At 43.0% G+C, this 61,990-nt stretch overlaps 3 protein-coding genes across 3 annotated transcripts in view; 1 reads left to right on the top strand and 2 right to left on the bottom strand.

Moving 5' to 3' along the window:
* The first annotated feature begins 5,917 nt into the window (after window positions 1-5,917).
* LOC124697217 (phosphatidylinositol 4-kinase alpha 1-like) lies at window positions 5,918-25,530 on the top strand. The gene is made up of 27 exons (XM_047229839.1): window positions 5,918-5,956; window positions 6,759-7,703; window positions 7,834-8,178; window positions 8,256-8,417; window positions 10,036-10,206; window positions 10,329-10,487; window positions 10,576-10,703; window positions 11,430-11,730; window positions 12,236-12,404; window positions 12,593-12,810; window positions 13,426-13,584; window positions 13,668-13,850; window positions 14,408-14,872; window positions 14,950-15,309; window positions 16,030-16,244; window positions 17,208-17,385; window positions 18,190-18,326; window positions 18,418-18,571; window positions 20,192-20,458; window positions 20,613-20,690; window positions 20,847-20,894; window positions 21,344-21,516; window positions 21,637-21,832; window positions 23,075-23,215; window positions 23,832-24,040; window positions 24,118-24,279; window positions 24,856-25,530. Exons 1-27 carry the CDS (start codon window positions 5,918-5,920, stop codon window positions 25,112-25,114), a joined length of 6,021 nt encoding a protein of 2,006 aa, XP_047085795.1. The 3' UTR covers window positions 25,115-25,530.
* A 4,689-nt stretch (window positions 25,531-30,219) lies between these two features.
* On the bottom strand, window positions 30,220-31,956 carry LOC124704061 (zinc finger protein CONSTANS-LIKE 16-like). Its single transcript, XM_047236306.1, has 2 exons — window positions 30,917-31,956; window positions 30,220-30,812 (listed from the first exon to the last, which is right to left on the bottom strand). The coding sequence occupies exons 1-2, from the start codon at window positions 31,856-31,858 to the stop codon at window positions 30,537-30,539; spliced, it is 1,218 nt and encodes a 405-aa protein (XP_047092262.1). The 5' UTR covers window positions 31,859-31,956; the 3' UTR covers window positions 30,220-30,536.
* A 27,971-nt stretch (window positions 31,957-59,927) lies between these two features.
* Window positions 59,928-61,990, bottom strand: part of LOC124704060 (protein CASP) — an 8,031-nt gene continuing 5,968 nt past the window's right edge. The window contains exons 13-18 of the mRNA XM_047236305.1: window positions 61,724-61,831; window positions 61,218-61,361; window positions 61,036-61,134; window positions 60,872-60,951; window positions 60,257-60,349; window positions 59,928-60,187 (exon numbers count right to left, since the gene is read on the bottom strand). Coding sequence (XP_047092261.1) covers window positions 60,121-60,187; window positions 60,257-60,349; window positions 60,872-60,951; window positions 61,036-61,134; window positions 61,218-61,361; window positions 61,724-61,831 — 591 coding nt within the window. The 3' untranslated portion in view covers window positions 59,928-60,120. The remainder of the gene's footprint in view (window positions 60,188-60,256; window positions 60,350-60,871; window positions 60,952-61,035; window positions 61,135-61,217; window positions 61,362-61,723; window positions 61,832-61,990) is intronic.

Raw genomic sequence — 61,990 nt, 5'->3', positions numbered from 1 at the left:
AAATCGGGGGGTCAAAAAAATCCAAGAATAGAAAGAATTTTGGTTCATAGAGGATGACATGCGGGACCCATGATCCCGCATCGTAAACGGCTCGATCGGAGAACGTTGAACGAGATGGCGCGATCGAGAAAAAAAAACAATGCCGCAGAGGCTGCCATCCGGGCCCTACATCCCTCGGCGGTGCGGATTTGCGTTGACTCGGCCGGCGAACCCGAGATTTCGAGATGCACCACGTCCCGGGCCACCGTACGCGACGTTTTGGCCGCTTTCGTCGGGCTAGGTGGCCTCAAAAACGAGAAAAAAAAAGTTTTGACATGCACCACGGAGGGACCAAAAATCGTCGGCCATGGTACACCAGCAACCACGGCGCGACTTCAACTTCGTCGGCCATGGCAACTTTTCTTGTAGTGAAGTCCCATGATCATCTCTGATAATCACACCAGTTGCTCCCGTGCCTGAGTTTTCATCAAAGGGCGCATCCATATTGATAATTATCTTTCCTTCCAATGGCTTCCTCCAACCTTCTCTTACTTTAGCCTCCTTCTTCCTACTTGAAATCATATAATTCAGAGTTAGGGTAGCAATCGCCGTAGCTGACCTGTAAGGAGTTTGCACTATTTCACCATTTGTTATTTGCATTCTCTCCTGCCACCATAGATACCATCATGCTGTTGGAACCAATTCCTTGAACCCGATATCACCAAGGCTAGATACTTTCTCCGCCCTCGTAATGATCTCCTTGATGATTACTGAGCCTGAACGATCAGTTTGTTGCTGCAGATCATTTACTTTTTCCGTCGGACCCAGGTACCTCCACACTTCCTTGTTAGTCTCTTGCGAGGTTTGGAATGAAAGCAATGCTAGGGTCTTCCGCTAAGAAATGTGCCGGCGCAAATAGTCTTTGATATGATTAAACGTGAGGCACGTGTATGGGTAATATATAGCGGGTGCTATGAATTTGGGAAATTTGATGCCACGAGAGTAAATCGTGTTGTAATAATATACGTTTGTAAGGCATGTGCTTTTCATGCAAAACCGCTTCTTAATTAATAGATTAAAGCTTTTGCCCCCGTTTAAAAAAAAACTAGGATTTATTAACACGATATCCTGTGTATTTTGCTTATGTCGCATTGTATTATATGAAAAAACAATTGATGTTGTATATTACTACCTCCGTTCCATAAAACAAGGCACATATTTTCAATCAAAAGTCAATGTCTTATATGTTTGACCAATCTTATATACAAAAATATAATATACAATATAAACAAATAGTCAACAAAATATATTCCAAAGTGAATATATTGACATGTATTTAGTAATGTAGATATTCATAATTTTCTTTATAGGCTTGGTAAAATTTGCAAGTTGTTGACTTTTGACTAAATATATATGCCTTGTTTTGTTGAACAGAGGTAGTAAGTAAGATATAACCGTCATAGGCAAAGTACATTGATAGCCCAAACTCATGCATGCATGAATGTCCTCAAAATAATTAAATCACTACTATGAAAAGAACAATCAGGAGTGTCGCAATATGGGCCTTAGCGCTGTATGTGCCACACCGCCGATATCTCGCCTCTGGTAAACGTTATCGACCGTGCCAGCAACCAAGTCGTTTATCAGAGGAATATATGCGGCGTGCTAACTCCCGCGCTGCTCGTAACGTTTCTACTAATGATGTATCGTACCCCGCTAATTATTTTTGAAAAATAAAAAAATGCTATTTTATTTCATTTGACAACAATATCAAATGACAGAATAACAACATTATGTAGCGTAGTAGCAACATCATATCACATAACAGTACTAAAATCTAGATAGAGTATTAGTAGAACATTATTAAGAACATATAGCTAGCTAGGTAGCTACTCCACGGCCGGCTCTGGCTCCACAAGTGAGTAATGAATAATAATCCCGTCAGCATCTCTTAGACTATTCATAGTGGGGAGTAACATAAGGTGGTATCATGCATAAATTACTAGTCCATGTTACTACCTTCATAGTGGAAAGTAACTTAGAGGTGGTATCATGTAAAATCTCATTTATTAATTTGTAGACTTATTTTGTCTTGGGGTGTGTAATGTTATGGTAACATAGTAGTTACCACGTCCCTCTCTTCCTTCATTTATTGTTATGCCATGTCACCAAAATACCTTGGAGTGTGTGATGTTACTAGCTAAGTTACTCCCACTATGAGCAGTCTTAGGTCTTAATATTCATCACTAGACGAAGAGGAGTCGGCACGGTCTTTATAGTTGAAGTAGGTGTTGTGAAATACACCGTCGAGGTAGAAATCATACCCCATCCCTGGCTCCATCATGGCTCAATCATGTAGAACTCCATAAGCTCTATCCAACGAGGGATTTGTCTCATTGGTGACTTGAATAATGAAGGTTTTCTCGGGTATGGGCAATGAATCTTGCTGCATGGTGACAAACTGTCTCAATTGATTAATATATCTATGTATATGCTCCATGAAGTCACGCCTTACGTTACGAGAGATGGTCTAGGCACAATTACACGAAAGCAAAAAATAGATCAAAGGCGCACTTGAACGCAACTATATATGAACAACTTAGAGGCACAACATGTTGAATTTAAACATATCATTATAGTTTCAATGTCATGCATGAACATGAAAAAAAGTCGTATCCTCGCGCTTAACTTGGCCATAGTATGCGCACAGATACAATTTTAGCTGCATGAGCGGTTATATTAACAAGATTATAAATCTTAACGAAGATATATTGGATTCTAAACATAAGATTGATTCCAGTTTCAACCATATGGTCGTTGTAGTTTTCTCCAACAACACTTATTACAAAACAATTATTGGATATATGAAGTTAAATGAAAGAAAAAGACGTATGGTCCTTCCGCCTTTTCTAACTGGTCCATGTATTTGCATCGGACTTGCTAAATCCTTCGAGCGCTTCGTCCATATCAGAAGTTTGTGCGAGATTCTCTTGAGCTTCCTTTTGGGAAAAAAGAAGTGGAAGATATTGTGAATGCTTTGCCCAATGATAAATCTCCTAGGCCTGATGGTTTCAACAATGAATTTATCAAATGTTGCTAGCGAGTTATTGGAGATGACATTTTATCTCTTATCTCTGATTTCTACAATGGGACAATAGATCTAGAAATCATCAACTTTTCTTCCACCACTCTTATTCCAAAGATAGACAATCCTATGAATGTTGGGGACTTCTGGCCTATTTCCTTGCTGAATTCAGTGTTAAAGATAATCATGAGATCTTGGCAAATAGACTGCAAATAATCATTTTAAAGATTGTGCACAAAAACCAGTATTGAGGTCTATTCAGGACTGCCTGGGATGGCTTTTGAATATTTGTTTCAATGTCACAAGTCAAAGGAAGAAATTCTCATTCTCAAGTTGGATTTTGCAAAACCTTTTGATACAATTGAGCACTTGGCCATTCTGGAATTTCTTAAAGCAAAAAGATTTGGTGATAAATGGATCCACTAGATAAAGATCATTCTTCAATCTGGTACCTCTGCAGTCCTGCTAAATGGTGTGCCTGGCAATAAAAATTATTGTAAAGGAGGGGTTAGATAAGGTGATCCTTTACCCCCTTTGTTTTTTGTGTTAGCTACAGACAGTCCATACTAAATAAAGCTCTACACCAAGGTGTCATTACCCTGCCTATCAATTGCCCATCTTGCCCAGACTTTCCTGTGATCCAATATGCTGATGATACTTTAGCAATTTGTAAGGAAAATGCTTCTCAACTTATTTGCTTAAAAGCACTTCTCCACTCTTTTGTTGTGGTCTAAAAGTAAATTACAACAAATCACGCATGGCTCCAATTAATCTGAGTGAAGAGAGGCTACACCGGCCATTTTGCATGTGAAAGACTGGGAGTCTCCCATTTGCTTATCTTGGACTTACCCTTGGTCTCACAAAACCATCCATTGAACACTTCATACCTATGGTTCAAAGAGTGCAAAGAAGATTATGTGGGATAGTAGATTTTCTGAATTATGGGAGAAAATTACTAATGGTCAAATCTGTCCTTGCTTCTCTTCCTATATCCCCATCACAATAAAGAGAAAGTTAAGAAGTACATGAGACACTGTCTATGGAGAAATAAGAATGATGATGTACAAGCCAGAGGGTCTGCTCTTGTTGCCTGGAAAAAAATTGTAGGCCCAAACAACAAGGGGGTTTGGGAGTTCTCAAATTGGATATTCAAAATAGAGCTTTGCTGCTAAAGAATGTTCACAAACTCTTCAACAGCGTAGGCACACCTCGGGTAAACCTGGTTTCGAATTCTTATTATGCAAATGGTGTTGTTCCTAGACAATGTTCTGAAGGATCCTTCTGGTGAAGAGCTCATTTAAAATTACTTGATAACTACAAAGCCCTTGCAAGATGCAATATGGGAGATGGTAAATATGTGTTATTCTGGAATGATCTATGGGATGATCAATGTTTGCACCAAATATTTCCTCATATGGTTACTTTTGCAAAGAAAACAAACATTTCTGTCAAGGAAGCAATTCTGACTGAATACAATGAGGATTTATTCAACCTTTTTGTCCCAACAAGCTTATGAGGAATTCAATGAGTTAGAAATTATTTATCAAAATGCCTCTGGGAAAATTTTATCTGGACAGAAAGATGAATGGTCTTATACATGGGGGAGCTCAGAATTTTCTTCACAAAAGGATTATAAGGTGTTGATTGGATCTCAACCAACAATTCCCCATTTTTCTTGGCTATGGAAGTCCTCTTGCCAATCCAAGCATAATTTTTTCTTCTGTCTCTTGCTCAATGATAGACTAAATACAAGAAATCTTCTTGGCAGAAAAAGAATGGTGTTACAATCTTATAATTGTGCCACTCTGGAATGTGATAGGGAAGAAACACTCCAGCATCTTTTTTGAACATGTCCTTTTGCTCATAAATGTTGGGATTTCATATGTCCTCAAAGACAGAATAACCTTTCAGTTCAAGAGTCATTCCAGGACCTAAGAGATAAACTGAAGTTGCCTTACTTAATGGAAACAATGATTCTTGCTTCATGGGCTCTCTGGATATCCAGGAATAATAAAATCTTCAAAAATCAAAGACCAAGCTTTCAAGGATGGAAAACAATTTATTTGGAGGAGTTGAGAATGCTCTCTTATAGAATGAAGAAGAAGCATAAGATCTCTTATGATAATTGGCTTAAGGATCAGATTTAGATAGCTCTTTTTTCTTCTTTTGATGTAAATATCCATGTACAATTTTTTATGCTTAATATATAAATTACAGTGGGAGCCTTTCCCACTGTTTCTCTTTAAAAAAGTAGTCCAGCTGCGGTATATCGTACTTCAGGGAAAACAAGTCCGAAAACCTAGATTAAAACAGAAGCTCTGATACCACTTATTATAAACACAACATGAAAAATGAAGAACGAATAAAGCAAATGCAACTATTAATCCTAGTCGACGTATTACAGAAGGTATAAATATGCGGTGATGATGATCCATACCGCAGGGGGGCGAAGCCCCCCCCCCCCAAGCCTACCGGTGACGGGCCTTGCTACGCTCGCCGATCGAACACGGTCTCTTTTGTCCATGTGCCCGCCTTCGTCGGTGCAGAGGAGTGAAGGCCACCACACACTTGTTGATATAGATGCCGGATACTTGAATCTTCACGGCCGTGATCGCAGTGTGGGTGTTGTGCCCGCTGTCATCATCTGCCGGTTCCTTTCCAGGGTTAACCAAGTTCTTCTCGCCGATGTGCTTTTTGGTATAGTTGAAACCTCCGCAGGAACCCTTCCACCGTAGGGGCATGCCATCACCACTGACATCCAAGGAAGGATGATCTATATCAACTCCGGTGTCCACCATCCCGATTACGACTCCATCTCTGTTGTTGGAGTCCTTCTAGATGGAATCAGACAGGATGTCGGTTCCGAGCCCAAATAAAGCAGACGTGCGTGTCGTATGCAGGTAGCGCAAGCTGTTGGGGATGACACTGGCGAATGTTTTGGTTGCCTAGAAGTAGTGGTTGAGTAGCATCAATGAGATATCATGTATATGTGATTACTTCTGGCCGCCAACTTGTTATTACTGTTTTAAAGTGCAGTGAAAATGTAAATAGTGGTCTCATGGTCCTTTGTTGGTTTATAATTTATTAGATTTAAGTATGTTATTTTTCTTTCCTTAGGGTCTATGTTTTCTTCCTTTTTAAAGGTAATCTATATTTTTCTTCTGAGACGAGGCTATATCGTTGATTAGTACTTCATGCAGGGACGAAGCTAGTGGGGGGTGGCTGGGGCCATGCCCCCCCCTATGCGGGATTTTGTGTGTGTGAAAAAACACATGTAAACTATGTGTTTTGGCCTCAAATTTGCTAAACATTGGCTATATGGCTCCCTCAATGTAATTGCATGCTTAATCCTTGCTCCGTTCTTGACTTGATGTGCTCCTAAATATAGGACATTGTGTCAAGTCAATTTGGCTTGCCAAAACATCTATGCATATCTAGGAACGGAGGGAGTATGTTCTATTACAGGCATGCAATTCGTAGCAAACACAAATTATACATATATCTTTTTGAGATAAGAACACAAATTATATATACTTTAGGATGTAAAACTGGTGTAACAAAAACATTTCTCGCATGGTTCTCACTTTCTCGCGCATGTGGGCTGCCGGCTGCCGCCCACCCACCCCATTTCGGCCCAGCGGAGTGACGCGACCAGAAACTAACGGAAGGCACCAAAAAGTACTACCCACCCCAGGGAGGCAGGGACGTCTTCCTCGTCGTCCTCGGCTCCACCAATTACGGTCGCGTCAAAGAAAAAAGAGAGGCACAGCACAACATCTCCGTCTCCGCCCTCTTCTTCCGCGTCCTCCCTCCCTCCCGATCTGCGTCGCGGCAGCGGCGACTCCCCCATGATCTGACCGCATTGCCGCCGCCCAACCCCATGGAGGCGCTCAACGAGCTCTGCGACCTGGTGGCCGCGAACCCGGATCTCCTCCTCGCCGACAAGCTCACCTGGCTCGCCTCCCGCTGCGCGCCCGCCGCCTCCTCCTCCTCCTCCTCCTCCTCGCCGCACCGCGCCTCGCGGGCGCACCTCCACTCCCTCCTCGCCCTCGCGCGCCTCCTCCCGGCGGGCGCCGCGGGCGCCCCCCTACCGCCCCCGCTCCTCGCCTTCCTCACCTCCCGCGCCTTCCTCGCGCCGGCCTTCTGGCCGCAGTCCTTCGCGCCCGCGCCCTTCCTCGCCAAGCTCCTCCCGCTCCTCGCCTCCGCGCCGCCCTCCCCCGTCCTCTCCTCCGCGCTCTCGGGCGCGGTCCTGGCCGCGCTCGACGTCGCCGACCCCGCCTCCGCGCCGCTCGCCCGCGCCTTCCTCGCCGCCGCGGCCGCCGCCCCCCCGCCGCTCCTCCCCGCCGACGCCGCGCCCGTCGCCCAGCGGCTGCTCCTCGAGTTCGCCGGCACCGACGAGGCGCCCCCCAAGCAGGCCAAGGGCAAGGGAGAGGACGCGGCGGGAGAGGACAACGGGGGGATCAGGGACGTGGTGCAGAGGTTCGAGGCGGAGGAGATCGAGGCGCTCGAGCGGAAGGAGGTCGCATTCAGGTTCATCCTTCAGGTGCTGGGGGGCGAGGGGGGACTCGAGGCCGACAAGGTTGCCAAGGTCAGGAATGCCGCCGCATGGCAGGTCCGCTCGCTCACGGATTTTCTCAAGGTGAGCCCCCGTGTGTGTCTTCTCTCTATTCCAGCCCGCATCGTGTTTCGCATGCACGCCTTGTTGCTACATGTTTGCCTGCGAGGTTTCCTCGATGTCTGATCATGCGTGAGGTGACGATGGCCTGCAGATTAGGAAGCGCGACTGGAAGGAGCAGGGTGTACAGCTGAGGGCAAGGATAAACACCAAACTATCCTGTTGCCAAGCCGCAGTGGTGGTTCTGGTCCGGACCGTTTCGGTCATGGACGCCGCGGACAGCAAAGCTTCCAAGGATATGCTTCAGCAGACACTTGCCTGGTTCATCGAGGCCACCAAGTCGTGCATCCTCTCATCCTGGCGAAAGCTCAAGATCTGCGAGGACCTATTCTGCACTCTGCTCAACGGGATCAGCCAGATAACCGTCTCGCGCGGGGGCCAGCTCCTGCCGGTGCTGCTGATTCCCTTGAAACCGCTTGTTGTGAGCACATGTTCGCAGGTATGTATGTTTGTTTCATGCTTTTATGTATCTCTATGGATGTGTTGTCTAGTGTGAAACCTATCGTTCCGGTGCAGGCTGACATGACGGGCTGTAGCCCTGGCGCTTTGTTCGAGGCAGTAGTGAAGTTGAGCTGTGAGATTATAGAGTTCGGCTGGACAAAGGATAGGGCTCTGGTTGACACATTCATTATGCGCTTAGCTGCATATGTTCGTGAACGGAATGATTATGAGGAGGAGGTATTCTTCTTAACTTTTTGTCACCACATGAAAATTTTATGCTCTAGCAAGATTTATCGCAAACCAGGTGCTCTTTAGTTGGAAACTGCTACCACAGTTTTGTACCATTACATTTGGATAGTACTGCACAAGCCAATCTTACTTGATTTTACTTTGCCGAAATGTAATCACTATATTTAAAATTGTTGCCACTCAGCATCTGTAGGTCACATATAATGATTTAGTATTGTATAGCGAGTTACTATGCCAACACATTGAAATGAGAACCAAAAGGTATTTATTTCGACCTCATTACCTCAACAAACAGCTAGAAGATTATGCATTTGGCACTCTTAATCTGCTATACAATCTAGGAAGATTTCAAGATTCCACGACACATCATTAGTACTGTTTTATGACTGTTTTTCTTCTGAAATCAAGTTAGAATAGCTAATATTAATGCTCTATTCTTTTTTATGAGGCCATGGCCTTCTTTACTTGTGGAAGACACATGATCATACTGAAACTATGCGTTTTCAGTTCATCTTTCCATGTGCTCACCCAGTCCAAAAATTAGTATTGTTTCTTTACTTAAGCATGTGTTCTCCAGACTTTGTAATTTTGACTACTAAATTCATGGTTGTATGGTAGTAAAAGTAGCTGCAGATTTATTATTAGGAAAGCGATTTTGATCATGAACATTCTGGTGTCACTTTCTTGTGGAAAGTTGTCAATCTAGATATTGAGCTTTTGGTGCAACTCTGTTTACTGAACTGGAGGAATTAATAATAATATGTGAACCAGATAAACTTATATTCTGATGGCATGGATTCTGTTAATTACTAAGATGAAAAATAACGAGAAGGCAAACCTTACCTTAGTCATAGGTTTGCATGACTTCCATGATTCGTGATATAGCTAAATCTGACAATCCAGCGAGCTTCCAGAATTCATGATATAGTTAAATATGATAGGGTCTGTTTGCAGTAAAACTCTAATCACTTATTTCATGGACCAGGATTGATTCTTTTGTTTCATTTTTCTTCCAAAATTTAGGTTCATGGGTGTTTCAGTTCTGTAAGCAAACAAATAGATTAGCATTGTACTAATTTAATCCAACCACATGAATCGAAAAACAACACATCCTTATTTATTTGAACTTAGTAAAGTATGCTGCATATTTTGGGTACATATTGAAACTTGCAGTGTCGTCACATGATGTGCTGGTAGGTTATATATGAAGACAATATTCCCCATATTATCAGAATAATTCCAAGAAGTAAGCAGACCAAGCTACGCGGTCTTTGTTTTCTATTTTACTAGTTGAATCTTTTGCGATAGAGCTAGCACATGTTGCATCTCTTCATAGGTAGAGTTGCCAACACATGATGTGGCAGACTACAATCCTCCTGTTACTTTATTTACCGTTGGGGTGGGTGGTGGGATCATTCTGAAATTGTAAGTCATGGAGCTGATTGGAAGAATGCGTTCTATAGAAAATTTAAGCTTCCCTGCTGCTGGCAGTCTTCCTTCATGGAGCTTACTCTGTTTTTTATTGTAGCAACTAAAGATATGTATCACAGTAGCATGAGTAACTTTCAATTGCTGGTTATTTACTGTAAGTGTGAATCTATTGCAGGATGGTAAAGGAAAAGACGCAGTTCCGCTGATGCGACTTAATGTAGTACGCCTTCTAGCTGAGTTGTGTGTATGCTTGAAAAAATGGGAAGTTGTAGACATGGTTTTGCCCCTTTTCATTGAACATCTAGAAGAGGGTGACGCTTCATCTCCAAGTTTATTGCGTCTACGAGTATGTAATCTTGTTCTGTCTCTTACTCATGAACATACTTAACCATGAATCTATTTTGATGGTATTGGTTTCAACTATAAACAAAAGCATCTTTGGTAATCAATTGGTTTAAACTACTGCAGTTGCTAGATGCAATATCCCGTGTGGCGTGCTTGGGTTTTGAAAAATCATATCGTGAGAGCATTGTCTTGATGACAAGAAGCTACTTGGATAAAGCTAAAGCTGTAGGAGCTGCAGAGAACAACACATTGCCATCTGAAGCAACAATTGAGCGAACAGAGGTCTGTGATGAGTCAAATGAATTTATGCTATCATACAAAGTTGTAATTTGATTCATGTTCCATGCTAACCGTGTCAACAAAATTCTAGACTCTTCCTGCAGGTTTCTTACTTGTTGCTTCCAACCTTACTAGCACAAAACTCAGATCTGATTATCGTCATAGGCTGTTGTCGCTATGCTCTGATGTGGGGCTAGCTGCTGAATCTAAAAGTGGGGGGTAAGATGCTTTGTGATGTCTATCAATCTTATTACTAAGCTTAAATAGTATATAGTTTTCGAGTCTTTGAATGGTGTACACAATATTTGCTGGGTGCCAACATATTTTCTTGTATGTCCAGGGCTTTGACTCGGATAGTTTTAGAGTTCGGGGTTGAAAACTAAACTTTTGCGAGAATTTAGAGTTGACAGATTGGACATGTTTTAAAGTTAAATAACACCTATTTTGGAGGTTGTATTGTGATATATTTAACCATCACATGAATGAGCAGTTATGAGCTTCTTTCTCTGTTCATTTGTACTTTTCTGTGAGTTCCCTTTTTTTTTCTGGTTTAAAGCTTACATTTATTTTGCTAGATTCTATGCATTGAGTATACACTGTTACTAGATATTTTGTTTGGAAAATATGTTTTATGTGCTATGTGGATTTTAGTTTGAGACAGAAGCTGTAAGGGACCCTCACCATCGAAAATAGAAAAGAATCTGAATAAAAATGCCTAGACCCTGTAGCTTTCTGAGTGAAGGTTAAATGGCTCAACAATGTATATCAGTATATCCACCTACTAATTTGTAATACTCTGTATCACACTATCACCTGATGCTCTATGGAGTATTTTTTGCTTTCCATATATCCTCGTCATTCATTTTACACAGTTTCACTTCATCTCTTATACTTCTCTTAATTAAGTTAACTGCAGTGCTTAATGTAATATTGTCATTACTGTAGGAGTGGTGCGGATTTGATGGGCCCATTACTTCCTGCGGTTGCTGAAATATGTTCAGATTTTGATCCAGTGTCCTCTGTTGAGCCATCTCTATTAAAATTGTTTCGCAACCTGTGGTTCTATATTGTCTTGTTTGGGTTAGCTCCTCCGATACAAAACAACCAGGCACCTACAAAACCCGCTTCTGCTCCATTAAACACAACGGAGAGCTCTGTAGCCCTTCAAGCTGTTGCTGGACCCTACATGTGGAATAGCCAATGGTCTGTAGCAGTGCAACGTATTGCACAAGGAACTCCTCCGCTGGTAAGCTTTTTGGGACCATAAAGTTGGGAAAATAGTATGGTTTTTGTGCAGTTAGGAATTTGAACTTGTCTGAATTCATTTCCTGCTACTTAGCGTAGCTTCTTATGGAAAAGGGGACAGATGGGGTTTGTATATTGTATACCCTCTATTACAGGGCTTTATGCTCCGCATATTATTGTTGCATTTCAAATTGATATTTTCTCAGGCAGATGTATGGATAATATTGTTTTACGTTTGGAAGGACTATATGGGAGTTTCGGGAATAAACTTGAACTGTAAAGTTGTAATTAAGATAGTTCTTGTCTACATGCTTCGCAAATCTTAGAAAATAAACACTTTCAGTAACAAATAGGCCTGTTTTATTATATTTTGTGGATACTACCAGTATTTGGTAGGATCATGATATACAGGATTGTATAAATTAAATGATATATAATACTGACTGATCAAAATTCAGAATTACCTCATGACTTCGTTTCTGTCATGTATGCTTTTGACATTTCAGGTTGTCAGTTCAGTGAAATGGCTTGAAGATGAGCTAGAGTTAAATGCTCTGCATAATCCAGGTAGCCGTGGTGGCAATGGTAATGAAAAGGCTGCTGTTGGACAGAGAACTGCACTTGCTGCTGCTTTGGGAGGTCGAGTTGAGGTAGCAGCAATGAGTACAATTTCAGGTCAATGTTTATTCTCTGTTGAGTGCTTTACAGCTTATGTAGATTGTTATCTGATTCTAGAAAATTAAAATTGTTCTCCATCAAATTTAACCATGGAACTCTTGAAATGAGTGGCTTTATTTACGTGAATGATACACACGGAAAATGGAATTTTATTGAAGTATCCAACTAATTTGTTTTTTTTTCAGGTGTGAAAGCTACATATCTCCTCGCGGTTGCTTTCTTGGAGATATTGCGTTTTAGTTGCAACGGTGGCACACTTTCATCTACCTCTACATTGAATAAATCAAATAGTGCGTTAAGTTGTGTGTTCGAGTATCTGCTTACTCCCAACTTAACACCAGCAGTATCCCAGTGTTTGATGGCAGTTGTGCATAGAGCTTTTGAAACAATGTTGTCATGGCTGGTATGTTTCATACTCACAATCTGTTGAGAATACGTTATCATTTGTTATGTTGTCTTTGTATCCTGTCATATTCTATGTTCTCTGTTGTTTTCTGTTGAATCAAATTACTCCCCATCTGGTGGCAAGTGTCAACTCAGATCTTGTACCAAAGATACACAGCTTTCTGTTGTAGAGAATCACACATTCTACGACATTGTTACAGCTTTGAAAGCTTTTGCCACACACTTACATTTCCTTATGTTTCAATTGCATGTTATCATATCTAGGGTTCTTGTTGAGATAACAAAGTTCTTAGAAAAGATGCACAACTGGCTGCTTTGTTTAATACTTTGATCTGAATCCCACAAGGAAATGCCTGATGCATTGACAGATAGATGTTTTAGTTATCCTTTGGGCAGTATGGTTGACGCGTCAAACGTTATTTGCATCTTGTGTCCAATATTTGCAATCTGCTCTAGATGTTGCATCATACATTAGGAATTTGATTCACATCTTTTAGTATAACATGGAGTTATTCTCTTACATTCATCAACTTTGCATTGTAGTTATTCTGGCGATTACGTTACTTTTATTTTATTTGTAGAGCACCACATTAATTGTCTTTTATGTTCCCAGGACGATCGCATATCTGACATAGGGGTAGAAGCTGATGTGAGAGAATCTGCTCTGTCCGTCCATGCTTGCTTCCTGATAAAGAGCATGTCACAGAGGGATGAACCTGTTCGTGATGTGAGTGTTAAGTTGTTAACTCAGCTAAAGGAAAAATTTCCACAGGTTAGGTGCTTTGATTTGTCTTCTAATGCTGTAGTTGTGTTGTTTTGAGACACACTGATGACACTAGAATACTGAACTTTCAGGTCCTTTGGAACTCCTCATGCTTGGATTTACTTCTAATATCTGTTCATAACGAGTTGACTTCTGGTCCTGTTAGTGATCCTGCTTGGGTTGCTAGTGTACGCTCACTATATCAGAAGATTGCCAGGGAATGGATTACAAGTGCTCTTTCATATGCGCCATGCACCACTCAAGGCCTAATACAGGTTCAGTCAATATAATATTATTTGGCCTTTTTGAGCACCATTGTTCTTAATTTGCATGAAGCCGATGCATGATTTGTTGTTAGGACATGGTCAGCGTCATTTAAATATTAAGGTTGTCGATCTCTTGCCGGGCTAAAGTTGAGGTTTAGAATTGGATAGATCCTTTTTTTACTTTGAGTGAAAAATCATTTTCTTACTTTATTAGATATCCTAGGTTAGTCAGCTTCTCCTGGTTCCTGCTGCCTCTTTTATCTTTCTTTCTCTCGCCTTGTATATATTATCATCCTGTGACCTTCCTTTGTTTCTAATCTCAGAGTTCACATACTCAATTCTAGTTTCTCAGTAGTAAATAAGTTACATTCTTGCTCGTGAGAAGCGAATGCTGTATTATTTTAGGGCTCACCATTTAGTCAGAACACTACAATTCTATGTCAGCCTTTCTTGAACTCTTTATTGTGCCAGAGGCACCATTATGCTGGCATATAATGTTCATACTGTTGGTTTTGTTTTCCACCCTCTTTGTGATATATTGATGTTATTTATAATTGTATTGCTAGGAAAATTTTTGCAAACCGAGTGGTGCACAACGAACACAGCATACAGCAGATGTTGTTTCACTTTTATCTGAGATACGTATCTGTACTGGAAAGAATGATTGGAATGGTATCAGAACTGCTAATGTTCCAGCAGTTATGGATTCTGCTGCAGCAGCATCAGGAGCGAGAAAAGATGCACCTGACATCACCCTGGAAGTACTGTCAACTGCAGTAGTGAGTGCCACTGCAAAATGTAACCATGCAGGGGAGATTGCTGGTATGAGAAGGCTGTTCAGTACTATGGGCGGCTTAAACATGGGTGTGCCTCAGTCTGGGCAGGCCCCACAGTCATTTGATGAAGTTTTTCTGTCCAAATTTGTTCGTCTTCTTCAGGACTTTGTTGTTACGGCGGAGAAACAACCAATAGATAATTCGTTATTTCGTGAAACTTGTTCTCAGGCTACAGCATTACTTCTTGATCATATGGTAATATGTTTACACCTAGGTTGTTTGTTGTTATTTCAATTCTTGGCTTTGAGTGTATTCTAATGGGCAACACACAGGTATCTGATTCTAGAACAAATCTGGAAGGGTTTTCTCAGCTTATACGACTTCTATGCTGGTGCCCCGCTTATATTTCTACCCCTGATGCAATGGAGACTGGAATTTATATCTGGACGTGGCTAGTTTCTGCAGCACCTTCTTTGGGTCCTCTTGTGCTCGCAGAACTTGTTGATGCATGGCTGTGGACAATAGATACAAAACGTGGCTTGTTTGCATCTGATATGAAGTACTGTGGCCCTGATGCAAAATTGAGGCCACATCTCATTCCTGGTGAGCCTGAGGCACCACCAGAAAAGGACCCAGTTGAAGCAATAATTGCCCATAGGCTCTGGCTCGGCTTCTTTATTGATCGGTTTGAGGTTATCACCAAACTTTTTCTTTGTTTATCCTGTGATATTTTTAGCAGTTCTTCTATTTGCCTGCCTAAGATATTTTTAATCTTAAGAGTAATTTATCTGGTGTAGAACTTCTATATATGACACCAATCAGTGTCAAATAATAAATAGTCTAAATGGTTCTACTTCTCCTTGGAAGAAGCATATACTCCACAATTAGTGTCTAGATTTACACTAATACGCTAAGACATGCTTCAAACTGCTCAGCATTGTGCTAGATTATACAGGCCTGTGAGATGCACATTTTTAAGATATGTTTCAAATGGATCAGCATGCGTTGCATTTGTAAACCACGTCTTGCCAAGCAATTCTGTTACTACCATTTAATGCACTAGTACGTTTTCATTTGGAACTAGAATGTTAACATCCCAGGAGCAGTATGTTGTTTGTCCTCTGTATAATCAATATGAGCTAACGCTGTTATACTATGTCTTGATATCATATTTGTATTTACTAACAGCAATAGAACTGTGATGATATCCTTTATCCTCAGTTTCTAATTGAGGATAACTTGCTTGCATTTTGTTTGTCCAAAATTAGAGTCACCTTGTGATGTTCTATAGGATATGATGAAGATGCATTGACTCTTTGCCTAATGTTTGATTGATTGATAGTTCACGTACTTACGTTGTTCTCTTGTTGTGTTCTTTAATCATCTACCTTATGTGGGTGTTATTTAAACAGGTGGTTCGCCATGATAGCATTGAACAACTTCTACTTTTAGGCCGTATGTTGCAAGGGACAATGAAGTCTCCCAATCATTTTTCTCACCATCCCGCTGCTACTGGCACTTTCTTTACGGCGATGCTCCTTGGTCTGAAGTTTTGCTCTTGCCAGTCTCAGTTTAACTTGCAAAAATGTATTATGGGGCTTCAGTTGTTAGAGGACAGAGTATACCGGTAATAATCATTTCATGACATAGTTTCTTTGTCTTACTATGTTGTTATTCATTGTGTTTAGGATATTTGTGCTGCATCTTTCAATCATTTTTGGTGCAAGTAGTATTTATTTGTCACGTTACGAGGGGGATGGCAGGATCATTTAGGGGAGGGAAAGGGTGGGAAGCAGCGCCTGATGGGAATGGAGGGTGTAATTGTGAGAGGGAGAGAGAGAGAGATTGAGAAAGATTAAGACCCTCAAGTTGGCTAGATGCCATAACACTTAATATTGTTAATTAAGTGAGATTGTGAGCAACCGTGCAAACATTAGCAAGTTAGGGAGTTGAGAAGATAGTTTGTGAGTTATAGGAGCAAAGTGATACATTTTAGTAAGCTAGAGCTGATTGAGAAAGATGAGTGGATGTCTCATAAGACCCTCAAGTTGGCTAGATGCCATAACACTTAATATTGTTAATTAAGTGAGATTGTGAGCAACCGTGCAAACATTAGCAAGTTAGGGAGTTGAGAAGATAATTTATGAGTTATAGGAGCAAAGTGATACAATTTGGTAAGCTAGAGCTGCAGTTATTTAGTCATGGTAAAGCAAAACATGAGTTACTGAATCTACGGAAAATCTTGAATTGGAGGTATAGTTTATAGTATCAGAATTTGAATATATTATCTTAGTACTTAGGCGGTTTGGTCCCAAGGTGTATAGTACTATACGGTTACTAAAATTGCTTAGAGTACATATGATGTCAACACAAAAACTTTATGAAGTTCAAATTATTTTATTTTGAACATCAGGGCACTCCAGGCATTTGAGTACTCTATATGCTTTGTTTATATCTTTATTAAACCTGTTTATCTAAATTTGTTTTTATGCTTGCATGCTTACGTCCCAAGTTTGTATCTTCTGTTTTTCCCTTCCCCCCATTATGTTATGTTGCTAATACAGTTTGCTCGTCTTGTCTTTTCTTGCAGTGCTGCTTTGGGATGGTTTGCTTATGCACATGAATATTATGAATCTCCAAACAAAAGTTTTGCTCAGAGAGAGGCCCAATCTGTTTCAATATTTGTCCACAATCTGCAAAATGAGCGCGCCACCAGTTCTATCGATTCTGGTCCGAAGTCACAGGGACGTGATGGCGAACTTAATACGGTATGATTTGACCCACATGTGTCTCCGCTTCTCTCTTTCTCTCTGCCCACCTCAAGAACATGAAATGCATATCTGAGCTGTCTTGTGCTTGTGATATGAAAAGGTGGATGACTATGGTTGGCAGGTAGATAAGTCCAGGGTATCTTGGGCCTGTTTCATAGTGATTAGTGAAGGTAATGGGATGGAGAGAGGAGAGCTGCTGGGAGGAAGAGAGGGAGAAGTTTGGTAGGAGGGAAGACGTACCACGGAGACAGGGAGAGATAGAGATGGAGATACATGGACTCCAGTTCATTATTTTCTTGCTTAAATCAAACTATATATGCTGTACCTAGGAGTTCCTTACAGATGACTACCAATTGAATATTGAATACAACTACAGTAGTTGATAACAATGGATTATTGAATGTGGCTAACTAATAGATAACATAATGCATGGACCTAATTTGCTGCTATGCGTAATGCATGTTTCTCTTATGGGTGATTGGCACTCACTTCTACTCCGTCTGTTTCATATCACTCCGCATATATGGTTTGAGTCAAATATTACAACCTTTGACTAATTACATAGAAAAAAGAAACATTTACAATATTAAATTAATATTGTTAGAACCATAATAGAATGTACTTTTACATATTATATACATTTGGTATTGTATAAGTTGATATTTATAACATCACTTGGCCAACATTAAAGAGCTTGACTTTGACTAAACCTTATGTGCGGAGTAATTTGAAACGGAGGGAGTGTTATCTATCTGAAAAGCTTAACATTTCTCTCCCTGTTGTTTTTTCCTTTGGTTACAGGCAGATCAGATCCACCCGGTGTGGGGCTCTGTGGATAACTATGTAACTGCACGGGAAAAGCGTAAACAATTGCTTTTGGTGCTTTCTCAGAATGAGGCAGACAGGCTTGAAGTTTGGGCACAACCAATAAACACAAAGTAATTACTCCTGCTGTGATATTACTATCTTTTGTTTCTTATTTGTTTTACTGGTTAAAACTCACATGCATTGCATATTATATCCGTGCAGAGATATGTCGACATTTCGTGGCAAAATCAGCTCAGATAAATGGATTGATCACTCCAGAACTGCTTTTGCTGTTGATCCTCGAATTGCACTTTCTATGACTATGAGGTTTCCCACAAACCCAGCATTGCAATCCGAAATTACTCAACTAGTACAGGTATTGTTCTTGCATATAGCTGTTATCTTTTCAGATATAGTTTTGCATTGGGCACCTTCTATCTTCACATTCAAGTTCTGTTTGGAAATATCTCTACCTTTTCATTTAAATTCTAGGCAGATATAGTTTTGCATTGGGCACCTTCTATCTTCACATTCAAGTTCTGTTTGGAAATATCTCTACCTTTTCATTTAAATTCTAGGCATATTCGAATGAAACGTAATATTTATCTTGTGGTGCATTTTTCAACTTAATGTTAGCTCTTTCATAACTTTCTACCTTAAATGATTGTAAAGTAGTACTGGAAATATAGTCATGAATGTACCTCCTCTATCCATAACAGAATGTCGCTAGTTTGTCTAAATTTAGATGTATCTAGACACTTTTTAATGTATAGATACATCCGAATTTAGACAAACATTTGACATCCTTTTATGGACGGATGGAGTAGTTCATTTAGAACAGCCATGCAATAAGGTTAGTAATTGCCTTACTAGAGTTGCAAATATTTTAAAGGCTTCAGTATGATCTTTCACCCACATGCATTTTGTCTTATTAGTATGTAGTAGGCCAAATGGATGAGAAATGGCTAGTCCGGATACCCCTGAATATTTTAAGTGTAGAGTGCAAGGATAGATATGTGAAAATGATATGTTGACTGCCTTAGCTATGGAGGTAAATTCTCATGTCGTGGTAAAATTAAGAACTAGCAGTTATATGTCTTGTTAATTATGATACTAATGTAAATGTATTGGTGGTTTGGACTGTTATCATTTCAATTTCCATTGGGTGTGAGATCTGGATGCTGATATGGCATGAGAAATATAACAACAATGTAAACCTCCTAGAAGGCGTGTTACAAACTCTACCTTTTCAATGAAATGAAATGCAAAGATCTCTGTGTTTTCTCGGAAAAAAATGGCATGAGAAAATCTCATCTGAGGATAAGAAAGTGTACTGTGTGATGCTTGCAAGCTCAGCATTTTCAGCCTATTATTTTGTTGCCACTATCTTACCATTGTTTAGATTACTTTCAGTTAATTATTAAATTAGGACCAGACTGGTTCAACCAGAACTGCAGTTCTGGTCTGGTTTGCTAGAAAGACAGCCTCTTCATGAGAACCAGTGAGTGGTCTGACCAAGTGCACTCTCCCACCATGCAGAAAACAATATATGCAACCCGTTGGATTCGAAAACATGTTCTCAAGTTTCCTAAATACACTACTCATGATGAACGTTGCCAACCAAGCAAAATAATTATGCTTATCTTTTGCAGGAAAAAATGCACTTAGCCCATATTTTTCTCTATCATATTAGAAAAAAAAATAATTTATATATGTTGTTGAACCCAGTGGCTGGATCAGTGAACTGGCGGTCAGACCACTTGAGCCGTCGATCACATATTCAGTTTCAATAAATATTTCTTTAAATCTGGAACTTTGTAACCAGTGGATGCTCTCACAGTATATAGCTTCTGCTTCAACTCATGTGACCAATAAATGAAGTGTTTAATGTTGCTTGATTCTGCATTGAGCATCTTTTAAATCTTTCCAACTTTTCAGTTCCAGTGACAAAGGGTGACACATGTTGCTGTATCTTATCATTCTTTTGTCTCTGCAGACGCACATACTGGAGCTTCGTACAATTCCTGAAGCATTACCTTTTTTCATCACTCCAAAGGCAGTGGACGAAAATTCTGCACTGTTACAGCAACTCCCGCACTGGGCTCCGTGTTCTGTTACGCAGGCATTGGAGTTTTTTACCTCTCCTTATAAAGGACATCCCCGTGTTATGGCATATGTCCTTCGTGTCATGGAGACTTACCCACCTGAGACTGTCACCTTTTTTATGCCACAGTTGGTACAGTCTCTCAGATACGATGATGGGGTGAGAATTTCTTTTATCTGTGTTTACTCTATCTGTCAGACCAGGAAAAAGTACTAATCATTCAATCTAATTTATCATTCCTCATAGAATCCATATCGCCTTCTTATAAATAGTCATGTGATTCTCTCATTTTTTCCTTACCTCTTCTCATCAGAAATTAGTTGAAGGATACTTGCTTGGAGCTGCTAGAAGAAGTAATATATTTGCTCACATCTTAATATGGCATCTGCAGGTGAAATTTATTTAGATTGCATTTTTTATATTATAATTATCCGACTCTATGTTTCTTCAATTGAAAATATGGTTTTGTGTATATATTCTCTTAACATATTCCTACTGTGAAATTCTTCTCTGACTTGCTTGTTCTTCTGTGAACTTGAAATCGCAGGGGGAATGTGAGGAAGCTGACAATGAAAAGGAACCAGGGGTTCCAAAGGTACAAGACCCAATTTTTTTATGCTTGCTTGATAAGTCACCTGTATATTTTTATGAAGGGCCTGCATATGCTTGTTTACTTTAGACTCGTGCACTTGATGAAATTTAACTAACATCATTGGTGAACTTAAAGCCATTGGTACGAGTGAATAACTGACGGATTGAACAGTTAAATTGTGCAATTTTAGTGTTTATGGAAAGAATTCCATATTACATATTTACATTCAGACTGACAGTAGGTGTGATCATGAGATTCTATGTCTATGTCAGTTGCCCTTTCAATCTGATACTTTTTTGACTAAAATATTGGCTTTGCTATTTCTTATCTTGTAACTTAGTTGTAGTGATGAGCACTGTTTTACGAAAGCATTCCAGTATTTGGTTGTTAACTAATGTTGCGAACTTTAAGGTCATGTGTATAATAATGTTTACATTTCCCTTTTTTTTCAGACCAGTGCATTCCAATCCTTGCTTCCTGCTGTTAGGCAGAAAATTGTTGACGGTTTCACTCCGGAAGCTCGGGACATATTTGAAAAGGAGTTCGATTTTTTTGACCAGGTCACCTCGATTTCTGGTGTTCTTTTCCCTGTTCCCAAGGAAGAGCGAAGAGCTGGCATTAGAAGGTAATTATAGGAAAATCGTTCTTGCGTTTTGTTGAAGAACTAAGAACAACTAATACAGCTTTACTGTTCTCATCTGAAATTCTGTTCTCTTGAACTCGTCACTGTGAATTCTTCATGCAGGGAGCTGGAGAAGATTACTATTCCAGGTGATGACCTCTATTTACCAACTGCAACAAACAAATTAGTACGGGGCATACAATTGGACAGCGGTATTCCTCTCCAGTCTGCCGCAAAAGTTCCAATAATGATTACTTTTAATGTGATTGATCGTGATGGGAACCCAAATGATGTAAAGCCACAGGCTTGCATTTTTAAGGTAAATAATGTTTTGTCTTGCAGTACAGTCTGCACAAATAATGTCTTTCATGGGTTGTAACCAGTAGATCTGGGTCATCTGCATTTATCTTATATGGAAATGTAAACCTCAAGTCACATTTCTTTACATAGAAGGAGATTTCTGACTTCATGTCAAGGCTTTAAACCGCTGTGTTCGTGTCTTCGCAGCAAGGACCTGAAAGGCTTTTACGTAGATATTTTAAATTGTGTCATAAGTGGATGACAGGCTTAATTAAAAAATAGAGTTCATGACTTAGTCATAGTTACCACTCCATAGGATGGGGCTGTTGGGAATGGTCTTCTCATATATGATTAGAGGCTCCTGCAGGAATTTTACAGTTTTGTTTTGTGGTCTTACATTCTGCCAACAATACAAAAACATACAGCTCAAAGTTAGGAAAAAAGTGTGCTAAATCGGTTGAGGTATAAAAACCTTGCTTGACCTGAGAAAACATATTCACCTCTACAAAATCAGGTGGGCATTTTCCGAATTGGGGACATCAGTTATCAATGAAAGTTCCCCTCACGTTTCAGTCACATTTTGTTCACTGCTGATAATCTTTCATTTTTAATTTTATTTCATTGCTACTTGAGTACTTCTATGTGCATACCTGCTTATCCTGTAAATCACAACAAATTTTCTCTAAGTAGAAAAAGTCACAGCGATGAATACAAGTGTGCAAGTCCGCCTGAAACACGCGTTTTCTGGATGCAGCTGTACAAAATTTACTTTTTATGCTTGATGGAAGCCTTTTTGTGCTGCTGTCGTGGTTTTGTTAACTAAAAACTAGCTATCAACATGGCTCATTCTCCCGTTTATTCTGCTGGCAACAGACAGTAATAATTTATGACATGTCAGTTAGTAAAATAGACTCTTACCGTTGCTAAAGTACTTTTATCACCTGGGCTAAAGGTAACATGATGAAATGGCCTACATTAATTACGTCATTGTGATTTACACCATGAACCGTATATTGTAGCCATTATGGTAAGTGTAAAGAAAGTACTATCAAGTGCAAACTAATTACAAGCGAGGTCGAATTCATTTTATTTCACTTGTAGTTCAGGACTTCTAACTATCATTTGAACGTGAAAAGGTTGTAACTTGTAGTTCTGTAACATCTTTTAGATAATGTTGTAACTGTTGATCACTGTGCCTGTTAATCTTCTAGTGCCCCCTTTGTTTGACAGTTGACACAAGCAACTTTCTATGCTATGACAGGTTGGTGATGATTGTAGACAGGATGTGCTTGCCCTCCAGGTTATTTCCCTATTAAGGGACATATTTGAAGCTGTCGGATTAAATCTGTATCTCTTCCCCTATGGTGTTTTGCCCACTGGCCCAGAACGAGGTATAATTGAGGTAAGCGTGTAACCCCAATTGTTTCATTTTTTTGTATCTTGGAAAATCGTGTAACTAAACGCTTTTTCCTACTAAGATTCTGTGAGCTGGACACTAAATACTTCAAATTCTAGTTCCTTGATGTTAAACGGCCTAGTAACTTGGCATCTTAAAAGAGAATATCCTTGATAGTGCGAGCTGCTTTAAATTGATCAGTGAATATTATTGTGGGTATGTCTTTTATGTTATACTGTATATTAACTTAATTAAAAATATTATATAAACACGTCAGTTCGAATCATATGTTGTTTTGGACATTGCAGTCTTGAAGAATTAGTTTTGGCCATTAATATTTGTTAAAGTATGAAAAAAAGTATCATAGAATCTTAATATCATTATTTTGAGTGTATTCTAGTGATCTTATTCTTGTGTATGTTAGGAAACGTTGATTGCACATGTACTGCAATGAGTCGGTCTCATATATTTTGAACACATCAGTGTAGCAATTTTATGAAACTTTAGCAACGAATTAAGTCAACAAGTAGTAGTTTTTACGACTAATCATTGTATACTCCTGTGTTAGTATTGGCTGTTTTGTTGGTTTCCTGTATGTTATCTTAATCTGAGCATGCTGTAGGTGGTCCCAAATACTCGGAGTAGAAATCAAATGGGTGAAACAACTGATGGTGGGTTATTAGAGATATTTCAGCAAGATTATGGCCCTGTAGGCTCACCTGCTTTTGAAACTGCGCGTGAAATGTTTATGGTTAGTAGTGCTGGATATGCCGTTGCCAGTCTGCTTCTTCAACCAAAGGATCGGCATAATGGCAATCTTCTGTTTGATAGGTTTTTACTTAGTCCCCTATCTTTAATTGACCAAGTAAAGCTGGAATTACAACTTAACCATCACCTTGCTTATGCAGCCATGGGAGACTAGTTCATATTGATTTTGGATTTATTTTGGAGATTTCACCTGGGGGTAACATGGGGTTTGAGAGTGCACACTTCAAGCTAAGCCATGAGATGACTCAATTGCTTGATCCATCTGGGACTATGAAGAGTGACACCTGGAATCAGTTTCTCAGGTTCGTATTTTTTTTCACAGTTGTACTGAAATGTGAGATTGACTCTTTAATACATGTGTTTGCAATGTATGCAATATTGGTACACTTATTTCACACCATCTAGTACAAAATAAGGGTGAGAGAGCTAGAGGCAATGTAGGAACAGAAAAACTTGGGACCTTTTTAGATAAAATTATGCACAGAAATGTGGGGGCAAAAACAAGTTAATAAATTTAATGCATAAAATTATGCGTAAAAAACTAGGGCGAGAAGAAAGGTGTTGGGCCTTTTGTACATAAAGCTGTGCATACTGTTACTATCCTTATATTTGCTTATTATTACTCCCTCCGTTCCTTTTTAATTGACTCGAATTTAGTACAAACTTATACTAAATCCGAGTCAATTAAAAAAGAACGGAGGGAGTACATGTGAGGGAGAGGGCAATGGGCAACCTGATTGTTCACGCTCGAAAACTTTCTGTCGATGTTTGGGAGACAATACTGACCTGTTTATGGAGTATAATTCTTATGAATCCATGGACTGCCCTGGCCTTTCACCTTGCATCGTGCTGTTCTGATTAAAAAATTATGCATTCAGATTGTGTGTCAAAGGATACCTAGCCGGAAGGAGACACATGAATGGCATTGTAACTACAGTGCAGTTGATGGTGGACAGTGGCCTCCCTTGCTTTAGCAGGGGAGAACCTATTGCTAATCTTCGGAAGCGGTTTCATCCAGAGATGAACGAGCGCGAGGCGGCTAATTTTATGGTACGCACATGTGTTGATGCCTACAACAAGTGGACCACCGCAGGGTATGACTTGATTCAATACTTGCAGCAAGGTATTGAGAAATAGTTCATTTCTCGTTTTGTAAATGGTATGGTCGTGTACATCAATTGTATGTAGCACTAACTCCAGCATGTAGAGTTTAAGCATTGAGCGGTCCCATTGTACCGGGAGAACTGAGAGTGCATGTTTTTTCCTACTGAAAGACAGGCTTAGCTAGTAAAGCCTAATAGATCACCACTTCACTAGGTCATTTTGTAATAGAGCAACAGATGCAATTCTTTGTCTTCTGCTAGCCGCGTATTTATTTTTTCTTGATTTCATCATGTCGACATCTCTTTATGAGATTCTGCATGCTAGCAGTCCTTTCTTTGTTTGAGATGTATGTGGTGTGGCATCTTTTTCCCTTTCAGAAAGTACATAGGCATGCACGAATGTACTGAAGACAGTCTTCTCTTATAAATATACTGGCTTTCTGGTATCTATTGTTGGTGGCTCTGTTAGACTAACTTATATTCTTAGTTGGTGTATTCTCGCATGGCCGTGTGAGCATTCTTTTCTTTCTCCTTACTAAGGGCATCTCCAGCGGCGCGACGCATTTCGGACGTCCGAAATGTCTGTTTGCGTCGCGCGGCGGACGCGAGACAGACCGTTTTTGTCCGCGCGTCCGTTTGCACCCTGGGGTGGCTCCAGTAGCGCGACACATTTCTGCGTTTGCATCAAATATGAAGTTTTGAAACAACAAATAGGATTTCAACGAAGTCATAGTTATAACATTTAAATTTTTAAAAGTCTACATGAAAATAAGATACTAGTCCTCTAGGTATGATCTTCATGGCCAGCCATGGTCCATTGATGCTCAATCAGATCCGTCTGCAGCTGTTTGGAGACGGTATCGTTTGTGACTTCTACATTCATATGTAGATAGTCCTGCCAAGATGAAGCTCCAGGAAGTGGCGCAACCAACTCACCTTGGAATTCCCACTTGGTTCTCATTGCGGCCATCGGGACGCTCGTTCTCAACGATCATGTTGTGCATGATCACGCAGCATGTCATCACCTCATGCATGGTCTTCAGGGACCATGTTCTTGCCGGGTGACGGACAATTGCCCACCGAGCTTGGAGCACACCAAATCCACGCTCCACATCTTTCCTGCAAGCCTCTTGCATCTTGGCAAACCTCTTCGTCTTCTCGGAGTTTGGATTACGGACGAGTCTTCACCAATGTGGCCCGGTCGGGGTAGATGCCATCGGCAAGATAATATGGCTTGTCATATGCATTTCCATTGATCTCATAGCTCACCCGGGGAGCTTTGCCTTGCATGAGCCTTTCGAAAACCGGTGATCGGTGCAACACATTGATATCATTGTTGGAACTGGCCATGCCAAAGAATGAATGCCAAATCCATAAATCTTGAGATATGACGAGCTTCAAGAATGACAGTCCGTCCCTCCTCATGCCCGTTGTCTCGACCACCGCCATCCAAATGGACAGTTTTTCCACTCCCGAGTGCATGCAATCTATGCTGCCAATCATTCCTGGGAAGCCTCTAGACTCGTTGATAGATAGGAGGCGTCTTGTATCCTCAACGAGTTGGCTCCCTACGAGTATCTGTCCGAACACGGCAATCACGGCTCGGCAAAACCCGTACATGGACTCAAGGCAGGTGCTCTCACCCATTCGAAGATACTCATCGAATATATCAGCAGCCATTCCATATGAGAGCATGCGAATAGCCGCGAGCATTTTTGGTAGGAGGTGAAGCCTAGCGCACCTGTTGCATCGGGCCTGCATTGGAAGTAGGGGTCGTAGTTCCTGACGCCCCGTAGAATGACCAAGAACAGGTCCCTTAACATCCTGTATCGGCGCCGGAACAATTTTTCCGGATAGATCGGATTGGTGAGGTGGAAGTAGTCCTTGTGGAGGCGGGCCTGCCCTGCCACTCTGTTGCGCGGCAGGTTTTTCGAGCGCCCCTTCACAGAGCCCCGGTGCAGCGGCCCCGGGTTTGAGGTGAACTCGTGGATCATGGAGGCCGCAGTAGTTGCCAATGTGTGCGACGAATGATCGGACTCGTCGTCCGAAGAGGAGTCAACGATCTCCGCGCGGAACTTCTCCACCATATGCCACGCGTCCATCTGCGTCGATACGAACTCTTGATCAATGGCCACGCACAAATCGCACCGAAAAAACGAGAAGAAACCTACCGGCGCAATAGGTCGAACAGGTCGTGGGCGGCGCGGAAGGGCGGCGCAACCGGCAACGTTTCGCCCGAAAACAGCCGGCAGGTTCGCGCCGGAGCCCCAACCCCGAGTACGATCTCTGCTCTCCGCGCGGCGACAACGGTGCCGGCGGCGAGCACTGCGGCGCTGCGGCGGACGGCGGGGATTGGGGCGGGGCCGTCGCACTAGGGCACCAACGAGGGTGAAAAAAGAAATCAGGTCGAAGCGGTCGATTTTGCTCTCGCTGACTTGCGGGACCGGGTAAGAAATGGAGAACGCTCGGCGCGTCCGCCAAGCGTCCGCGGAGACGCAAACCTGGCGCATATTTGGGCCAGGTTTGCGTCTCCGCGGACGGGCCGGTCACTTTGCGTCGCCCCGCTGGAGCAGGGCCCAGACGCATTTCCGGTTACGGCGGACGAAAACGGTCGCTCAGCGACCATTTGCGTCGCGCCGCTGGAGATGCCCTAATAGTAATAGTGCCAACGCAAACAAGATCGAATCTATTATGTCACGTTAAGGTTTGAACCTTGCAAGCAAGTGGTTCTCGAATGTTGGTCCGGTGGCACGTTGGTATATTAGCATGTGCATATCGCTGAAAAGTCTGGAAGGTGAGAACAAAGTAGCTCTGCTCGAAGAGAGAAACCTGGACAACATTTAAATGTGTTGTCATGGGATCAGACCTGACCCAATTAGAGAAGACGCAAACTTTAAACTTTTACTAAACAAAGAATCAATGACAATATATGTATAACTACTTTTCGTAGTTATATTTATATAGTCTATACTAATGGTGTTTTTAAAAAATTTATAAGACTGGACAAGGCAGTTTGGCTCTGGGTGCAAATGCTCCCTTTATTTCAAATACGTTTTGAACACATTTTAAAATTTCAGAAAATTACAATGGAAAATGTTGCATGTACATCTTCACATCATATGCGATTACAAAGTTATTCCAAGAAAAACTGACATTTTGGGCGGCCTCTGTGAAAAAGACAAACTTTAGTGGTAAAATAAGCCTTTTCACGAGGCTTATTTTTTTCTTTTTTTTGCACAGACCATGAAAAATGTCGGTATCTCATAACAAAAATTACGTGAGCACATATAATATTGAGGTACATGAGCAAATATTTTTTCCTAAATTTTTGAACATTAGAAAATTTGTTTTGCATATGCACCCCAGATCAAAATTGCATTTCTTCAATTCTTAGATTTCTCTCTTATGGATGCCCATAATTAGGTTAATGTGCAGAAATCCTACCGAATAACTCAAATATAGGGATATTAAAGTTTGGAAGAAATCACATGCGCTTAAACCTCATGCAAATTTTCTGCACGCCTCGCGTGAACCTATGTCATTTTTCTTGTTCAAAAGGAGCATCCAAAGCTAGTTTTGCAAATTTAGATACTGATGATGTATCAAGACGCCTCCCTCCGATCCAAATTAGTTAACTTATAGACACGTTTGTTGACTAGATATATCTGTATCTAGATAAAGTTAAGTCAAATAAGTAATATGAACCGAAGAGAATATAATTATCTCAACAAAACAATTATGATGAGAACTACAATCACGCAAGGTAATGCGTCATCTGTAAGCCCACTCCAATTATACAGGCGACTCTTAGTCTTTTTTTCTCTTATGGATGCCCTTATAATTAGATGAATGAGGTTTGCGGAAATCGTAATGACGAAACACATGAATATAAAAAACGAAAGAATTGTAACTAACATACAAGCTTAAGCCTCATGCAAATTTTCTGCAGGCCTTCTAGTGAACCTAGCTCACCCTTCTCAAATTCCTGCAGAGCTAAGTGGAGCATCCAAAGATCTAGTTTGCAAATTCTAATACTCCTACATAATTGTCTCAACGAAACAAATACCAGATCTCCAATTACTTTATGTCAAGCCCGCAAAAGCCAGAAGCTAAAATGTCAAGGCTGAACCCGGCCCAAACTGGCAAAAACCCGGCCCGAACCTTACCTAAATCGCGAAAAATGCAAGCCCAAGCCTGGCCCGGCCTGACATTCGGGCTCAAAAATCAGGCCCGAGCCCAGCCCGAAATGCAAGCCCAAGCCTGGCCCGGCCCGACATTCGGGCTAAACAATCAGGCCCGAGCCGGGCCAGGCTGCCCATGCACAACTGTATGTAAGTGTAAATTAACCAAAAATCTTTAAGTCATGATTGGCATGCCTTTTCTTCTCATAGTTAGTATGTACTACTCCCTCCGATCGGTTTTAATTAACGCAGCACCACCCTACTCGTATGCATGCAGTGAATAATTTCGCGTCAATTAAAACCGATAGGAGGTAATAGTTATGAAGCTAGCAAACAAGTCCATATTTGGTTCATGAATACAAGTTCACAACGTTTTATGTGTCAAACTTTGACTAATGATTTATTCAACTAAATATAAGTTATATGTCATTACAAAATGTACCACTGGAAAATTCATTGAAATGTGCATCCATGATATAGTTTTAAATGACATGTAACTCATATTTGGTTGATCCAATCGTTAGTCAAATTTGCCTCAAAAAATAAAGAGTATCACCAATTCACCATGCAAAAAATCACATAAAAGGTACTCCATCCGTCCCATAATATAAGATGTTACTACCACATGGAGGGAGTAGAAGTTTTTGATTGAAAGAAGAAGAAAGTTAACATCTAACCTTACTTTTCTAGACAACCATGTAAATATGAGATTGGTAGCATCAAGCACATTGTGGTTGTGCCCCGCGATGGAGGCTAACCCAACACAGAATGGAAGGGACGGGTCGACATACAAGTGACAACTAGCTAGGCCCTCGTCTTTCGATCACCTTCATCTGCTTACAAGACCTTCGAATCTTAACCCTATCGTATGTGAACTACTCCGTAGTAATAAGTACTAATGTACTTCAATGTTGTGAGATCAATAAATACAGTAGTGCATCTTTCTTACGAAAAGACGAAAATACCAAACCTAACCATATATACAAATACAAGGGATCCCTAATTCCCTATGTACAAATACATATTTAATCAGGCTAGTATAACTTTGCACATGAAATGCTGCAAGTATATTCAGAGTACGTAGTGAGGGCGTCCTAATTCACACAGGATTCTGCTTAAAAACTAACGCTACACTCCCAATTTTGAAAGTAACTAAGAGAAGAGAACATCTACATACGTGAAGTATTTATTAGCAGATCATTCAAGCAGCGGCGAGGATGCATGCACAGGCATGCATGCAGCTGCATCCACGGACGATGGATGGAGCGCTTGCTTTCAAAAACGGAAGCGCCCGTGCGCCCCGCCGTGGCCGTGGGGCGCGACGACCATCATCGGCGGCCGCGGCGGCAGCGGAGGCAGCGCGGTGCGCTTGACGAACCGGCCCTTCATCCGCGGCCGCTTCTCGGCGTTGAGCTTGCGCACCTCGTACCGGATCTTCTTGGCGAACAGCCGCGTCCGCCGCTTCTCACGGTACCGCGACACCCGGGCCTCCCGCTCGCCGCCCGTCACCGGCGTCACCGCCGCGCCAAGTCCGAATCCCCGGCTACCGGCCTGTCCATGCAAAGCAACGGAGCTTAATTAGCCCACAATTCAGGTCTATTTAGAATAGAAGTGATAGCAGCACTGTCGGAACAAGGGCCGGCGGTTTTATTTACCGTGAGGTCCAGCCAGGAATCATTCGGATCGAATTGAGGGCGCTCGCCGTGGAACCACGGCGAGCCGCCGTCACGGGCCCACGAGTCGATGACCCCCTCGTAGTCGAGCTTAAGAATCTTCTCCGAGTCCGGCCGCTTCCTTTTCCTGTCCTCTTGTTGCTCCGGCGCCGGCGCCGCGGTTGTCTGGTCATCGAAGTCCATGTCCATGTCGAAGTCAAGGTTCATGTGGGGCTTCTCCTCGTCCAAGAACCGCAGATCGTCGAAGCCTTCCTCGACCCCTCCCATGAGCAGGCTCTCCATGTCGGCGGCGAAGCTGGCGAGCTCCATGTCCGGCACGACGTCGAACCCGGAGAACCCGTCCGCCAGGCCGGAGGCGCACTCCGCCGACGGCTGATCGGCAAGCGACGCGAAGCAGCAGGCGGCGGGCTTCTGTTCGAGCAGGTCCGCGCCCTCGTCGGCCGGCACGGGGTTGTAGAGCTCGGCGAGCATGGGGTCGAACACGGGCACGCGGTACAGCAGGTCCTCGTCGTAGACCTCCTCCTCCTCCCCCGCGCGGACGTCGCCGTTGTCGCCCACTATGCCGGACCCGGAATCCTCCGCCTCGAGATCGGGCACCGCCACCGCGGGGGCGGGCGCGTCGTGCTTGCTCGTCACCCCGGGCTTGGACCGCGGCGTGCGCGGCCGGCGCTTGAGCCCGTGCACCCACGCGGGGTCGTCGGGGTCGACGCGCGGAAGGGAGGAGGAGGTGGACGACGAGGCCGAGGAGAGGCGCACCCGGTGGTGCCGCCGCGCCAGCGGGTTGGCCGAGTGGACGGAGGCGTCGCATGCCTGGCACAGGTAGGCGTCGTCGGCCGCGCAGTGCCACCGCGCCCGCCGCCGCATGCAGCCGTCGCAGGCGCGGGCCGTGCGCGCCCCGAGCGCCGCCGCGCCGGCGTTCGTCATCGCGTCGAGCACGATTACACAAGACTCGACTGACAAGCTCGCGCCGTGAAGCCCTGCCGCCGTTCTAGTGTGAGTTAAGCGAGCGCTCAACTCAGACAGAACAGTGCCGGGGTGAGCTCCGAGGCCCTTTTCCTCTATTAAATCGCGCGCCCTGATCGAGACCTCGGGCCCACGGTTCAGCGCCCGTGGGCTTGTGTTAGGTTTGATTCGGGCAAAAAAACACGACAGTGGGCCCGACAGTGACTTTGCAACTACGTGGCGTCACGGGAGTGGGTGTGAGGAGCGGTGGGGCCCGTGGAAGAAGGTTATCTTGAAGCTGATTGGCTGGCCGGGCGCGCGGAATCCGGAGAGGCAGAATGCTATTGGGCGGGCTGTCACGCCGTTTGGATTTCCCGTTGGGCCCACGAGGGATGGGCAAGCCGCTGCTTGTGAAGGTGATGATCTTTGGTGACTCGTCATCAACTGGCTAGAATATCTCTGTCTTTTGAAATCTTTTCTTTCGAAATGATCAGCCACTCCTTCATTTCTGAATGAAAAAAGGAAGAAGTCCCTCTTAAATAATAATTTGAAATAGAGGAGAAATGAGAAAATATCATGAATGGTCGGTTTAACTATTGCTACTTTTGCCTATGAGTTTAATTTACACATGGATTTCAACATATAAGCCATTGCGGCGGATCACATACCAAATGAAACACGCAATTTGTAACCACGTGAACATGATACTATCCATAGTTACTTAGTTGGGAGGACGGGCAAGATCGATGTTCAATGCAAGCGTGCCAAAAATAGGCTAAATTTGAAATTCCACCGACACAATTAGCATTCATATTGATTGTTTCAAGAATATTTGGACGAGTGCTATATCCATTCGTCTGTGGTTGTTGCCGACCAAACTAAGTTTTCTACTTCAACTATGCCTAAACCCCAAACAATTATTATTTTCTCTATCTTTTGATTCTGAATTCTATAAACAAAAAATTGAAACCTAATGTAGACACACGCTCTTGAAATGTCGGCTGAGTTGTGTGCATGCTAGACAATTTGAACTTGTAATCATATTTTTAGTTACTCATCAATGGGTAGTAGAGCAGCAAAAGTTGATTGAAAATTACGCACCACCACCACATGTACTTCTTTTCTATAAAACACAAAGGTTACATTTGTATCCAACACAAACACATGTACACCCTAAAAATTTACATATACTAGATATGTGTTTATTCTAGTGCCATCTATTGAGATATTTGAAATATACCAATGTGGAAACATAAAAATGTAAAACCCACCTGTCTAGAACACACAAAGTAATATAAAGACCGGGTTTTCTTATTTTGTTCTTATATGAAAGAAATTTGATGAAAGTAAACATATATTAAAGGTTTACCTTATTTCTATTTTTCTATAACAACATAATTAATATTTCAAATTTTTTATTTTGAGGAAATATCAAATTATTTTTTATTGCAATACACAATCCAATATATTGGAAGTACCGTTCAGATAATAGAAAATAAGTAAAATAATATGTATTTATATCAATTAGGGATATTGTATTCTACAAGAAATTCTATCACATCATCAAGACATATACGATGCTAAAATTTTAAATTTAAAACTAATTAGCTAGACATACCCACCTTGAAGAAGTGCCAAATTAAGTCTTGTGAGAAAATTCTGCAAGAAGAAATATAGGTTTAAAAATATTTTCAATTTTTTTACCAATAACTTAACAAATCTTACTACTAAAATATTCATTAGTGGTAAAACAGATGGTGCGCCCTTGATCCTATGAAGAAGAGATGTATGATTTTTTGTGGCCCAAATTGTCTTGTTTCACGGGCTAAAGAAATGGTGAGCCCTTGATACTACTTCATTTGTACCTGGTTGCATATTTTGATTTGGTTAAATGTACACAAAATACAAATATCTATAAATTATGTGGCCCCTCCCGGGTCATTGTACCCACCGGTAGCCGCTCCGGAACCTTCTAGAAACCCTCCGGTCAAATATCGGAACATTCCCAAATTTGCGAAACTCCGAAAGTAACTTCCCATGTATGAATCATATTCTGCGGACTATGATGAACCTCCTCGTGATGTCATGGATCCAATTCGAGACTCCAAACAACATTCGGCCTCCAACCCACATTCCCGTATCTATCATAAGCGACATCGAACCTTAAGTGTGTCACCCTATGGTTCGCAAATGATGAAGACATGATCGAGACACCTCTCTGATAAATAATCAACAACAAGACTTGGAGATCCATAATGGTTCCTACACATTCAAAGATGATCGAATGAACCATACACATTGCGATGAATTCCCTTGTCTCACGATACTTTATTTATCCGAGATTCGATCGTCGGTATAAACTATAACTAGTTCAATCTCGTTACCGATAAGCACTCTTTATTCTTCCCGTGATATTACATCAATTGTGACCTAGTCACATTCTTGCAAGATAATTAGATGTTATCTCACTGAGAGGGTCTAGAGTATATCTCTCTGTCATTTGGATGGACAAATAACATTCTTGATTCATGAGCCTCACCTATCACTTCGGAATACCCAGTGCCACTTTTATAATTACCCAGTTACGGTGTGATGTTTGATGTCATCAAAGCATTCCTCCGGTGTTAGTAATTAACACAATCACATGGTCTAAGAATTAGGTTACTATACATTTGAAGGCTACAACAAAAAAGAACTTGATGACATGATCTTATTGCTATGCTTACTGTGGGTGTATGTCCATCATATCATTTTTCTAATGACATAATCATGTTATTAAGAAAATCCAATGTTCATGACCAGGAAACCTTGATCGATCATCGACTAATCAACAAGCTAGTTAAACGAGAGGCTTACTAGGGACGACTCCGGCTTATTTACAAAACACACATGTATTAATATTTTCGGTTAATAAAATTATAGCATGAGATGTAAACATTTGACATAAACACGAAAATATAATAATGATCACTTTATTATTGCCTCTCGGCTTATTTCCAACAATATATGGCTAAGATTTGGAATTATTTATTACCTCACACGTTCTTGCTTGTGTAAAAAATCATGCAATATACTCTACGATAGTCCACTAGCAAAAACAAAAGTGCCTCACCTGATTTTTGAAACACCAGAATGGCAAGGTGTTGCTGCATACAAAATAAAATTGGTGCTATGTTAATTTGGAAAACTCGGCGAAAGCCACATAGAAAGGGCATGAAGTCCTCATCGTTACACAAAGTGACGGAAACTATAGATATAAAGCACCACCAGACACAACGACAAACTAAGTAAGTGTGAATGGAGAAACTAAATACTCATGAGTCCATTACACGTTGAATCCACCATCAATCTTGCCACGTCCAAAGCCATCTTCACTCGTAGGGCATTTAATCTTGAAAAGGAACTTTGAAGTGATTCACCATAAACGTGTGAGGGATGGGCAAGCAGCTGCTTGTGAATGGTGATGATCTCTTTGGTGACTCATGATCAACTCGTTAGAATATCTCTGTCTTTTGAAATCTTTTCTTTCGAAACGTGTGAGGGATGGGCAAGCAACTTTTTTTTTTCGAAATGATCAGCCCCCGTGAACCGAGGCATAGCCTGGATGGTTGCCGGGTGCTGATACCTGTAGTGACCCGCGAGATCCCGAGTTCGAGTGCTAGCGCCCGCTCTCTCGCTGTACACACCAAATATCATCTATTGAATTGCTTGGAGGGCTTCTTACCCCCCAAGTCGCATTTTATTTTAAATGATCAGCCCCTCTTCATTTCTCAATGAAAAAAAGGAATAAGTCTGCCTTAAATAAATAATAATTCGAAACACAGAATGAATGAGAGGGTATCATGAATGGTCAGTTTAACCATTGCTAGTTTTACCTATGAGTTCAGAGGCTTAATTTACGCATGGATTTCAACATATAAGTTTTTGCGGTGGATCACATGCCGAATGAAGCACACAATTTGTAACCACGTGAACATGACACTATTCGTAGTTACTTTGTTGGGAGGACGGGCAAGATCGATGTTCAATGCAAACGTGCCAAAAGTATGCTGAATTGAAATTCCGCTGACACAATTAGCATTCATATTGATTTTTTCAAGAATATTTGTACGAGTGCTATATGCCTATATCTATTCGTTTGTGGTTGTTGCCGACCAAACTAAGTTTTCTACTTCAACTATGCCTAAACCCCCAAACAATTATTATTTTCGCTATGTTTTGATTCCAAATTCTATAAACAAAAAACAAAACCTAATGTAGACATGCGCTGTTGAAATTTCGGCTGAGTTGTGCGTACGCTAGACAATTTAAACTCTTAATCATATTTTTAGTTACTTAATGGGTAGTAGAGCAGAAAAGTTGATTACAAATTACGCAAACAAGATTGCACCACCACCACCACATGTTCTTATTTTTCTATAAAACACAAAGGTTACATTTGTATTCAACCAAACACATGTACTACACCCTAAAATTTTACATATACTAGATATGTGTTTATTCTAGTGCCATCTATTGAGATATTTGAAATGTAAAGCCCACCTATCTAGAACATACAGAGTAATATAAAGACCGGTTTTCTTATTCTGTTCTTAGATGGAAGAAACTTTGATGAAAATGAATATAAATTAAAATTTTACCTTCTTTCTCATTTTGTTTTCTACGACAACATAATTAATATTTCACATTATTTTTATTGCAATACATGATCCAATATAATTGAAACACCCTTCACATAATAGAAGATACGTAAAATAATGTATTTATATCGACGAGCGATCTCGTATTCTACAGGAAATCTTGTCACATCATCAAGACATATTCGATGCTAAAATTTGAAAAATTGAAAATAATGAGCTAGAGATACCCACGTACAATTATGAAGTGTCAAATTCGTTCTTGTGAGTAAATTTTGCAAGAAAAATATTGGTTTAAAAATATTTTCAAATTTTGCTATCAATAACTTCACAAATCTTATTAATAAAATATTCACAAGTACTAAAAGAGATCGCGGGTCTTTGATCCTATGAAGAAGAGATGTATGATTTTGTTGGGCGCAAACTAAATTGTTGATCGGATAAAAAGGGGAGTTCATTTGTGTCACTTTAGCAACTTTTATATATAAATAACTATGTATTGATCAGTTTGTATTAAAAAAAATATTAATGTTCGTGACATTTTAGCATGCTCACACAATAAGCAGTTAACATGGATTACATAGTTCTGGGGCTTTTATTTCTATGTTTTTTATTTAAATTGTATATGTACTAACTGCAATCATCTGTACTTAGTTGCATATTTTCTCAATGTGGTAATAACCATGTAATAATTTATAGATATTACCATTTGGTTTACATTTTACCAAATGAATGCTACCTTTGTTTCTATGAATAAAGGGCACACGTATTTCAAGGTGAATTTGACCAAACAAATTGGACAACAATATCTCGACAATATAGTACCCAACTAGTATTGTTAGAATCGTATTGAAAAACCACGCATATGCCCTGAAAATTATCATACAAACATTTTATTGGATAAATATTAATTATTTTATTTCAGCTAAATTGGTACAAAATTTAGGAAAAATTAACAAACCTCACTTGGTGTCAGCCTCACGTCACCGGTCAGCCTTTCTCTCCCATCTCACTTCTCTTTCCCCTCGTTCTCTCCTTCCGAGCTAGAAACTATATATGGCTAAGATTCTGAATTATCTATTAGCGCACATATTCTTGCTTGTGTAAAAAAAAGCATTCTACTCTACCATAGTCCACTAGCAAAAACAAAAAAATGTCTCACCTTATTTCTGGAACACCGGAATGGCAAGGTGTTGTTGCATATATAGTAAAATTGTTGCCCCGCTAATTTGGAAAACCCTGAGAAAGCCACATACAAAGGGCATGAAGTCATCATCGTTACACAAAGTGACAGAAACTATAGATATAAATCACCACCAGACACAACGAAAAACTAAGTGAGTGCAAATGGAGAAACATGATATTCATGAGTCCATTACACATTGAATCCACCATCAATCTTTCCACATCCAAAGCCTTTAATCTTCACTCGTAGGGCATTAAGTATTGAAAATGCAATTTAAAGTGATTCTCCATCACTTATCATGAACATATTCATGTCACTCTTAGCCACATCATATATTGTTATACGGATGATTGTTGTGTCGCCATGCATACCAATGACCTTATCCCAAAGATCCTTGGCCAGCTTGATGAGGAGGACTCAGCCATAATGAGCACCGGAAAAAATCATGTTGAGAGCGGTGGCATTGAGTTGAAAATTAACATGCTCATTGGGTGTCAATCTATTTTGGAACACCGGGATTGTATCCCCGTGTAGAACCACTTCCCATGCATATATCCACACAAAAACTATGAAGTCTTTGAGACTCCCTAGAAGTTTTCCAAAAATAAAAATGTGTTATGATCAAGTGGTTCATATGAGGCATGAATATTGGAGGGGTACTGTTGGTAAACTGAGACTCATTGTAAGAAGGAGCATCAGGCCTCATGGATGTACCGTGAGAGTGGAGGTCTCCAGGAGGATCTCCACACCAGGAGTAGCGCACGAAGTACCACCGAGAGATAATTGTGACATGGCATCGACTACTTATTTCTTGATGGAGTATTGCATAGAGGCCTTGAGTTCAGATTTATAATCTAACATCATGCATGTTATCAAGATTTTGGTTGAATACAACTTCAGTGCCACCTCCTCTACTTGATAGAGATTGATTACCACATTCCTCAATGGTAATGCGGTAAATCCCTTAAAAATAGTCATGCGATCTTTTTTATACCAATTCAAGGATTGAGATTGATTACTTAGAGGAGAGTGAATATGTTTCTATAAAATTTATTGTTTTCTTCACAAGAATCTAGGCTTTGAGGATGACAAATGTGATCCTAATGCAAATATATGAAAGCTACCTATATGATGCTAAATAACTTAAAGCCCGAAGTCTACCTCAAGATAAAATCACAAGTAAAATAATTTCGATAGGAATAACTAAGGCACGCAGAGACGACGATTTATGATAAATGTTTTTGTGGGAGAGTGTTCGAGATATGTCTGAGAGGGAATAATAAAGTTTTTATTATAATATATTTGTGTTTATGATAAATGTTTATTTCTTATGCTATAATTATATTAACCGGAACGCTACTACACGCGTGTCTTATAAACAAACCAGAGTCCCTAGTAAGCCTCTCGTTTAACTAGCTCGTTTACTAAATGATGATCAAGGTTTTCTGATCATGAATAGTGGATGTTTTTAATAACGGGATCATGTCATTAGAAGAATAATATGATGTACATACACCCAATGTAAGCATAGCAATAAGATCGAATCATTACTATGAGATCATGTAATCACTAACACTTGAGGAGTTCTTTGATGACATAAAATTTCACACCGTAACAAGGTGATTATAAATGTGGCATTGGGTATTCTGAAAGTGATAGTTGAGGCTCATGGATCAAGAGTGAGATTTGTCCCTCCAAATGACAGAGAAATATACTCGGGGCCCTCTCGGTGAAATCACATACACTAAGCTTGTAAGCACATTACTAGATCACGGGGATATAATATCACGAGAGTACTTATTAGTAACAAGACCGAACTAGGTATAGATGATACCGACGACTCGATCTTGGAAAAGTAATGTATTGCGAGAACAAAGGGAATTGGTCACAACGTTTATGGTTCATTCGATCACAAGGTCACCATTGAATATGTAGGATTCGTGACGGATCTCAGATCCGCTGTTGGCTATTGATTGGAGAGGTTTCTCGATCATGTCTGCATCATTCGGGAATCCTAGGGTGCCACACTTAAGGTTAGTTGATGCTTAGGGTAAATACATGAATATGAGTTGGAGACCAAATACGGTTCGGAGTCTTGGATTGGATCCAAGGCATCACGAGGAGGTACAGAATAGCTCGAGGAATAAGATTCATATATGGGATGTCTCTTTCCGGGTTTGTGAAAAGTTTGGAATTTTGTTGTGTCGCATCGGAGGGTTTCTAGAAGGTTCCTTGATGGACCATAGTGGGCCCACTATCCCGGGGAGGGCCACATAAGGCGAGGGGGTGCAGCCTAGCCCACATTGGCCAGTCACACTTTGCCTCAAGGCCCAGCAGGCTACCCCCACAAGGGATAAGATTGAATCCCAAGAAAAGGGGGATTAACTTGGGGGGAAGATGCCCCCCATGTGTCAGCCCTAGGTGGAGGAGGGGCCAAGGCAGACCCTAGCCGCACCTCCCGGAGTGGAGGGGTATGAGTGTTGGCCACCCTTCCCCTAACCCTAGCCACCACCTCTCCTCCTCTCTATATCTACTCATACGCAAGGGTGAAGCCCTGCATGAATTCCCCTCCTCCATCACCACCACGATGTTGTGTTCCTGGCATTTCCGGATAACCTATTACATCCGCTGTTGCGCTGGAATGGGGAGAGGACGCCGTCATCAACACCGTATGTGTGCCCGATTTCGGGGGTGTTGCCCGGTTGCAACATCGGAAGGATCGTCTACGCGATCGTGAGATTGTCAAGAGAACTACTACATCATCCATGGGATTAGATCTCGTTAACGCTTTCGGTCTTTAAGGGTGACTCTATATCTATCTCATTTCTTCCATCTAATAGATTATATCTTGGTTTTGGTTAGTTCTTATGGTAGATTTTTCGTTTTCTACGAACCCATCAAATTGAAAATCATTGTTGTAGAGGCGTGGGGTTGCTTCGAAGGACCCCCAAACACCACTGAAGGCTCACCTTATTATCTTTGAGTCTCCTCTAGGAATTAGAAGCTCACTAACTAGCGATAGGTCTTTCGGTGATCTCCAAACCCTCGAAAACTTCTCGGAGCAAGAATTCACATGGTGGATACTTCCGGATTAAAAGTATCGTGATGAACTCAAGGGGGAATCACTTTTAGTTTTGTATGATTCTAGATTTGGATCTCCTCTTTCTTTTCCTAGACAGGATTGAGTTTGGGTGCAGAGACCTGTAAGCTTAGCCAACCTTACCCCTTCGAAGAAGAATAAGGGGTTACATCCTTTCTCAAAATGTGGTCATTATATCCACATTGTGCCCATCCGGATTCCATCTGATAATTATAGTGGGAAATATACCCTAGGCTAGATCGAGGCTCATTGTAGGTTGCATTACTCTCCTAATTACAGTGTCAACTTCATCGGAACCCACTTAGGGGCAAATATGTCCTTTTGGGTGGAGCATTGTGAGTGGCCTCCTATTTCCACACTGCCATGCACTCACAAAGCATTATGCTCGTCCTTCGGTAGTCTCTTATGATTGTTGTTGTGCATCGAATGGAGCTGGGGATGTGACTTCACGACGTGACCCCTGGTTGCATATTCACCAAGAGGAGCAATTCGAGCCACACAGGGAACTAGCGTCGATATTTTTCAAATTCTTGTGACGATTGGATTGTTTTCCTATAAGTCAATATTGCATACCGAATTTTGCTAACAATTCCATTGATGACAAGTTGCATCATCATAGAGAAGTTCTTTCTAAACTAAGAATGTTAGTCCAGCATCTTCCTACAATGACACAAGAAACACTTGGTGAATTGGCTACTATAACCGTTGAATCGGTACGAAGGTTATCTCCCAACCACGAGGTTCGAGTTATTAGTACTCCCTCTGTCCCATGAAACATGTCTGAGATTTGCCAAAATTTGGATGGATCTAGATGCTATTTAGTGTCTAGATGCATCTTAATTTGGACAAATCTCCGACATGTTTTGTAGGATGGAGGGAGTAGTAGTGATTCCTTTAGGTCAGAAGTTTATCGAATGGAAATTGGAGACAATTCATTAGAGTAAGTTCTTTCTGTTTTAGGCAAATGATGCGAAAGTACCTGATACTGATTAAGATGGATTGGAGACACTAGTAGAAAACCTCTCATCCATCTAAGCCATTGGTACCGGTTCCCTTACGAACCGGTACCAATGGGGTTATCTATACCGGTTGAATGGCTCTGGCGGGCGAGGAGATTTGGTACCGGTTCGTTAGGAGCTTTCGTACCGGTTCGTGTTAGGAACCGGTACGAAAGGTCTTCGGCCAAAATTCAGACGCGTGGTGGGGCCCGGGCTGGACCTTTGGTACCGGTTCGTAACACGAACCGGTACGAAAGGGTCCCCAGGCATATCAAAATCGCCCAGATCGTCCCGAGCCCCCTGCTGGCTCTCATTTTTCTCTTCTTCCTCACAATCTAAATTTTTCTCCACCTCTCACACTCCAATAATCTTTATTTTTCTCCACCATTTTAACAAGATTAACGACCTCCATCTATCCAAGGGTTAGCAATATCATCCTTTCTTCCGGCGTTCCTAATTTAGCTCATTTCTTTGGTAGTTTAACTCGTACTATTTTTCTAGTGCTAGCAAGGTGTTTGATGAAATGCCTAAGTTAGGGATTTTACTTTTTTATAATCAATTTGAGCTGAAATTATGGTATATTTTGTAGGTTTTAATTAGTATCATCCCCGTCCTCACCGCCGTCGATCGCTAGCGTCGTCCCCTAGCCGGCACCGTACAACCTCGGTGAGCCTCTTCTTTTTTATAAAAAAAACTTAGTTTTATGTGATGAACTTGAATATTAGTTAAGTTGGTCACTCATATATCCATGATGTTGTGTACTTAATGATTTTTGATATACATATAAAATGCGAGATGAGTCGACAATGGATGTACGGTGACCGGTGCCATCCCGAGTTCATTACTGGCATGCATTACTTTCTCAACGTGGCTGAGGCAAACAGGCAGTCGAATGGTTTCATGTATTGTCCATGTAGTTCCTGTAAGAATATGAAGGATTACTCTACCTCGAAGACCCTTCACGTCCACCTGCTGGAGAATGGTTTCATGCCCAGCTATAATTGTTGGACCAAGCACGGAGAAAGAGGGGTTATATTGGAAGACAACGAAGAAGAAGAGGATAGTGACAACTATCCCAGCTTATTCACTGAAGACGGTGGTAGTAGAATGGGGGAAGACGAAGCTGAAGAAGAGCTCATTTTCGATGAGCCGATTTTTGATGACCCGGATGACGATTTGGGTCGGGCCATTCTTGATGCGAAGATGAACTGCGGAAATGAAAAGGAGAGGTTGAAGTTGGAGAAAATGTTAGAGGATCACAACAAACTGTTGTACCCAAATTGCGAAAATGGTCGAGAAAAAGCTGGGTACCACGCTGGAATTGCTGCGATGGAAGGCGAGAGAATGGTACTTCGACAAGGGATTTGAAAAGTTGCTGAAAATAATAAAGAAGATGCTTCCGGGGAGAACGTGTTGCCCTCTAGCACGTACGAAGCAAAGAAGGTTGTACTGCCCTCTAGGATTAGAGGTGCGGAAGATACATGCATGCATCAATGACCGCATCCTCTACCGCGGGGAGTACGAGAATTTGAATGCATGCCCGGTATGTACTGCATTGAGGTATAAGATCGGGCGAGATGACCCCGGCGATGTTGAGGGTGAGTCCACCCCCGGGAAGAGGGTTCCTGCGAAGGTGATGTGGTATGCTCCTATAATACCACGGTTGAAACGTTTGTTCCGGAACAAAGAGCATGCCAAGTTGTTGCGATGGCACAAAGAGGACCGTAAGAAAGATGTGATGCTTGAGACACCCCGCTGACGGGTCGCGGTGGAGAAAAATCGACAGAGAGTTCAAGTCATTTTCGGATGACGCAAGGAACTTAAGATTTGGTCTAAGTACGGATGGCTTTAATCCTTTCGGGAGCGAGCTCCAGTCATAGCACCTGGCCGGTGACTCTATGTATCTATAACCTTCCTCCTTGGTTGTGCATGAAGCGGAAGTTCATTATGATGCCGGTGCTCATCCGGGGCCCGAAGCAACCCGGCAACGACATTGATGTGTACCCGAGGCCATTGGTTGAAGAACTTTTAGAGTTGTGGCGTGACGAAGGTGTACCTGTGTGGGATGAGCACGAACAAAAGGAATTTAACCTACGAGCGTTGTTATTTGTAACCATCAATGATTGGCCTGCTCTTGGTAACATTTCAGGGCGAGTCAAACAAGGGATACAATGCATGCACACACTTGTTTAGGTGAGACTGATAGTATTTATTTGGGAAACAAGAATGTGTACACGGGGCATCGTCGATTTCTTCCAAAACAACATCACGTAAGAAAGAGAGGAAAGCATTTCGGAGGTGAGGCAGATAACCGAACCAAGCCTACCCGCCCTAATGGGGAAGTTATATATGATATGGTCAAGGATTTAGAAGTGATCTTTGGAAAGGGTCCCGGCGGACAATCCGTTCCGCATGATGTTGACGGACACGTACCCATGTGGAAGAAGAAGTCGATATTTTGGGAGCTACCCTATTGGAAATTCTTAGAGGTTCACTCTGCAATCGACGTGATGCACGTGACGAAAAATCTTTGCGTGAACCTGCTAAACTTCTTGGGCGTGTATGGGAAGACAAAAGATACACCGGATGCACGGCAGGACCGAGCAAAGTATCCACGAAGGAAACAACCTGAATCCGAGAGAAGTATCAAGGTCCCGCCGGCTATGCTCTTACCAAAGAGGAGAAGGAGATCTTTTTTGAAGTCCTGAGTAGCATCACGGTCCCGTCTGGCTTCTCGTCGAATATAAAGGGAATAATAAACATGTCGGAGAAAAAGTTTCAAAACCTAAAGTCTCATGCCTGCCACGTGATTATGACACAATTACTTCCGGTTGCATTGAGGGGGCTTCTGCCGGAAAATGTTCGAGTACCCATTGTGAAGCTATGTGCGTTCCTCAATGCAATTTCTCAGAAGGTGATCAATCCACTTACTCTACAAAATTTACGGAAGGATGTGGTCCAATGTCTAGTCGGCTTCGAGTTGGTGTTCCCACCATCCTTCTTCAATATTATGACACATCTCCTAGTTCACCCGGTCGAAGAGATTGGCGTTCTCGGTCCTGTATTTCTACACAACATGTTCCCCTTTGAGAGATTCATGGGAGTCTTAAAGAAGTACGTTCATAACCGTGCTAGGCCAGAAGGAAGCATCTCCAAGGGCTATGGAACGAGAGGAGGTCATTGAGTTTTGTGTTGACTTTATTCTCGACCTTAAGCCGATCGGTGTTCCTGAATCGCGCTATGAGGGGAGACTGTGTGGAAAAGGCACGCTAGGAAAGAAATCAGCAACGTGTATGGACGGACATTCTTTCACTCAAGCACACTACACAGTTCTACTTAATTCCATCTTGGTGGCTCCGTACAAAGAGGAACACAAGAAGATCTTACGCTCTAAATACCCGGAGCAACGTGAAGATTGGATTGATGGAGAACACATGAAGACTTTCGGCGGTTGGTTGCAAACACGTCTCATGAATGTCACCGATGACGAGCAGCCTGTACTTGTTGGCCAAGCAACCATCTTCTACTATATCGACTTTTCAAGGGTACGAGATTAATGGGAACACATTTTACACTTTCGCCCAAGACAAAAAGAGCACCAACCAAAACAGTGGTGTCCGCTTTGATGCGAGAAGATGGCAATGGGAACAAGGTCACATATTATGGGTACATAGAGGAGATATGGGAACTTGACTATGGACCTAATTTCAAGGTCCCTTTGTTCCGGTGTAAATGGTTCAACCCGAAAGACGGGGTACGAGTAGACCCGCGAGTACGGAATGACTACGAGTGGATTTCAAGAATCTTGGGTACGACACCGAACCATTCGTCCTAGCCAAGTGAAGTGGCTCAGGTTTTTTATGTGAAGGATATGTCTAGCAAACCGAAAAAAAGAAAAGAAAGGCAAGAGGACACATCATACGATGAGCCAAAGCGGCACATAGTTCTTTCGGGAAAAAGAAACATCGTGGGAGTAGAGGACAAGACGGACATGTCGAGAAGATTATAATAAGTTTGACGATATTCCACCCTTCAAGGTAAAAATTGACCCAAGCATCATCTTAAACAATGAAGATTGTCCATGGTTGCGTCGCGATGAAGAAGAAAGGGAAACGAGCGAAGAAAACTCGGAAGACTAGCTAGCTACATATAGGGATCATAACTTGTGTATCTCAATATGGAAATCACTTTTGTGTAATGATGTTACTGTATGTAAGATATTAACAATGGAGATGGTTGGCTTGTTTTACTAGTTAAGTCACGGGCTTGCAGGAAAATTTTTCCGAGGCGGAACTTCCGAATATGCCATATATAGGGCATGTGCACCAAGGGCATATTCGAGAAGTTCCGCCACGGGAGATTTCCCAACCCTTTCCGCAACATTGTTAGAGGAGATGGAGTCTTCCACGGGCTTGCAGGAAAAAAATTCCGAGGCGGAACTTCCGAAGATGCCACCAACCGGTACTAAAGGTTACCCACGCGTCCTTATCCCACCCGACAGGGCGTCGTGCGCTACATACTTTATCTCATCGAGCAGGGCGTCCTTATCCTACCGACAGCTTTAGTACCGGTTGCACCCACCAACCGGTACTAAAGGTTACCCACGCGTCCTTATCCCACCGACAGGGCGTCGTGCGCTACATACTTTATCTCATCGAGCAGGGCGTCCTTATCCTGCCGACAGCTTTAGTACCGGTTGCCTCTGTCTTCCCGTCTATTTTCTTCCCACGCTTTTCACCGGTTCCCGCCTTTGTCTTCCCGCCATTTTTTCACTATATATATGTAGGCTTGGCCACCATTTACATATCACATCTAGACTCATATCCGCAAACCTCTTCATTCTCTCCCATGGCTTCCATCGCATCTCTAACCCCCGGGAGGCGGAGGCGCTTTGCGCCTCGAACTACCCCCTCGCCCGCCGGGCTACCGCGTCCCGACCCGGCTGGTTGCTAAGCGTCGGAGGCGTACCGGTCCCTCCAGCCCCTCTAGGTGTGGCGCGCGAGATGGCCATCACGAACCACTACTACTTCGAGCTCACGCCAGAGCAGCGGAGGAATCCCCAGTGGCATCCCGACTACAGCCCGACTTGGGAAAGCTTCTTCATGAGGAGGGCGGTCCGCCTCCTTCGAACTTCAACGAGGCCGGTCGTCGGCTGTGGTGGCGCGGCCGGACTCTCCAGGGCGTCATGGCCTACCGTGGCCCCCGCCTGCGCTACCCTCAGTCCCAGCCCACGCGTGCTCACCCGCCGACCGGAGAGTACCGCGACCCCGATGCCGGCGACGATGATGACGGCGACTACGACGACTACGATGGCGACTACTACGGGGCTAGGCACGAGTATGACCGAATGACTCCAACAGTAGAATTTGGCCATGTATCTTTAATTTTCAGTTAAGCCATGTATTTTAATTCGAGTTCAATCGTAATAAAATTTTATTCCCGCCCTTTCTTTCCCGCCTTTTTCCGTCGTACGTGGCGGGAAAGTTTCCCACGCGGACGGCGTCGTGGCAAGAGTAAAGAATAGAAATAGATAATATATAGAAAAGAATTAGAAAATATATAGAAAAGAAATATAAAAAAGGATATAGAAAACAAATAGAAAAGAAAACAAACGGAAATAGAAAAAGAAATAGAAAAGAAATAGAGAAGAAAAGAAACGAGAAAATAAAAAGAAAAGAAAAGAAACACAAAAGAAAAGAAAAAAACAGAAAAGAAAAGAAAGAAGAAACAGAAAACAAAATAAATAGAAAAGAAATATAAAAGAAATATAAAAGAAATATAAAAAAGGATATAGAAAAGAAATAGAAAAGAAAACAAACGGAAATAGAAAAAGAAATAGAAAACAAATAGAAAAGAAAAGAAATAGAAAATAAAAAGAAAAGAAACACAAAAGAAAAGAAAAGGAAACGAGAAAAGAAAGAAAAAACAGAAAATAAAAAAGAAATAGAAAAGAAACAGCAAAAGAAAAGAAAACAGTAAAAGAAAAAAGAAAACAAAAAAAAAATTTGGTACCGGTTGGTACCACCAACCGGTACGAAAGGTCTTTCGTACCGGTTGGTGATACCAACCGGTACCAAAGGGTATTCTCCTCGTTTACACTTAGCGCGCGGGCCAAAAATCCCCAAATCGCCCGCATTTCTTCAGACGCACACGCGCGCGCCGTCCGTCGCCGTCGCGCACCACGCCGTCGCCGCCGTCCTTCGTGACCGCCAAGCCGCACCACGCCGTCGCCGTCACCGGCCGCTCCCTACGCCGGCAACCGGCGGTACGTCTCCCGCCTCCTCCCTCTCCTCCTCGACATCGCCTCCCTCCCCTCCTGCGGTAGTGCCTCCCGCCGGCTGCGGCTCGCCGCCGCCTTCGCCGCGGCAACCGCCGCCTCGCCTCCCCGGGCTTCAACCGCCGCCTACGCCACGCGAGCAACGGAGGACGCGCGCGTCTGCGGGCATGGCGCGTGCCGGCGCCCTCTCCAGCCGCGGCCGCGCACCACGTATTCGACGAAATGCCGCTCGGCTCCGGGGACGCGGACGGCCATGCCGCTCGGCTCGGCGTCCGCCGCGGCACGCGTCGCGGGCACGGCCATGTCGCCGGAGCCGTCGGACGACGCGGGGCTGCGGGTCGGCGAGAGTTCGCCGGGGGCGAGGAGGCTCCTGCGGCGGAGCGGGCAGGTGGAGCGGGCAGGTGGAGTGGTACTCCGTGGCAGCGAGTGCGACGATGCCGAGCATCGTGAGGCGGCCGTTCCGGAACTCCGCGTCGGCGTTCATGGGGCCGGCCCTCTCGTCGGGACTCTCTCCCTTGAGCAGCTCTCCGCCTGCGATAGGAGCCGCGGTGGGGAGGGTGGTGTGGTGGGGAGGGTGGTGTGGTGATGGACAGACGCCGCCCGATCGTCGCTCGAAGTTGGGACCAGAAACCTTTTTCAGTTTCTGCTGTTCGTCGCTGTCACACGGGTCCGACTTCCGACGAGCGCCATCGCCTCCACAGTGCACCAAATCCATCCTTTCCCCTTCCTTTACAATCTCGGCATGTTCTTCTTGCTCAAATCGTCGAGATACCCTCGTAACTCTGCCCAGATTCGTCGCCATCGTCGCTTTAAATTTCGTGCAGGAATGCATCTACAGGAATCCGCAGCTGTCACGTTTTTCAGATTTCAGTGTCTAATTCAGTTAACTGCGCTGCATAGCTTACTTTGTCCGAAGTCCATACCTTATCAAATTGTGCACCGTACGACTCTGGTTTTGTTCCTTTCATTGCACAGCACATCACGAGTTCAAATCCTGGCCGGCGCACTAAACCACCTTTTGGAAAATTCCTTTATCCTTTACTATTGTAGTGTTTTACTTACAACACCTTTTTATTTTGATTTAAAAACCAACTTTATGAATTCCAAATCTGACATATGATATATCCAAATTGATCAGCTTTTCATGCTCTATCCAACTACGAACTTAGTTTTGGGTTTTGATTAACTAAAATTTGAACAAAATTAAAATCTGAATTAATTTGAGTAATATGGCATAATTCATAACTTCAATTCTACAATTCCAAATGCTACAAACTTTATGTCTATTCTCACCAGAAAAGTGAGAGGATTTCAAATCTTGCATTCTCATGCATCATTGGCATCATCTCTGAATTATCCAAAATAAAACTTGCAAAGTGAGAGGGTTTACGGTCCGTTAGGGTTTTTTGCTTTCTTCATTTCAATTGTTATCCATCTAGCAATCTGTTATATGATCATGACATGATGAATGAAATACAATTGCTTTCTTAATTTCGCAGTGACATTGAGGTATGGAGGACGGCACCTTCGTCCGAGATGAGGAGGGGAAGAAGCGGTGCGGCGATTGATCTATGAGAGTGCCCGTGGTCCGGAACCCGACGATGGAGATGACAACGAGTACCCGACTTTACTGAATGATTTTGGCGAGGGACTTGAGTCTGAACAAGTTAGAAAAGACAATGAAGTGTCCATCACAAACTCCGGCGAGGTGTATATCTATGTATCAATTAGTCCGTGTTCATCCCTAGATGCATTCATTTATTTGTATTGCACTTATTAACGAATAATTTTTTCTTTTAGCCTTCTGGATCATCGAGCAAGTCTGTTAGAACAAAACGAGGCCCGACGCGGGTGCTAAAGTGCGATGGCAGGTTAGCCCTCACGGCATTCAAGGCTAATGGTGAACCAGTGGAGCCCAAGGAGTTTTGCCGCAAATTTACAAGTCAATCCGGAGTTATTGTTAGGGACCATGTACCGATCAGCATTCAAGAGTGGCATAAGCCGAAGAACCCGGAGAGTGGTGCTAGTTATGTCAACGACGCGATGAAAAAATTTCTTTGGGACACGCTCATGACAAAGTTCAGCCTCTACCGGAAGACATGACGGAAGGCCAGAAGAATAAAGTCAAGGAATGGACATGGAAGAAGATGGCCATACAATTCCAGACCTTCAAGAAAAATTTATGGGACAAATATAAGAATGAAGATCCAGTATTCGATGATAATCTAGTGAAGATAAAAGATCACTAGGCCGCATTTAAGGAGTATAAGCAATCGTCTACTTTTGTGTCCCGATCGAAGAAAAATACCGAAAATGCTGCAAAGAAGAAACTTCCGCATCATTTGGGGTCGGTGGCTACAAGAGTGCCATTCCGAAGTGGACAGCGTTTGAGAATAAAGCCGATGGATCATGGAATCACTCCATAGACATGGGACCGGCCCGAACGGTCCAAGTTATGGTTGTTCGCTCATGGGGCAGGGTTGGACCCAAAGACAGGGTTGATCATTGCGAAGGGAAAATGGAAGGAAAAAATTGAGGCAATTGTACCGAAGCTTGTAGATGCAATTGACAAGGTCGGAAAGGAGAGTACATTCCCGATCGAGAGAATGACGAGCCGACACTCGCTCCGGGGAACCCCGAACATGTTGGACGGGTACGAGCTCGCCCGAGTCTCACCATGAAGGAAGCGTGGCCGGACAGCGCCGACACTTATAGAAGCCGTTCGCGAAAGAAGAAGAAGGACGCCGACATTGTAACGGAGTTGTTATCTAGGGTGGAGGCTCTTGAGAGAAATCGGAGGGCACCCGATCAGCCGTTGTTTCTACGGGATCCACAAGCCGATGCTGCCCCATCTCGGCGAAGAAGCGGTGTCGGTTCCTCGCATCTTGACGGATGTGGAGGAAGCTACCCCGTGGATTATGTCACGGAGAAGACAGATTGCGAGCTACATATGTTAATCGGGACCGCGTACTGTAAGGTGGCGGTCGGCTATGTGTACCCAAGTGAAGATGGAGCAATGCACCATCATATGCCCATTCCACCTGGTTGTGTTCGTGTCGGGGTGGATGAAGTTGTTTCGGGTTTTGAAAAAGTGGAGCTTGATATTCCTAGAGGTGAAGATGAGAGGACACCGGCCGATGTCAAGCACGGTTTCGCCCTATGGCCGAAGAAGTACGTCGTCCTTTTGCAAAGGCCACCGACTCCTACACATGAGCAGCAAATGCCATCGACTCCTCCCGGTGGCGAGTCCTGGTGAGCAGCCAAGTCCACACCTACCTGAGAGGGACCCCAGCGTGAGTCCACCATCTCGAGATCCTCCGCGTAAGACAGCGTCCGTTAAGCGGAACGGTACGCCGCCTAGGAAGAAAGCTAGAAAGGAGAAAAAACTGCCGCCTACTGAGAAGTTACCTTGGGAAAAAACTCCAGAGGAAAACGCGGAGGCCGTTCAGGCCGAGGTGAAGAAATTTTTTGCACCGAAAGTGCCGAGAGATACCTTTCGAGAAGACACTAGATCGGGAGAAAGTTGTGCGTACCGTTGACAATCTATATGACCCTGTACCATCGCCGCCATCCGACTATGTGCGTTCTATTGAAAGGTCGTATGACAAGATGATCGAGGCGACAAAACCCGTTCAATCGGGTATCGGGGAGATAAAAGGGATACACCAAGTCTACCAGCTCGGACAACAACCCGTTCAATCGGTCGACCCTCTCAAGGTGTTTGACGGGAAGACCGTTCAAAGTTCTCGACAAGACGGAACTGATTACGCCTTAGCTGAACGAGCATATCGGTTTGTTCAAGGGAAAGATTTGGTCGAGAATGTCGGGAAGGTACCAACAAGTATGCGTAACTTGCATTCGTGGTACCTTAAGGCCTCAAAGGAAGGGATCGAGACTATCATGGTGCGAGTTAGGGAAGAGCACTACTTCCGGGAGTACTTGTGTGAACGTTGACTTCGCCGAACTCTTTCGGTTATACAATCTCCGGGCCCTCGACAAATCAATCATCGGTTGCTATTGTCCGTAAGTGATTTATTTATTTAATTTGAGAAGTCGTTCATTGTCCGCAGATTATAATCTTTTGTGCGCTATATTATGCAGATCGAAGATGCTCGAATGCAAAAGGGACGATATCACGGACATTGGGTTCATTGACCCGAACACAATGCATGTCAAAACCATAGACAATCCCCTCTATAACAAGGATACACCGCAGACTTTGCTAAGGTTTTTGAAGCGACAACGTGACAAAAAGCTAATACTTTGGCCTTACAACTTCGAGTGAGTCTTACTGTCTTATAACACATTATATTTTGCTCACCGTATGTCAAAATTTTAACTAATGACTACATATTGAAATGCGCGTAGGTTTCACTTTATTCTTCTCGTCATCAATTTGGAAATTGGAGAAGTTGAAGTCTTGGACTCACTAAGCAAAGAAAAGGATCTATACGTGTCTTGTTTTTTAATGCTCAGAAGGTAATTTTAGTTCTTATCGGTTTGTTTCGTTAATTTCCTGCTTTGAACTAATTGATGACTCTTTTATGCATTTTCTTTTGTCGAGCAGCGTATGGCAAACTTTCATCAAGGAAGATACGTCCCGTGAATGGCCACCGAAGCTGCGATGGCGTGCGAAAGTAAGTAGTACTACCTAGGTCCACACACCTTTCAATTATCATACTTGACTATTGTTTGATTGAATTATATTCTTGTAAAGAAATGCCCGCAACAACCTCCGGGGACCGATCTCTGTGGATTCTTCGTTTGCGAGTACATCCGCAGAATTGTCAACGAGAGAACGAATAATGAAAGAAATAAAGAGGTACAAAAACAATCTTCACAAATTTGTTTTGTTATCATAAGTTGTGCTTGAGTTTCGGTAATAGTTGTTTCATGTATTCATTTGTATCTTATTCTTTTATAGTTGGCAAGAAAGCGGAACAAGCTCTCAATCGATGACCGCTTCATAGCAATAGGCGAGGAATTGGCGGGATTTTTCCTTCGGGACGTCATACCACAACTCGCAGAGCACCACTATGAATGAAGATGTACATGTTACATATATAGTTGACTCGAAGAGTACCACTATGCTACATGTAATAGACATATATAGAGTACGCCTCGGAGAGCACCACTATGCATGAAGATCGATCTTCATGCATAGCTACTTAATTTGCGATCTTATGCAATAACATGTGTGTTATATTATATGCACCAACTTGCTATGCATCATCTTGATCTTCATGTACTACCTAAACCCAAACGCGTTTCGGTGCATCGACGCGATATGAAACAAACCGATATCCCTAAACCTCTCCAAAACCCTAAAAAGCCAATTCTCCGCGCGGCGAAGATTTGGGCAAATTCCCTGCCGCGGGGGAACCTTTGAGTACCGGTTCGTATTACCAACCGGTACCAAAGATCCTTAGCCCTGAGCTCTCCTGGTGGCCCACGTGGAGGCCCGTTTTATACCGGTTCAGTACGCAACCGGTGCGAAAGGGGGGCTTTAGTGCTCGGAATAATTTGTACTGGTTGCAAAGCCGATGCGAATGCCCTCCAGAGCAGGTACGCATGAGAGATTTTCTACTAGTGAGATGCCCCTAACGATGTGATATATGCAAGCCATACCTAACTGATGACACGACACGGCATCGCCTAATTCCTGCATAGCATGGCGCGCGGACTAGCCAGCCCAACTGTGCTGTTCAGAAAGAGAGACGAAGTTCGCCGAGTAGATAACTAAACGCAACTTAGCCTCATCTGGTATCAGTAATTCTCAACAGACAATGATGTTAACACATCACAAGTACGTTGTGCGCACGGTGGAACAACATACTGCACAAGTACACAGGATATACATGTACGCAGATGCAAATTAGACAACTGATGGAGCTTAGCCTAACTAACCAGCTTCCCGGAGATGCTCGCGAGACAGTGATGTTAACAACACACAAGTACCTACCGTCCGAATTAACCATACTGCTCAAGTACACACTCCACAGGATATACATGCATATGCAAGCACTGACGTGTCAAGACAATGCGGTTATGCGGCTGCTCCGGCTACCCCCCGCCCCATACATACATACTCGGTCGGCTCACGCTCCGGACAGTGGGCGGATCAGCCCGCCAGATCACGGCGGACGGCGACCGGCGGGGCGGGCCCCCGCTCCGACGGCCTCGACGTGGCCGCGTCCGCCCCGCGGGCTCCTTTGTGGAGCGTGGGCATCAGAGACCACGACCGTGCATGGCACCTAGCAGCATCTAGCTACCCCTCCCGGCCCCACCGCCGGAGCCAACCTGCGGCCGCCTGTCGATTCGGTACAATACGCCTCCATCAATTGACCACCCACGGCAGCGACGGCGACGCCGCTACAATCTGGTCTCTCTCTTTCTGGCTGTTTCCCGCCATCCTGTGGGCAGTCCTCCGCCTCCTCGGCGATCCACAGGTTCGCCGCGCCGTCGCTGTCGCCGGCACTTGCGGGTGCCGTAGGGTCGGCCTCGGCAGCCAAAACGGAGGTGAAATTTTGTAGCTCCGGAGAGGTTGCGGGTAGCTCTGGATATGCGCGGAGCTTGGAGACAATCCGTGGGCGTGCCAGTCTACAGCGACTGATCGTGATCAAGACAAGCTGATTAACTGTTCAGGCATGTGGGTTTCGACAGCTAATACAGTACGGGTGGATTGCTCTTCAGATAAAGCCCCAGGTAAAAAGTGAAAAACAAAAGGAGTAGATAAAGCTAGCTGAGAAGTAACGCGGGGTTCGACAGGTAAAGCTCACCAGGTAGGAGAAAAGGAAATAAAACTAAGCTGGAAATTCCTGGGACGGAAATGCGCACCTCTCGGACGCAATTTCCCCCGTTTACCCTCTTGTCTAGTTTATCTTTTTTTTAGAACTTATCTAATGCAAGATACTAGAACAACAACAACATGAAAACCTATTTCCTAAGAAAATAGGAGTAAGCTAGATATGATCATATGAAACGCATCAGAAATAAAAGGAAGCCAAAACAAGAACGAGAGAGTAAACTAAAATTTGGGCACATGGATCGATGATCTTCACGTAGTCCTATCAAGTGTCAAGAATTTAAGTACATTCTAATCTCTCAAGTTTCTTTTTACCGCCTCCGCCCAAATCAACTTTAGTCGTCCTCTATCCCTGCTAGTCTCCTCCATACTCCTTAGAATTTCACGGACCGCCAAAACTTCTGAAAGCCTCCGTTGGATATGTCCAAACCACCTTAGTCGGTGTTGGACTAGCTTCTCGTCGATCGGTGCCACCCCTAGCCTATCGTGAATTATCTCGTTCCTAATCTGGTTCTTTCTTGTATGGTCGCACATCCATGCGCATCTCCGCTCATTTGTTGGATGTGTTTTTTTTTACAACTATGTGTTGTTTTTTACTTGGCCAACATTCTACCCCATACAACATCACCTCGTCCACAATGCCTTGATCATGTGGCAAACATCCTCATTGATATCACCATTGCTTTGCAACATTGATCCTAAGTATCGGAAGGTATCCCTCTTAGGCACTATATGTCCTTCTAATCTGACATTTTCATTTTTGCCACTAACACGACTAAAGTTGCATCGCATGTACTCGGTCTTGGTTCTGCTAAGTCTAAACACATTTGACTTCAACGTTTGCCTCCATAGCTCTAACTTTCTATTTACGCCGGTCCTAGTTTCATCTACTAGCACCACATTATCAGCAAAGAGCATACACCAAGGAATATCTCCTTGTATATTCTTGGTCACCTTATCCATCACCAAGGAAAACATGAATGGGCTTAATGTTGACGCTTGATGTAGTCATGTCATGATTCGAAAGTTATCGGTCTAATTATCACATGCGCTAACACTTACCACAACACGGTCGTATATCTCAGACGAGGGTAACATACTTTGTTGGAATTTTGTGTTTCTCCAGCGCCCACCACATGACTGTTCTTAGTATCTTGTCATACGCATTCTCCAAGTCGATGAAGACCATATATAGGTCTTTTGCTCTCTATATCTCTCCATAAGTTGGCGAAGTAGGAACATCGTCTCTATAGTCGACCTCCTAGGCATAAAACCGAATTGATTTTTAGTGACATTCGTCACTCTCCTCAAGCGGTGCTCGATGATTCTCCTCCAAAGTTTAATAGTATGGCTCATAAGTTTAATCCCTCGGTAGTTAGTACAACTTTAAATATCTCATTTATTCTTGATAGGTACTAATATGCTTTTTCTCCACTCTTCGAACATCTTGTTTGATCGACAAATATGGTTGAATAGCTTAGCTAGCCGTACTATTATCATGTCTCCAAAACTTCTCCACACCTCAATTGGGACATCATCAGGGCCAAGGGCATTTTTCTCCTTTCATTCTTTTAATGACCTCTTTAATCTCAAGCTCTCGGATCCTCTGCACGAAACGGTTATTGGTGTCATCAAAGGAGTATTCTACCATGGGCATTGTGCCCTCGTTTACATCATTGAACAATCCATCAAAATAATCCCTCCATCTGTTCTTCATCTTTTCATCTTTCACTAGATGTTGATTAGCCGCATCGGTGTCGCTGGCACTTGCAGGCACTGTAGGGTCTGCCTCGGAGGCCAAAACGGAGGTGAAATTTTGTAGCTCCGGAGAGGTTGCGGGTAGCTCTGTATATGCGCAAGGCTTGGAGACAATCCTGGGGCGTGACAATGTACAGCGACTGATCGTGATCAAGGACAAGCAGATTTACTGTGCGACCATGTGGATTTCGACAGCTAATACGGTACGGGTGCATTGCTGTTCAGATAAAGCTCCCAGATATAAAGAAAATTGAAAAACAGAAGCAGGGGATAAAGCTAGCTGAGAAGTAACGCGGGTTTCGACAGGTAGTACCCTGCCTGTACTGGGTTGATCACTGTTCAGATAAAGCTCACCAGGTAGGAGAAAAGGAGATAAAGCTAAGCTGGAAATTCCTGGGAAGGAAAGAAATGCAACTCCCGGACGGAATTTGCCCCGTTTACACTCTTGTCTAGTTTATCTTTCTTTTCCAACTTATCTAATCGTCATTCGCAAGATGATCGTCATTTTTCTAGGAAGAAATGTCTCTTAATTTTCAAGATTTTCTAGCGTTAGAATATATTGACTATTAAATTGCAACTTACATCTACAAAGTTCTTTTTTGCAAGTCTACATCTACAAAGGTTGAGCATTCAACTTACGCATTAACATAAATTGCTTGTGTGCTTACACGTCCACTACTAAATTATCGTAAAGACGTTAATGCTATTCACTGAATTCTTTTATTTCCAGCTTTTGTACAACTGCCGTCCAGCCACAGTTCTCGACCATATGGTGCAATTTAGAGCATGTCTAGTAGAACCCTTAAAACTGTAAAAGTTTTCTAGGATTTACAGGCCGAGATTTGCAAGTTTTGGACACATTTACAGGTTGAAAAACAGGGGCAAAGAATAGAACCCCTAAACCCAACCCGTGTAACAGAATATTCCGTTTTAGGGGTTTGAGGGTTTAGGGGTTCTATTCTTTGCCTCAACCCCAACCTCTAAACCTGTCACATATTCATCACAATATGACACAAAAACACAATGAATCATCAAACATACTACAAAAGTAATAATCATGGATGCATGGTTTAGTAGTTTTTACATCACATAATCATCATCTTGCCCATCTCATTGGCACCATCACCAAAAAATTACACGTCGGTGCCATATGCTAGGCCACTCCACCACCATCAAACCCCACCATCATGCGAGTTGTCGACACCGCCATCGCTCATGGTAGTGTCAACTACAAAGGTAGAGGAGGACCCTCGGAACATCCTCTTCCTCTCGGCGATGTCCTCCTTGTACTCCTTCCACCATTGCAATTGCTCTTCATCCATGTCTTTCTTGCACATCATGTGCTCCTTCTCTTCCACCATGAGTTCTTTCCATACCTTTGCTTCTTTCACCTTGAGCATCCTCTCCTCCAAGTCGGCCTTGCGGGCTGCCTCCTCACGCTTTGCTTCAATGTGTGCAAGCTTGACCACCTTCTTTTGCTCGGTGATGAGAAGCTTTGTCTCCAACGCCTTGGTTGCCAAAGCCTCTCTTGCCTTCATCATATGATCCATCTTCTCCCTTAGGCTAGCCGCCTCTCCTTCCATCTTCACCCTAAGCTTGGCCTTCTTGGTTCCCTCGGGCTTGTTCAAGTTCCTCTCCTCAACATCCGGATCATCCATGTCAAGCATTGCGGACTTCTTCGGTGCGGTTTCATCATCTCTCAACTTCCACTTGTCATATGTTTGAAGAATTGACCAAACATGCTTGAATGGGAATTCTTTGCCCTTGGAGCCGGCCATCTCCTTGTACCTCAAGCCGGCAATCTTCTCCTACAAACCAAGCAACACACACAACACACATGAGAGAAACCATACAACACACATGAGAGAAACCATACAACACACATGAGAGAAACCATACGATGTGAGGTTTGCAAACTTACATAGTCACTCTCCACGGTGCCACTCGGCGGCGCATCCATCACTTGGTCCATGGCGGCACTCCAACGCGCACATGCCGGCTTCATCAAGTCCCACCGGCCTTGAAGCGACCGGAATGAGCGAGAGGCGAACCCACTCCTCTTCGGCTTCATCTTAAGGTAGGCGTCCTCGATGCGCTGCCAATACCGTTTACCGGTTTGGTCGGTACCGGTGCCCGCATCCAACCCCACCGACGCCCAAGCTCGAACCAAGAGTATATCTTCCGCGTCGGTGTAGTTCGACGAGCGGACGGGGGGGCGAGCAACGGCGGTGAACGCCTCCTCTTGTATCTCTGTGATGTCTTCATCATCATCATCATCCTCCTCATCTCCTCCCTCCGCATCCTCTCCTCCCTCCAAATCATCATCCCTATAGGGATCAAGCGGTGGAGCGTTGATGTCCACCTCCACCTCATTGAGCATGTCCATGAAGGACACGGCGGCCGGGGCGGGCGGCACGGCGGCGGCCGGGGTGGCCATTTCGTCGAACACCTCCGGGCGGCCGGGGCGGGCGGCACGGCGGTGGCCACTGGCTGCTTCGCCGGGGCCTCCTCTTGGCCACGGCCCTCCTCGGTGCTGGGAGGAAGCCGCCTTGGCCTTGGCAGCACGAGGACCACCGGAGGGCACCTTCGCCCGTGCCCGGGAGGTGCGGGTGGTGCGGCCGGTGCGGGGGCGGGAGCGACGGCCGGTGCGGGGGCGACGGCCGGCACGAGGTGATGCCCCGCACGCCGCCGCTCGCACCGACGTGGGTCGCAGCCGACCACGGCGGCGACGTGCGGGTGGGCGGCCGGTGCGGGGCGGGAGCGACGGGCGGCGGGGCGGGCGGCGGGCCGGGGGCCGTCGGTGGCGCGGCCACGGGCGGCACGGGGAGGCGTCCATGGCGGCGGCGGCCGGTGCGCGGGGGTGGGGGCGGGGCGACGGGCGGCGGCGGCGGGTGGGTGGGATTGGGAAATTTCCCTCCCGCCCGAAACGAAATGGAAATGCAGTTTAGAGGGTCAACCCCTCTCCAACCCGGTTTTGTGCAGGCCAAGAATAGATTTCCAGGCCAAGAATAGATTCCAGGTCGGACCTGGGAATTTTTTTACAGTTTTACAGTTTTAGGGGCTCTAGTCTTTGCGATTTTTTCGTCAAAAACTGTAAAAAAGCGGTTATTTTTACAGATTTAGGGGTTTAGGGGCTCTACTAGACATGCTCTTAGTACTTCGGAAGCCATTGTGTCTGTACCTTTCAAACAACCGCTGTGCTCTCATTTACCAACAAAAAGGCAGTTAGCAATACAACAGTTCACAGAATGTGTCGATCCCCCGCACCTCCTTAGCCACCGCATCCACACCATCCCTTGCCCACAAAACTAGAAATTTTATCTACAGACAACATATCGAGGCACCTAAAGGCCATCGCGAAATGAGTCAGCTATAACTTCAGTCATGATCCTATGCAGTAATTCTTGAGGCCAAAACCCAGAACGCTTCTTTTTTCAGTATTGATCAAGTGCTGATACTATTACATCTTTACTTAGAACTGGTTTAGAGCGTATGTGATAGTGTCTGGTTGCCAGCGTCCAGGATGATCTCATCGTGTGCAGGTGTTATGCTGTGAAAATGTCTCAAGTTAGCCATGCTCAGGGTTTCATATTCAAATTGATATGTGATGCACACTTACCTCAGATAGCTCAAAGCTGACATTCTGTACAGCAGCGTAAACACAAGGAGATGCAACCCAATAGTGTAGAAGAATATAAATGTCCGGGCAAACCTGTGAATACAAATAGAGCACATGCTATATTAATTTCTTATTTCTGTCCGCTTCATGGATACAATAAAGGAGCTAAGGCATCATGTAATACAAAATACCGGTCATTTATGCATTTTTATCCATGGAGAGCTAGAATTATCAAAACAAATTGAACCAAGGCTAGAATTATCAATACTGACTGGTTTAAAGTTCAGAGGTGAGCATAATGACCAAATATATAAAATCTGAACAAAGATAAAGACAAGGGTACTATTTCAGGAAGTGTGAACCAAATTAACCATGACAAATCCTTAGCAGCAGTCCTAGACTACTAAGTCATCTGTGGTATACTTATTCAATTCAAATTCTGATCATTTCGTAATTACTACACAATTTGAAAATACATACATCGATAGGAAAGGTCAAATAAAAAAGTACATATAGCTCTGCTGTTCCTAGAACAATTTACTAGTTCTTTTAGATCAATAGTTCACTAGTTATCAGCAAATACAACAATAACAAAGAAAAGAAGTAGTATCATACTTGTTACCAAGGAGAAAACGGCCACTGCTGAGAGTGATTTTATCTCTTATACCAAGTTCCTTGTACCTTTGATCCTTTTCCTGGATATATCAAAAAGAGTAGCTGAGCTGTGTGTGATACCATAGATAATAGGTGTTGCTGATGATATGATAAAATATATCTACCTTCCTCGAGAAAGCAGCAAACGGATTTATGTCGTCCTCGTACATTTTCTTGTACTTCGTTTCAACATCTGAAGAACCACTTTCAATATCTTCTGCATACTGCAAGGCGAAACATAACAAAGGTCAAATGATAGACGTAAAGTACAGGGATATGAAGTACATTGTACGGATTTATGTTAAACCTTCTTTGGTCCTCTAGAAACAATCTTCTCATGACTGTAGTCCTGGACGTATCGAATCTTTCCGTACAACTGAACATTATCTGCTTTTGTTTTTTCCAATTCTACAGCTAGCATTTCATACTTCTCTTTTAATCTCCTCAGTTCCTGGTATACACAAAAATGACAATAGATGGTCAGTGGAGATAAATTTTCATATTTCACTAAGCAAAGAGGCATCATAGGATAAAAATAAAATTACAAGAGAAGCATAACAGATCCACAGCTTTGAAGAAAATGACCCTCTCAAGTCATTATAATTCCTTCAAGTTAAAAGACTGTCTCACGACATTCCTGAATAAAGGATCACTAATCAAACCACATCAGTCATTGGCTAGCAAACCTTGTCAAAGTTAAGCCTACAATATAATGGCACAATGTGTTTTTCTCATATAATTCAACTGAGAACTACACAACCAGTCTTACTTGAAACACAACAACAGACATTTTCTAAATTGCATGAAATATACCTCCTCGGTTTCACGTAGTCGTGTACGGAAACGATCCCTCTGATTGCAAATGACCTTGAGCATGGAACTTTGATCTTGGTCTTGTGATGCATGCCTTGGATCAGTACCCTGTAAATAAATGGATAGAGACAAGTAAGCTTCACAGGGATGAAGATTATATGACTCAAAATTAGAAGTCCTGTTTGCTACAAAAATAAATGAGTATATAAATGAGTTTTAGGTAGATCCGGCATTTTCCTTAACATCTCGAACTGTGGATACTGTTAA

This window comes from Lolium rigidum, chromosome 3, assembly GCF_022539505.1.
Source record: "Lolium rigidum isolate FL_2022 chromosome 3, APGP_CSIRO_Lrig_0.1, whole genome shotgun sequence".
Lineage (NCBI taxonomy): Eukaryota > Viridiplantae > Streptophyta > Magnoliopsida > Poales > Poaceae > Lolium > Lolium rigidum.
This window is presented reverse-complemented; position numbering and strand designations above follow the sequence as displayed.

What these genes read in the sequence shown, in the direction of transcription:
- LOC124704061 (XM_047236306.1), bottom strand. Translation starts at nt 31,858, where the DNA reads ATGACGAACGCCGGCGCGGCGGCGCTCGGGGCGCGCACGGCCCGCGCC. An exon ending in ATTCCTGGCTGGACCTCACG is followed by an intron (nt 30,813 to 30,916) that starts GTAAATAAAACC and finishes TTGCATGGACAG; the next exon opens with GCCGGTAGCCGGGGATTCGG.
- LOC124697217 (XM_047229839.1), top strand. Translation starts at nt 5,918, where the DNA reads ATGTCGGTTCCGAGCCCAAATAAAGCAGACGTGCGTGTC. An exon ending in CAACAATTGAGCGAACAGAG is followed by an intron (nt 10,488 to 10,575) that starts GTCTGTGATGAG and finishes ACAAAATTCTAG; the next exon opens with ACTCTTCCTGCAGGTTTCTT. An exon ending in CACAGGCTTGCATTTTTAAG is followed by an intron (nt 21,833 to 23,074) that starts GTAAATAATGTT and finishes ATGCTATGACAG; the next exon opens with GTTGGTGATGATTGTAGACA.